Source organism: Helianthus annuus, chromosome 15, assembly GCF_002127325.2.
Source record: "Helianthus annuus cultivar XRQ/B chromosome 15, HanXRQr2.0-SUNRISE, whole genome shotgun sequence".
In the NCBI taxonomy this organism is placed as follows: domain Eukaryota; kingdom Viridiplantae; phylum Streptophyta; class Magnoliopsida; order Asterales; family Asteraceae; genus Helianthus; species Helianthus annuus.
Window position 1 is genome coordinate 64,017,930 of NC_035447.2, and position 72,089 is coordinate 64,090,018.

The window sequence follows — 72,089 nt, forward strand, 5'->3', positions numbered from 1 at the left end:
CTTCCAGACGTAGCCCTGCCAATAGAGCCTCGTATTCTGCCTCGTTATTTGTGCTTTTGAAATCGAGGCGGATTGCATAGGTAAGCTCTTGGCCATCGGGGCTGACGAGTCGCAGACCCGCGGCTGCACTTTACTCCTTGGATGCACCATCGGTATATAGTGCCCAGGTTTCTGAAGAGGATGGTGGTGGTGCAGGGTGTTGTTCTTCTTCGCATTCTTGGATGCGATTTGCCGGTACTTCGGCAACGAAGTCAGCTAGAACTTGGCCTTTGATTGCTATAAGGTCCGCTTTTCCATAAAAATAATGGTTTACTTAAAAATAAATAAACTAAAGACATTAAAACACCAAATTTGATACATAATGAAATTCTTACAAAAATTGGGCATGACCCGTTCGTACAACGAACGTGCCCCCTGATTTTAACACAATAAACTAACGACAATCTACGACCCATTTCAACTTTAAACTTCCTAAAACGAAGACAACAAGTTTTCAGTGTATGACTTCTAACAAGATCAAACAAAGTAACAAGACATGGACCCAAAAAGTGTGCATATAAACTAGCGGAAGCGCTTGGTATAATAAGGCATGAACACGTGCTCGCTCCATATCTGCAAATCGCCTAAAGTGGAGTTTTACCTACATTAACAATCAAATTTTAAAAGGTTTGTTATCACACTAGTTAAATCATAATCCTTTCGTTTTAGCCCCATCCATACAAAAACATTCAGCCTTTTACGCATTCGACTACCCAAATAGTTGGGTTAGGCATAAACACTCTCATTGAGAGTTAAGCATATACATTCGACCCGTTTAATTGGGTTTGGCATAAACACTCTCATTGAGAGTTAAGCATACACATTCGACCCGTTTAATTGGGTTTGGCATAAACACTCTCATTGAGAGTTAAGCATACACATTCGACCCGTTTAATTGGGTTTGGCATAAACACTCTCATTGAGAGTTAAGCATACACATTCGACCCGTTTAATTGGGTTTGGCATAAACACTCTCATTGAGAGTTAAGCATACACATTCGACCCGTTTAATTGGGTTTGGCATAAACACTCTCATTGAGAGTTAAGCATACACGTTCGACCCGTTTAATTGGGTTATTTACTTTCAACATTACTCTTCGTTCTGTCCGCATAACGGATTAAGCTTTCAACATTCATTATGGCATTCGAAACTACCCGTTCAAACGGATGGCATTCATCTCTACTTGACACGATTTAATTTAAATCGGTCAAAATGTATAGCTTAACACAACTTTCGTTAGCATACCCAAATCCACAAGGATTTGTTATTTACTTGCCATTTTACCACGATTGTCATACAAGGATAGTTCTACATCAAGTTAAGTAAAAAGAGAATTTAACAAAGATCTGTATGCAACGGAACATACCTCGGTCTTGCGTGCCTTCCGTTTTCCTAGTGCTTGTACCTTCTTCCTTCACGCCTACATTACAACGTTCATTCATTTATTTAGTTCATCTACTTCATTCTACCATTTTTCCAAGTTACTCATAAATTTAGTTCTTAAGCATTTCATCAAACATTTGGTAGGCATCATAATTAAGGTATGAGGTACAAGTCTCTAAAGCACATTTTTACTAGTTCATCATCACCCAACATTCATATTTATTCTAATTTTGCATAACTAATTCCTCCTTCATCAATTTATCTAACATTCAAGCATTACAAACTAGATCATATATACATCAAGATAACATACAATCACCATCATTATGATCTTCATAATCATAACACAATTTCACAAAGTGGGTTTTCACTACAATCTTTCATGCAACCTAAAATCACACATGATTCTTGTTCTAGGAGGCAATTCTAACTCAAATTTCCCATATATGGTACAAGAAATCGAGATTGGTTGAACCCCTCATTCTATAATTCGTGATTTCAGAAAATTAAGCTTACCACTTCAATAATCGAGTTTAGATGAGTGTAAATCGAAGTTCATGCATTGGATTATCCTTGAATTTCCTCTTCAATTTGCTGAATTTGGAGAACAAGGGTTTCACCTTGTTCTCCTTCTGCTTGATCGATCTAACCCCACGCACAGGATGTGTGTTTGTGGGTTTACCCACTATAAATCCTTATTTATTAGAACTTTACACATTACCCCCTTATAAGTTGTTAAGTATTTAATTCAAGCATTATTTCAAATTTTTAACTTATTTCTTATCATAACCCATCAACTAGGTTACTTTTTTTTGTTCATTTTTATTTATTTTAATTGGTAACCGGTTTTTGGGGCGTTACAAGTCTACCCCCCTTAAAGGAGGTTTCGTCCCCGAAACCTTTCTCATTCCAACTAGACCACTTCTACTCTTACTTTTTCATCTATTCATTCACGATGCTTAATACAATATAGACGCATTCGGGATCTTGGCAAAAGTTTTTTATTCATGCATAAACGTATTTGTACGCATTGTCCCTCCGTTCTTAAATCAAGTAAATTACTTTCATAATCACCTATAAGTCAGAATCTGATCCAGGGCTCTTATTAGTGTCGTTTTCAGTTTATAATGCCAGTTTCTAGCATACATCATCACTAGCGATTCGTTCATTGGAATTTATTCCAATGTATACTATTGGTCGTACAAGCTTATGCTTACGGTTTGTTTCTATCTTTCTTTCTAAATAAGTGACATATTCATACATTTACTAATATAAATAAATCGATTTATTTTATTCCGCACACGAATCATGCACGACATAATTCATTATTGTAATTATAAGCAACCCCATCATTCCATTACTAACGTTCTTCCAATTACTTTCTTGCTCATATGAGGGCTTAGCACAACTTTATACGTATACTATAGACATTTAATGACTTAGTGGTACTAATACAAAACTTCCCACTTCCTAATTACTTTTTCATACTTAATACGAGTATAAGGCATCATTCTACGGTTACGACCGTCACTTGAACTAATTACAGGTTTGAGTTTTAGCCTTGCATTTAATCATTCGCACACTTTATTATCAGCTCCTTGCATGAACTACTTACGATAACAACTAGGTATGTTGTGTACGAGCACCATACTAACGTTTAACCAATTCAACTCAAACTTTAGTTTAAGGCCTTTAATTCTCCCTCTTAATGTCATTCATACTTTCTCACGCTGACCAATACAGGTCGATCGCTGTATAGCATACCACAATCATTCTACCATTCATTTGTTCACATTTACGAATAAACCTACGGATCCTTAAGCATTAACTAAGAAATAAACATTTTACTAACCTCGCTTTCAACGTATAAGTCGGTTATCCGTGTGCCGGATCGATCCGCTTCTTTATATGTACCTTCCATGCTAGAATTTGTCTCGTTTATTCATGAAATATGCTCTCACTCGTGGGCATCCTCCCACTAGCTTCAATACTATTATTTCACTAAGAGTTCCATCATATTTATCTATAAATAATTAATTAGCGCATAGCCTTTCATAATTGTGTCCTACAGGGTGTTTGTTCGCCTATTGTATCTTTCAAAATTTTCTTACGTACATGCTAAACATATCATACATTCCATTTCTTACATACAATTCTTTCTTTTTATTGGTTATTTCTCCAACTTTCGCAGTTTGACCTTTCAAGGTCAGACTAACACCCCCTTACCTATTGTGGTCGCATCGAGGTACATGTTCGTACCTTATACTTACATAATTGCAAGGGCTTCATTTATTTCGTTCGACTTTTCAAAAGTCTAATTGTAAATGCATTCTTACATATGGGTATCAGTTATCTTATTTTGACACATCATTCTCTAGTCGAGCCCTAAGATCCTATTAAAAATATAATCTTTTATACGTACATGGCGCGGGTCAAAACCCTTGACTCGTTATTTATACTTTGCGACGGCAATGCTTTCCAAACTGTGACAAAGCATGCCCATACATTATGCTCACCTATAAGTAATAAACTTGACAAACCGAACATTGAATACCGGGTTCAAATAGCGATCGTCCTTTGACCCGTATAACTTTATTTGAGTTTGGTACTTAGTTTTTATTCTCACTTCTTTAATACGTCTTCACTTACGGATTCGAACTTTTAAATTATTACTTTTCACTTTTACTAGTTTGAATCCATTTCTCATATTCTAATATTTTCATTTGTACCTTACGTTCTTCTGTCGTATCAATTACCATGATATTTCTTATGATATATTTTCGTATTAATCTTCTACATTCAACTTCAAGTGTTGGGTTCTAGCACTAATTCCATGTCCTAATTCATGTAGCGCGTCTCTACGCCACACTCTACATCCTATTTCTAGTGGTGTTCCCACCATTCTTTCTTAAATTTGATTCACATTCAATCGTAAGCTTAAACTTTTCATTCTTATCCTTCTTTCCTATATTGATCCAATCCTTTAAGAATCGTTAGACCCCTTTTTGCTAGCTTGACTGGACATAAGTGAGATGATTCTCGTGTTTTTCTCGAGCTTCGGTCAATTCATGACCATTTCTTAATATATCATTTCCATTTGTTCGTTCACCGTATTTGGTGTTAATTCACCTACGTTCTCTAGCATGTCCCTTACTAATGAGTATCCTACATTACACGTTGCATTTCTTACGTAATATTTCCAAAGTTTGTAAGTAATTATTATTTACTGTCTTCTACAATATAACCTTATAAGGTCAACCACCACCCAATACTTTTTGTATATAAGTATTTCAGTACATGTTGCACTTACTCTCAATTCGAACATCTTTACAAAAATGTCTTTAACTAACATCCCAACTAATATTCTTCCCATACCTTTCATCAACATTACCAAGTTCTCATTTCCGCCTTAGAATTTCTCAACTAAAATTTGTGACCGATTTACCCTTATAATGAGGTCTTATCGGTTTAACATTATGCCAACAATCTCGACAAAACGTACCATAACCTTTCTCATTTATTTATACATTTCGCTTTGATTTCGAATACTCAAACAGGTATACACCTTCATGTAGATGAATTCGAAGCGATTGCGAAATCACTTACCTTTAGCGTTCATGTTCATGCTTGCCTCATTGCTTCCTCTTACTCCGTTTGCCATCCATACTTGAATCAACTGACAAGACTTCCATCCTTACATATTAATATATTATTACATTCATAACACTGTTAGCTTATGTGAGCATACATACAACTATTCATTTTCTTTCTATTCATAAGTTAATTGACTTTCGTTAGTCAAATTTCGTAAAAACAAGGCATTTATTATTAGTCATCTCACTTCCAATCCATACAACTAAACTATCGTCAAGCATAACACGTAAATCACTTAATACATAACACATCAACTCTTTACTTTAGCTTTTGTGTCTAACGACCATTTCATAATATTCCTATACTGTTGACTTTTAGATAGTCAACTGTCTTGCTTACATACTTCAAACTTTTGAACATGTAAAACATGATAGACCGTAATACTAATATTCTACGTATTTCATACATATAATTTACGTAATCCCCCAAACAATACACATATGTACATTCACCTTCACGTATTTTCGCATACTAATGCTTCATGATTCTACAAATGGTAATTACCATTCAAGTTAACTATATAACATAATTCCAACGTATCTTTTACTATTAAGCTTATATGATTCGCGTTTAGCACATATTCGCCCCTTAATCATAATATGGCAAATTATTAATTACACATAAGCATCACACCATTCAGGTACAAGGTACACGCCTCTAATGCATAATTCTGATCAAAGCATACATTCATCCGAATTTTCATAAATTTTTACTTTATCGCCAATGGTCTACATAACCTTACATAACTTATTATATCTTCTATTAACTTGCCAGGAGCATAAAACGGGCATTTCTGAGAAGTATGGTAACTTAAATTATAGTTCACAAGCTTTCAATACATCATAGTTCATTAGTCCGTATTTACTTCATTCGCATCCTCACATTTTAAACTTTACTCATTTTTCATTCATTTTTTTAGCATTCATTTGTGTCATTCGACACATTACTTTCGACCCTTAAAATTTTCTTTCCATCGTAACCACTAATCGTGGTTACATATATCTTATTAGGCCTTATATAGACCCTACACGAACATTTAATAGGCCTTAAAACACTTTGGAAACTCAAAATACGAAAACCAAAACAAAACAAAAATCCTCAGCGGATTTGATTTCCGCTAGCCGTCGGCGACGGCTTCACACCCCGTCGGCGACGGGCTTCATAAATGGGGCGTCGCCCACAATGTCCGTAGACAGAAAGATAGGCCGTCGACAAACATGGGGCGTCGGCGACGGCATTACAACCCGTCGGCGACGGCCCCTCTTTTGCTGAAACGCTGCTGAACCTTATTTTGACAGTTCCGACCATTTCCCGGGTCCGTTTTTAGCTACCCGGGTCCAGGGACTTCTCATTTTACCCATCTTAACATTTCTTAACATAAGTAATCTTAAATCTTAAACCGTAACGCACTATACATACTCATATCAAGCGAATGTTTAAAATTTTACCTCATTGGCGATCTCGGAGCGAGCACATTTGCATGAGCCATGGTTTGAGTTCGAGCGCTAAGACACTTGCCCGAATCCCTCAAACCTTGGCTCTGATACCAACTTGTAAGGTCCGCTTTTCCATAAAAATAATGGTTTACTTAAAAATAAATAAACTAAAGACATTAAAACACCAAATTTGATACATAATGAAATTCTTACAAAAATTGGGCATGACCTGTTCGTACAACGAACGTGCCCCCTGTTTTTAACACAATAAACTAACGACAATCTACGACCCATTTCAACTTTAAACTTCCTAAAACGAAGACAACAAGTTTTCAGTGTATGACTTCTAACAAGATCAAACAAAGTAACAAGACATGGACCCAAAAAGTGTGCATATAAACTAGCGGAAGCGCTTGGTATAATAAGGCATGAACACGTGCTCGCTCCATATCTGCAAATCGCCTAAAGTGGAGTTTTACCTACATTAACAATCAAATTTTAAAAGGTTAGTTATCACACTAGTTAAATCATAATCCTTTCGTTTTAGCCCCATCCATACAAAAACATTCAGCCTTTTACGCATTCGACTACCCAAATAGTTGGGTTAGGCATAAACACTCTCATTGAGAGTTAAGCATATACATTCGACCCGTTTAATTGGGTTTGGCATAAACACTCTCATTGAGAGTTAAGCATACACATTCGACCCGTTTAATTGGGTTTGGCATAAACACTCTCATTGAGAGTTAAGCATACACATTCGACCCGTTTAATTGGGTTTGGCATAAACACTCTCATTGAGAGTTAAGCATACACATTCGACCCGTGAGAAGGGGTTATTTGAGCGTATCTAAATAGATACTATGTGGATCCCTACGTCGTTACATTCCATTTAGGATTAGGAATAGGCGTAATCAGACCTGCTTTTTTAATTGGGTTTGGCATAAACACTCTCATTGAGAGTTAAGCATACACGTTCGACCCGTTTAATTGGGTTATTTACTTTCAACATTACTCTTCATTCTATCCGCATAACGGATTAAGCTTTCAACATTCATTATGGCATTCGAAACTACCCGTTCAAACAGATGGCATTCATCTCTACTTGACACGATTTAATTTAAATCGGTCAAAATGTATAGCTTAACACAACTTTCGTTAGCATACCCAAATCCATAAGGATTTGTTATTTACTTGCCATTTTACCACGATTGTCATGCAAGGATAGTTCTACATCAAGTTAAGTAAAAAGAGAATTTAACAAAGATCTGTATGCAACGGAACATACCTCGGTCTTGCGTGCCTTCCGTTTTCCTAGTGCTTGTACCTTCTTCCTTCACGCCTACATTACAACGTTCATTCATTCATTTAGTTCATCTACTTCATTCTACCATTTTTCCAAGTTACTCATAAATTTAGTTCTTAAGCATTTCATCAAACACTTGGTAGGCATCATAATTAAGGTATGAGGTACAAGTCTCTAAAGCACATTTTTACTAGTTCATCATCACCCAACATTCATATTTATTCTAATTTTGCATAACTAATTCCTCCTTCATCAATTTATCTAACATTCAAGCATTACAAACTAGATCATATATACATCAAGATAACATACAATCACCATCATTATGATCTTCATAATCATAACACAATTTCGCAAAGTGGGTTTTCACTACAATCTTTCATGCAACCTAAAATCACACATGATTCTTGTTCTAGGAGGCAATTCTAACTCAAATTTCCCATATATGGTACAAGAAATCGAGATTGGTTGAACCCCTCATTCTATAATTCGTGATTTCAGAAAATTAAGCTTACCACTTCAATAATCGAGTTTAGATGAGTGTAAATCGAAGTTCATGCATTGGATTATCCTTGAATTTCCTCTTCAATTTGCTGAATTTGCAGAACAAGGGTTTCACCTTGTTCTCCTTCTGCTTGATCGATCCAACCCCACGCACAGGATGTGTGTTTGTGGGTTTACCCACTATAAATCCTTATTTATTAGAACTTTACACATTACCCCCCTTATAAGTTGTTAAGTATTTAATTCAAGCATTATTTCAAATTTTTAACTTATTTCTTATCATAACCCATCAACTAGGTTACTTTTTTTTTTGTTCATTTTCATTTATTTTAATTGGTAACCGGTTTTTGGGGCGTTACAATTGCGGGGCGCGGCTTATAGTTCAGCGTGTGTGCGCCCAGCTCGATTGCCCATTTTTTTAATCTCACAGAGATGTCAGGTTTGGATAGGATTGGGCCAATCCTATAGTTGGTTAGCACCGTGATGACGTGGTTTGCGAAGTAACGTCGCAACCGTCTTGACGCGTGTACCAGTGCTAACACCAATTTCTCCATGATGGAGTCCCTTGTCTCTGGGTCATTTAGCATTTTGCTGATATAGTAGATGGGTATTTGAACTCCCTTTCGCTCCACTATGAGTACCACACCTACCGCGTTGTCTGCGGCTGATAGGTATAAGATAAGTGGCTCATCTTTGCGTGGTGCGGTCAGAGTTGGGAGTTGAATCAAACACTCTTTCATCTCCCGGAAGGCGTTTTCGGCCTCTGCAGTCCATTGGAATTGTTCTTTCTTTAAACAGTTCCGCAGTGTTTTGATGAAAGGATAGGATTTAGCCTCATGATTGGCTAAAAATTTGTTTAGCGCGGCTAACCTGCCGGCCAGTCGTTGCATTTCTTTCATCGTGGAAGGCGATGGCATGCGCTCAATCGCCTGAACTTTCTCCGGGTTTACCCTGAATCCATCTTTTGTTACAATAAATCCAAGGAATTTGCCTTCTTCCATTCCAAACGAGTATTTCCCTGGGTTGAGCTTCATATTGACGCTTTGCAGAGTTTGGAATGTTCTTTCGATATCTTTGAGCATGGTATCTTCCTCCATGCTCATGACGACCAGGTCGTCCATATAGATTTCGACACTTTTGCTGATTTGGCCATGAAAAGTGTCGTTCATCATCTTTTGATATGTTGCACCTGCATTGCGCAACCCGAACGGCATTTTTGTGTAGCAGTAATTTCCGGTAGGTGTACGGAATGTCGTTTTATCTTCGTCCTCGATTGCCATTTGTACCTGATGGTAGCTTTTGTAGCAATCGAGGAAGCGCTTCCATCGAAATGGTGCGAGGTTATCGACTTTTTCATCAATCTCCGGAAGCGCGTAACAATCCTTGGGGCAGGATTTGTTGAGATCTTTATAATCGACGCACATGCGCCAGCCCACGGATGGTTTTTCTACCATGACTGGGTTGGACAACCAAGTCTGGTACTTGACTTCTCGCAGGATGCCTGCGGAGAGCAGCTCTTCGACCTCCTCATGCATCGCCTGGTTCTTTGCGGATCCAAGGTGGCGTTGGCCTTAGATCACCGGTTCGATACCTGGCAAGGTATTCAAGAAGTGTTGCGCAATTTCGCGCGAGAGCCCAGTCATGTCTGCGGGTGTCCACACAAAAATATCTTGGTTCCTGAAGAGAAGTTGCTTCAGGTGCGCTCTGATGTTGGGGGACAAGGCGTGGCCCAACATGACCTTTTGCTCTGGGTATCTAGCGTTGAGAACCCATTTTTCGGGTTGGTTGTTGGGGGTAGGCCTTGCTATCTTAGTCGGACGTAGCTCGTCCGACAACATGACGTCTCTGCGTGCGTAGATTATCGCGACCCCTGTTTCGGTTGGGAAGCTGACAGCAGAGTGGGGTACGGACGTAATCATGTTGAAGTCGCCTTGGGATTCTCTCCCGAGAAGCACGTCATATTTGGAGGTGTGAGGTAAAACCATGAAGTTTACCTCCTCCGTTCGTGTGTGTAATTTGGCCCAGGGGAAAAACAGTTTCCCCTGCGAACCCGGCCAACGGGTAGTCCACCGCCTGCAACCAATCTTTGTCCTCTTGATCGAACTGGTTGAAGCACTGCTCGTATATGATATCGGAAGTACTGCCCGGGTCGATGAATAATCGCTCGGTGCGGTAATGAGCCAGGTGGCCTGTAATAACGACGACGCGCCTATCGCGCGGGCCGCCTCGGACTTTTGGGAAGACGACTTGCTCGTCTTTCCAGTCATTGTCCGGTCTTCTCGCCACCTTGCGCGGCCTTTCTTTGCCTCCGTTGATCATATGGGTTGAGGCCACATACATGGTCCTCTTCCCTGTGGACGTGCCCTCATTGTGGGGGGTGATGCGCTTGGTTGCTTTTTGTGCGCCTGGTAACAGATGCTGCAGCTTCCCTTCCTTTAGGGCTCGCTCAATCTCCAGTTGGAGACTGATGCAGTTGTTTGTTGTATGGCCCTGATCCTTGTGGTCTCATAATAGAGAGTGAGATCCTGATTTTTTTGGACTTCATTGGTTGGGCCGGTCGCAGGAAATGCGCGTCTGTAAGGAGGACGTCGCTTGGCGATTGAGTAATCTCGGTCCAGTTACGGTCCCGAGACTGTTTTTTCGACGCCCGGTTCTCACGCTGGGCGTTGATAGTTGCCCTTGCATCGGGCTGGCTGTTGTGCGGGACGTATAGCTTGGGCTCGCTCCCGCGATTCCATGTGTCCCGGTTGCGCTTATTGTTGCGCTTAGGCTCTTGGTGGGAGGACTGGCCTTCCACCCGGGGCGGTGCCTTGCCAACATGCGGTTTGAGGGACATCTGAGTTTGGGCGTATGTCTCCTGTTGCAGTCATGACATCTTCCCATTTCTTTGGCAAGCCGTCCTTCACGGAGATGGCCATAACCATCTGTTCATCTCTAACAGCTACGATGAAGTGGTTACGTGCCATTTGGTCGTAAACGTCACCTATCTCTAGGCATTCTTTGTTGTATTGGAAAACGAATGCTTCAAGTGATTCGTCGTCCCTGCGCCAGATGTTCAAGACGTCCATGGAATCACGTTCATGGCGTCGCTGCTGGCTAAAATGCGCGAGGAACTTGGCTTCCAAGTCCTCAAATGAGGCCAGTGATCCCACTGGCAAAGAATCAAACCAAGCCCTTGCCAGACCCGTAAGGGTCTGAGGGAAAAAATGACACCAGGTGGGCTCGTCCCAGTTGCCGTTGCACCCTGCGCCGGTGAAGATATTTATGTGGTCGTCCGGATCAGACGAACCATTGTATTTCTCAATATTCAATGGGAATTTTGTGGTGTTGACACCAGCGTGAGCGATTCTTGGGGCGAACTTGGAGTTTTCGGCTGCAGATTTTGGTCTGTAGGGTTAGCTCTCGGGGCGCTTCGCGGCGCGGAGGTATGTATTACGGGGGTGAGTGGGAGGAGCATAGTGGCGTCCTCCCGGTCTGCTGCTAGTAGCATGAGATTCCCCGCAATATGTATGGTCGTCCGGGTCGGTACGGCCATATACTTCGTGATGGGAATGCGGTCCCAGTCGGCTTTGAATGCCGGAGCCGCGGTGAGCTGTGGATAGCCGCCTGTTATCGCCTCGAGGGCCCAGGCGGCTTTGTATTGGGCCTCTGGCACGAGACCCATATGAGGAATCATCCTCATCGATTGTGTGGACCTCACAGTAAGAGGATCCGCGGTCCTCGCGCCTGCTTCGGGAGGCTGGGCGTGAGGGAGCCCTGCCGTCGTATTGTAAAGTACGACCCGCAGGTGTATATGGTTTCAGGGTGGGCCCGACCGGTATTTGCGCAAGCTCTGTTGTATACTGCGGCCATCAGTGTTGCTTGCTGGTCAAACCAGGCATGAGGGTTCATGTCTGGAGGGATCATAGATGCGTACTGTGAAAGATCGTGTCCAAACGTAAGGGATGTGCCCCCTTGCGTTGATGTGCCAATGTGGCCAGGATTTGGGACTGGAGGGGTGGTCCCCGCAGGCCCTGGGTTGGTGGGGTTTAGGTTATCCCCGGTAGTGTTGTTTAGACGATCAGACATGATCTTTTGAGAGGAAGAGGGATGGTTAAGAAAGTGCTAAGAGTAGCGATGGGCGCCAATGATGAAACAATGGTTAACCGGGCAGGTTTAACCCACTGGTCTTGTCAAGAAGGGTTAATCCCTTCCTCTCGAGGATCGCTAGCTGGATCGTCCGCCGGTTGATCTCCTGCACAAGGAAACAAACCGTGACTCGTAACAAGGAGGATAGGGTGGGGGGTGCTCCTTGTTACCACTCTCCGGCGTGAGAATCAGTAATTTGCTTGGGAAGCAAAGTGTGATAGTAGTAGTAGTGAGGGAGTTGTGAAGAGATACCTCAAACTTAGTTTGGGGTTGGTATTTATAGCCGAGGAGTGAAGGAGGAGTTGAAGGGACGGACTGACGACGTGCTGCCCCTTTGCAGGAGTGTCAGGCTTGTCGGTTGTGGAAGTGAAGCCACGTCTTACTGCAGTGTCAGTCCGTTGCGTACGTATGGCCTGACAGGCGGCTGCCAGTGGTGCCACTTGCTCTGTGTTGTCAGTCCCACTTGCCTAGTGGGCAGGATGCGGTGCGGGCCGCATCGCTGCCTGCGGTAACCTTTGATGTTCCCGCGCTCTATGCTTTGACAAAGACGTATGCGGGATGCGGTGCCAAGCCACATCGCCGTCTGTGGGACTGTTGCTGTTGCCCTGATCTCTTGTCGTGACGAAAATGTCCATATGATGCGGTGCCAGCCGCATCGCTATGCACGTCCGCTTTCATACACAAGGTAAGGCTTCTTCTTATCCTTTGACCGATTGGATTCGAAGGATGCGTCCGCGTGGACGCAGTTCTTTGCTGGTGGGGGTTTTTTGATAAGGGTAATGGTCGCTCGCGGTCAGGTGGCGCGAGGTTTAGGACCATACCCCTTCAATATGATACTTATTCAAAACCCTAATTTGCACAAAAAACTAATTAGCGCAAACCCTAAATATGTGAATGAACTTGAGACTTTTGTTAGGCTTCACTTAGCCGGTCTCTGTATACATAGGGCTTTTCAGATCTTTAGCGGCATGGAAGTGTTGGCTACTCCAGATAATGATGTGCGTTATGTTCCAACACCAAGGTTTGCCTTGAACAGATGGTAATTCGAAGGTGAAAATGCCGATTTAGGTTGTGGAGGTGGGACTTATAGGCAACCAATTTTGACTACTGTTATGAATAATTACCAAGACGAGGGACCAGAGAAGCACAGAGAGAAGATGCGATGAAGAAGAGAGACAAGGATTAACATGTATGTATCTTTTGCATTTAGAATCACCGGAGAAAGTGGCCACAGCCGGTTACAGATGAAAAATTGAAAATCGTAGCTAACTGAAGATAACCGTGAAAAAACTTCCCCTTTTTATGAATTAGAAGGGTTAGGATTTAACCTCATTTTCATCCAATGGTTGAGATTGCATATTATTCCCGTTTTTAAGTTAAGATTAGGGTTATTGGATTTTAATAATCCGAAGTTTCACCCGTTGGCAACTAATAATCCCAACTTTAAAAATTCCTCGTGACAATCCCAACTTGTAAGATTTTGGCCCCCATTGATCCTTTGCTAACTGGATTATAATCCAGTTAGTTTTTTGCTGACGTGGCTGATGACGTGGACACAACTTTGTTATTTGTTGACTTGGCTGCTTATGTGGCACCATCACCACCTCCACGTCCTCCTCCTCCACTACCACCACCATCTCCAGCCACCACCATCATCTACCACCATTACCTCCAAAAAATCTTATTAGTGGTGGCAGTGGAGGAGGAGGAGGTGGTGATGGTGCCACATAAGCAGCTAAGTCAACAAATAACAAAGTTGTGTCCACGTCATCAGCCAGGTCAGCAAAAAACTAACTGGGTTATAACCCAGTTAGCAAAGGATCATTGGGAGCAAAAATCTTACAAGTTGGGATTGTTACAGGGAATTTTTGAAATTGGGATTATTAGTGGCCAACGGGTGAAACTTCGGATTATTAAAATCCAATAACCCTTAAGATTAATAATATCAATTTGGGTGTTGGCCAAAAGTTCCTGATTTGTTCCTGATCAAGGCTTATAGTCAACGGTAATATATTTCTCATTCCATATTTAAATTTGTGCATCCTTTGTGAATAAGGCTACACGGTATGGGGGTCGGCCTTGGGCCGGCCTGGACCGGCGCCGCCCCCAACACCGTTTCCCTCTCTTGCGTCGTCGTTCTCTCCATCTCCTTGGAGATGTTTGTGCCGTGCCACAAAAAGACAAAACTTCCCACAAATAAATTAAGCGGACACATTGAATCAATGATGTCAACACACGGTGACGATCTTGATCTTCTTCTCTCCCTACAAGATAGGGTTCTAGAAACCCCGCCTTTATCTCCTTCACCCGGTACATTTCTCTAATTTTTTTTGGTTTAATTTACATTAGAATAGTTGAAATTGATTATTTGTTTATTATTCAGTAAACCCATTAGTTGTGTTTGTTGACTGTTTTTATTTGCATTGATAAATTGGCCTAATGTGTATGTGTGTTTGTTTGAATGTTCGATTTAGGGCAACTTATTGTTTCGCCAAACACATGTTTACTTATCGTTTTCTATGTGTTTTTAGGCGTAACGGAATATATTGCCAGTATCATAAAAAGGTATGGATGTAGTTTTTTCTATTTATTTTTTCATTTGTCGCTTCATATTACTTTTGCTGATTAGTGATATATAGATGATTTGAACCGCAGAATGCTACACAAAAATATTCAACTAAAAGAGTAGAGTTCATGGGAGGGTATGAAAAACACACTTCTATCTTTAGTTTTTAATTTATTTAACGGGGTATTTGGATGTGCCTTAAATTTTTTGCAGCTACTATTAAACTGACTATTTGTAATCTTAAGCATAAGCAGTTTAACATTTCAACTTATTCAAACACGAGAAATTTGTTTAAAACGTGCATCCAAACACTTCCTAAGTACTTTTAACATTTCAAGTGTTTATTTTGCTGATTATTTGTAATCTAAGCTTTCTAAGTACTTAGCGTAGATGTAAAAAAAAAGCGTCATTTTTTTTCTTCAGGAATTTAAAGACAGCCTTCAACTTCAAAGAGAAAATGCAATCGGAAGGCATTTACATGGTTGAAAACCAGACAAATGTATCTAAGCCTGGACAGCCAAAGAAAGTTTTTTCCGCTGAGGGATTACGAAAGGCGTTAAGGTATACTTATTTATAATATTATTTTCAGTTAATTCAAAGTCTTGATGTCACCTAGCTTTTTTATTTTGTAGATCCTTTTATCCATAATATCATTTTGATGTTGGTTTTGGAAGTTAATTTGTGTTGTTGTTTGGTAATTGAAAGTGAATGTGTGATCGGATGAACTGCATTTTGTGGGTGTTGATTAAGAATCAAAATTGAGGCTTTTGTGATGGTTGATCAGTTGCAAAGCATCAATCTTGGCGTTGATTTGTGAAATTTTGTAGGGTTTTTTAAAAAAATTAATATGGTGGGGTAGGATCATCCTCCATTTCTAGTGATTCTACCTTCCCTCCAAGGGACTATGATGTGGCGCCTACGTGGCGGATCATCCTCCAATGGAGGACCATCACCATACCGCATAGCCTAACCTTATATCATATTCTTTTATATCCCGGCATTTATTTCTTTTAAAGTTTTTTTTGTTTTGTTTAGTATCTATGGCTCGACTCAAATTCCCGATTTCCAAATGAAGATTTAAAACACCCCAAGACTTATTTCTAGACCTGTGAATTTAGCTTATAAATATTATAATCATGTAGTCAAGCATTTAAAATACGATGAATTTATCAAATACAAAAATTAGATATTTGTTATTAATGCATCCATTATTAGTGACTATCCACATTTCTAACTCCCATGTTACATTTATATTTGTATTAATGTTATAGCCTATATATAGTGGCTCATGTATTTTGTATGAGACACATCAATAAGAAATCCATCTCCCATTCTCTCATTCTTCTCTATACATTGATAGTAGGTCGTTGTTTCACAATACGTTATCAGCACGAAAGTGCTCTATGCGTTTTGCCACCCTTGGTCCCTTTTCCTCGCCTTTGATGTGCATTATTTTCCGGCCTAAATCAATCTTGCACGTTGAGAAAGTAGCCAAATAATTATCCGAAAAGAAGAAAGATGGGTTTCCTATGCGATGGAAGGAAACAATAGATGTGTAGCCACTACTAACAAAGTCGGATCTGCAATCTCTACTAATAAAGGTATGATGCTTCATAAGATTATTTCATACTATATTTGATGATGATGATACATCAATCTTACTGGTGGCACTTATTAATATTAATATAAATATATAAAGTTAAAACTGATCATTACTATAAATTCTAGGCTGTAGTCTTATAATTGAACTCTCTATATTTTTTAATTGATTTTAGAAGTTATTATATAAATTAGCATGTTGGTATTCATCGGGTTTTATATGTTACGTCATAATTATAACGTTACAATTGGCTAATTCATCTTTTTCTAATACTTATTATTAATTGTCGTTGACGACGATATTACGCACATTTATTTTATTTTTATCTTTTACAAATGAACCCTTCTATTATTCTAAATTGGTTGGCTTATCATTTAATTAGTTAATTTAATTATAATATATATGTTGCTTAGGACTCGTACAATCTAGTGATGCTCATCTGCATATTTCTTGCGCCACCATGATCATATATTTATGCTTCTTTATTAACCCAGATAAGTTGTAAATAAAATTGTTGAATTAGTTTGATTTGAGGATGTTAAATATTAACCCTGTTAAGTTGTAAGTAAAATTGTTGAATTATTTTGATTTGAGGAAGTTAATTTGCAATCTAGAGAATATTATATGTGCTTTTAGAACTCATGAAAGACAACTAAATTCAATATCACTAAGTATGGAACTCAATATTTATGGACTAAACAGGGCAATTGTATTAGGTATATCTGCTTGTATTGGTGGTAATATATAAATGATGTATGTACTAGATTTTCATTTTGTATAGTTTATAATTTAAATGGATTTAGTTATGTCATAGGATTAAATATTTGGTTATACATTTATGCATAAATAAGATCAATGGTATAACCAAATTAAAATTTTATGTTGATCAATATAAACGAGTAGAATTGAGAAAAATGATTTGTGTGAAATTGAACAACAATTACAATTTGTTCATGATTTCTACTATAATGTTGGTGCAATCATATACTGCCTTTCTCATACTTAATGATTTTCAAGAAAAGTTGTATTATGATATCCATGATTTTGCATTTACTTGTTGATTATATTATCTATATATAATTAAAAATTTAGTTATATGAACTATTTTACAACCTTCATTAATGAGACTCTTAAATACATTCTTTCTTCAAATTAATAAAATTAATATTATAATTGTAACAAATTAGACTTAAATATATAATTAAAAATTTAGAATTTAGTAATATGAACTATTTTACAACCTTCATTAATGAGACTCTTAAATACATGAGTCTCTTAAATACATTCTTTCTTCAAATTAATAAAATTAATATTATAATTGTAACAAATTAGACTTAAAATAAAATTAAAAATTTAGAATTTAGTTATATGAACTATTTTACAACCTTCATTAATGAGACTCTTAAATACATGAGCTCTTAAATACATTCTTTCTTCAAATTAATAAAATTAATATTATAATTGTAACAAATTAGACTTAAAATAAAATTAAAAATTTAGAATTTAGTTATATGAACTATTTTACAACCTTCATTAATGAGACTCTTAAATACATGAGTCTCTTAAATACATTTTTTCTTCAAATTAATAAAATTAATATTATAATTGTAACAAATTAGACTTAAAATAAAATTAAAGATAACGTAACTGAATTAATGGAATTAAAGGAATTAAAGGAATAAAAAACTTTAAACATTTACTTTAAAATATATGTGTGTTAACTCTTCATCTCCTTTGGTTAGACTTAAAATAAAAATAAAGATAACGTAACTGAATTAATGGAATTAAAAAAGAAATTAGAATTACAATAATTAAAGATAACATAACTGAAATAATAGAATTAAAGTAACTGAATTAATTGAATTAAAGGAGAAATTAGAATTACAATAATTAAAGATAACATAACCGAAATAATAGAATTAAAGGAATTTTAAGAACAACTCTTCATCTCCTTCCATCATTTGGTTGACCCCAAGTCTCAATATATTCTTCCCATTCGATGCGTTTCTACAATCAACAACAAACAAAACAATGTCGAAGAGGGCATTATCAGAGGTTTCTTCTACTAACTACAGAGAATACAAAAGACTTCTAACAACGCCGGTTTCAGGCCCAGTCAACGGGTCAAACAAGATCCATATTCCCAAACAAGAGTGCACGAGTTCAGTTAGGTCATATGATCCAATTCTTGAAGTAATAAATCTATCCGATGATGATGAAGTTGAATCTCCATGTTCCAAGACCGATACATCGGCCAATAAATCGCAAACGACACGTGAGTCCACTGTGGTCGTTGAGAATGTTTGTGGTGAATTTGGATCGATGGATGAAGATTGGTTTGAGAAATACGGAGGGATGATTGTTGATGAGAATGGGTTTCTTCTTGGTGAACTTAGACGATTGGATGAAGAGCTTTACGTTAATATAACCGTAGACTGAATATTGATTCATGATTTTGGTCTGTAATATGTTTACTCTATTTTAAAATTAGGAGGCTATCACAGTCGGAAACTTGAGTTCGTAAATATAAAAGTGCATTGTTCTACATTAAAAATATAAAACTTTCAACTATAATTGATTGATTTCCATAAACAATGTAGTTGTGCATATTTATTTCTGGATAACCGTCTACATAAATTTTTCGTGCTTTTCCTTCGTAGGCCTGCTTATGCAGATTCGGATTCAGAAGAAACAGTTGACAGTGACCCATATGAAAGGTATACCGTCTGCACTTGGTGTTAGTGATGAAAACCCATGCTACTTTTCGATGCATATATACGTAAACATAGTATACCATTTTTAATACTTTTCTTTTTGTTATTTCACTGCAGTCAGTTGGCTGGTGATGGAATTGGGGATGACGGTGGCATGCGTTAGTTAAAGTTTGGTCTATGTGTTATCCAATAAGATAGGAAGGCGTGCGAGAGTTTATGCGTTTTTCTTTTTTCCGTTTCATGTTTTTTTCCTTGGAAGACATCTTTTTACACTTCTTTTTTGCCGGCAAGTTTTGCCAACGAAACAACTTATGGTCCATGCTTTAATAAAGTTTAAGCACGCCCCTTTGTAGGCGTATTGTCTTACATGTTATGCACCGACCGTGTAAAACGTCTTACCACAAACAAACAATAACTATTATTCATGTCGTGCATCGCACGGGCTTTCTCCCTAGTTTACATGTATTTTAAAGTTATATATATTACTTGTTGATTTTGCAATTAAAGTTCTAATATATAACTTATGAGTGTGAATTGAATATTATTAATTATAAAATTAATTTCGATTTTGATGTATATATTAAAGTTCTAATATATAACTTATGAGTGTGAATTGAATATTATTAATTATAAAATTAATTCCGATTTCCTCCTCATTAATTCATTTTGATGTATATATTAAAGTTCTAATATATAACTTATGAGTGTGAATTGAATATTATTAATTATAAAATTAATTCCGATTTCCTCATCATTAATTCATTTTGATGTATATTTTTTTTACTCATTTTGTAAATTGAGAAAAAAAAGGTTTATTAAATTTAAAAGTTCAACAAGCATTGTAATGATATAAGATTATCTCATTTGTATTATATTTAATTTGACATTATTGTTGTTATTTGTGGTTTAAGAAAAAAAATTATAGGTAGTAGTAGTGATTTTAATATTACATTCCAAGGTCATCGTTGTAGTTTATTAAAGTTGTTATAATAAATTTTATATAATTACATGCTATAATGTTGAATATTTCATAATAGTTTCTATGAATACTAGGTTATCACCCGGGATTGCTTCCCGGGTAGGAAATTTTAATTTTAAATACTCACAAGTGTATAATTAAAATAAACTCAAATAATTTGACGTATTAGATAAGTTAATGACAAAGTGCATACTTTGTTTTGGAGCATTCTATAAGCATAGAAGTGTCGCGGACTCGTGCCGTGGATTCAACGTGTACAATGTATCTTTGATATCTAACAACGAAAAATATGCTTCTATCTCATGCAACTTTTGATTATCAATAAAAAAGATAATGTATTAACTTTACAAGTAGTGAATTCCTCCCATACTTTGTTGACACAATGACCCACATTGACTTCATATCACGTTCAAAATCCCAATTTTCAATATTCAGTATTGTATTTATGTAGGCAACAAACCACTAAGTTTTACAGTAATTCATCTTTAACACAAAAGGAAAACAGATCCTAACCCGAACCAGTATAAAACAAACCTAACCACTAAATTTGTGCAGAGTCCACCCCTGCATCTTCAACGCATACACCACATCCATAGCGGTAACAATTTTGATCAAATGTGTCCCTACATTCAAAAGCCTTTTGTAAAAAAGTTGAATTATTATAATAATATAATATTTTTTATTACACTTAAAACAGAGTTAAACAAACATTTGGTGTATAATTTGTTTTTTATTAATTAGCTTGCTTTAAAAATTTAAGTTGTCAAATTGCTAATCCTTGGCATAGATAATTGACCATCTAAGAGCCAACCAACGCCCAATTAGGTGTGCAATTTATTTAGCACAATCAGTACCAAAGTGAAAGTTTAACTCTAATTAATCTTTGTTCAACTACCAACATCTGTTTGACTCAATTTCAAAGGAAATACAAAATATAACAAACCATGTCTTGTAATGAATAGACTTCAGATTGATGCGTGTAGAGGTTAACACAATAATAGCACTAACACAACATACAATCAAAACAACACGTATGGATAGGTCCGATCGATAACAATAAAAGCTTTAAGCGACACAAACATGATCATTCGAAAAGATTTGGTTAGACAACCAGTTTTACACGCAAAGAAGACCTTGCTACCACGAATTTACGATTCACTATACTCATTAACCAACAAAACATTCCAAAACTCTCCTACATATTAACTAAAGTATCTTTGAAAATAGTAATTCCCTAATTCTTAAAATGATCACAAGTTGTTAGGCATTGATTGCTTATCCAAAAAACCTTCCTTTCTCATCACAGTCTAACTTGGAAAGAATGTAGGAATCAATCCTCACATTTAATAACTACACACAGTAATAGTTCTATACGTAATTAGACTGAAATCAATAATATTATCAATAAAAAAGATATTTGTATTTCTGGACAAGAATAGAATAAAGATAAACTATTGGCATTTCATCGAACAACTTATAGACATGCTCAAAACAACCAGAACACATGCAAAGTTCAACTCATGAACACATGCAACAATGAATACATAAAGAAAAAAACTTCCATACATGAAGAAAAACGTTGAATCTGAACACGAAAAGTGTTATACCTTAAGCTTTGATCCATCCAATTACCCAGAGGCCATAATTTCCCTAAGCAATTATAAAAAAAATAAAAGAACATACACTCATTTGAAAAACAACTGCGAATCAAGAAGTGAAGAAACATTTACGGACTGAATACTAACCTCAAAGAACTTAAATCAAGAAGAGAAAAGACACGAAGAAAGGAACCTGAACAAATAAAGAAGATGAAAGATATAAAAGTTATCTTTAATGGTAAAAGATACTAACCCAACCAAAAATATACAATTTGACGTTTGACTATTGTGGTTAAATGACTAAAATACCTTAACTGATGAATATAATAGGAAGTAAAATGCTAGAAGCAATCAAGAGAATCCAGAGAACCTTACAAATCTTTTTATTTGTCCCTTCATCAATGGGCTGGTATTAAGCAACCACTTCAAAGTAACATCCTATTATGTTTCTAAAAGACCATATGGAAGAAGCACACAACTTTGGAAGAACATTGAAATATTCTTTTCCGTTAATGAAGGGATGTGTTTGCAGTATTTTATGAGGTTATTCAAATTGCTCACAAAATCAATAGTAAGAACGTACCTATACATTTGGTGTTCCATAAAATCCTCCTCCATCTTGAGAAGAGAATGTCGTGTCTCTTCTCCTAGTGCAGACCAAAAATCAACCAAAGTGTCAACAGAACGACTGGCAATATGCAAGGCACATGTTCCGCGGGTCAAATGACCTCTACCTTACCACATCATTCCTTGGCTAATCCACCCGCGGCCTCCACCCCCACATGCATCAGTATAAAGCAATTCACGCTCCGCTCTCTTGCTCTGGCACTACCAAAGACCTGATTGAGTAAAATGTGAGATACAAAAGCTTACCACTCCACGTAAAGAAAAAACAAAGCAACAAATATATAATTATATGACTAACACACATTTTGAAGGCCTTTTAGTGATTTTGAATACAAATAGCAATCCAAAAGAGTAAGTGTTCCAGCACGAGTAGTGGTTAGACCTCCCCAAGAATGTACAGAGGGATCTTGAATGTCATCAACAGACATGGATGTCAAGCAAAAAACTTCCATAATTTCATATTTGAGGTTCTGCTCCGTTGCAAGGAACCTGACCAACTACTGTAAAGATTTTCTATATATGACAATTTGCAAGAAACCCTCTAGAAGCAACCCATTGCAACTGGAGCATTACATATTTTTTTTGAGCTTGTTCAAAAAGAGTTTACTTATCAACTCTTAGAAGCTCTTGCCATGCTTGTGGCGATAGCTCACTCCAGAACTACAATAAATATAGAAATTCAATCACTACCAAGTTTCAGTTAATTCTATATCTTAAGACTTAAACAAATAATAAACTATTTGTATTTAACCGATACAAGAATGATATGTAAACTGCATCACCCGAATAGATAGATTGTTGAAAAAACATCACATAAAGTTATATTAAAAAAACTTAAAAATGGATCATAGTAGGGCTGTGCAACAGTTTAGAACCGGACCGAACCGAATCGGAACTCTTAAATGCGAAATATAAGAACCAGAACCGAACACGGCTCGGGTTCGGTTTGGAACCGGGTTAAACGATTCTCGTGTGAACGGTTCTAGTCGGAGCCGATTGTCAATTAAATTCTTAAAATAACAATTCAATGATACTTAATTATTGCATACTAAAATTCCACACTAAAATTTTCGTGGTTGAATGATATAACTCAAGGTTAAAGAAAAGTTTGCATTGGGGTATTCAAATAAAATTCGACAACCCTAAAGTACAATATTCAAATGGTGAACATTAGTATTAATGCTTTTAAATTTGTAAAAATTTAATTCTTGTGCCATAGGTTACAGTTCTAGCGGTCGGTTTTAGTAAGTTGAGAAGCTCTTTAATTAAATAGGGTTTTTAAAATATTTTATAATCCCAAGCGGTTCTTGAGGTTATTCAGCCGGAACAGTCGGTCTTAACCGGAACTTCCGGAAACCATTTTCACCCAAATTTAAGAATCGGAACCGGACCCTATATACAAAAATACGGTTCGGATCTAGCGGTTCCGGTTTGGTTCCCCGGTTCTGGCGGTTTGAAACCGTAAACTTCTATCCCTAATCATAAATTTCAACCTTTTTTAGTTTTGTTATGAGAATTCAAGCATTTGTTCATCAAAACAATAAACTGTTATTTTTCGCTTTCTTTTCTCTCAAGAGCCTACAACCAATTCCAAACATGGATATTAATAAATATAAACTTAGAAAAAATAAACCATTCATATTTATCTCTTTTTCCAATTTTGCAGCATATGTTAACAACGAATAATGGATGTTTCTTATTTTACACTATAGTAGATGACCCTTCATAAAGCTATATTGATAAAAGAAAAAGCAGAATATACAAAGTAATTGAGTTTAGACACTCAAATTCCAATCATGTGTTTAGTTTTAAAATGTATAATCTCGTTGTCCTTCGGTACTTTATACTATTTATTTTTTCTAATTTGAAAAAGTAGATGAATCGAGACGAATCTATTGATTACAACTACAAATCGAAGAATGTAGACATAAGAATGAATGGCGGGTACTTGTGAAACTGAGGGCAATTAAGTCGATGATAAAACCAAGTAACTGAAACATCTTCTTCTGGAAATCCATCATGATAACCCTAAAACCACTACCAACCCTTAAACGATGTACATAAGTAGATTCATTAAAAACAGAAACAAAAATAAAAAGCAAAATGAACCATATCTTCGATTTTCAAGTGAGTTTCCATCGTAGCATTTTAAAGCACTGAATCTCCATGAAGATGATGAAGAATATGTGCCGGTGAAACCCCAGTCACCATGTCGTCATTAACGTCCTGCAAGAACACAATTAAACAACGAAATTGAGTTTTGTCACCACATGTATTTGATGAAGCGAAAAAATTATATTGAAAATTGCTTCATCATGTCAAATAAGGGCAAGTGACCGTCTTAACTTTCTTAATTTTTTATATTGAAAATTACCAAGAAGATAACAGCAGAAACGCAAATAGTAACAATCGAGAATCATCAAAAAACCCCAAATCCATGAACAATCTCAGATATTAGATGAATGTTAGCAAATCAAACGTCATGGTGTCGAATAAAATCCGTGTTGAACATTGAAAATCACATGTAGTGGCGTAGATTACTTAATTTCAAACTTACCTTGAGGGTTTGGCATCGATTGTTTATAGATGCAAGTCAGGGTTTTCAAACTACAAAAGGACAGAGTCAAAGAACATATAGATTCGTTACTCTTAAGGCCACCACCACCGTCACCATACTCGTACAAATGGAGTTAGTTTGAAGATCAAGAACATACCTGGATTCAAGTGAGGAGTATATATATGCCGATTAAGAGATCTCCGGGATGCAATGCTTGAAGACGAAACAATCTAGGGTTTCGATGAAGATTGGATCAGAAGGGAGAAGAGAAGAGGAGTGCAGGAGAAAGAGGAGATTTAGGGTTTTTTTTAGGACAGAGGAGAATAAAGCGATGGGAAAAAATAAGGGTTATGAAGTTTATATATGATCCGAAATCATGGGTCGGTTATATCATCAATCAAGATCCGCGTCTCATATTTTGACCCGAGACGTTTCCTGCCAAAACCAATTCTGAGAAGCTCTAATAACATGCCACCTCAGCCCAAATTTTTTTAATTTATTATATATAACTAGGTGTAGTACCCGTGTAACCACACGGGTAGGTTTAGTAATGATCGAAATCAAATACTAAAAAATAGATTATAATATATCATTTAAATTTTGGTCTTTATTTCTATATCTTTATTGCTTATATTTTAATATTTGAAATACTTGTATGGAAAAGATGATATACGAGTAAATTAATCTAACATTGAGAACTTCGTGAAACCTTTTATGTTATATGTACTAACAAAATTTATATAAAAAAAGGAGTGGACATACTCGATCATATGTTATTATATGCTATTAAAACATTGTAAGGACTTAATGATTATGCATTTATATGTTTCAAGTTACACTAAATATATATATATATATATATATATATATATATATATATATATATATATATATATAAGAGATATGATTTTGATTTATTGTATCGTGATAAGCCAATACAAATATATATATATATATATATACATATATATTTCTTACAAGTGATGAAAAAAATCTAATTTTATAAGGTTGTATCATAACCTATTTATTTGATGACATGTTATATAGTCATGCATTGTATAATCTAATGTATATATTATGTTCAATATGTTATAAATTTGGAAGGGAACATCAAAGTGACCAGAGTTTTGGTGTATGATCACAAGCTATAAAAATGATTGAATTGTGGTCAATGTTTATATAAAAAGACACCTGGAGTGTCTAACTTCTCAAAGCTTATTACGAGTTTATCGCAGCTTGTAAGATTTTAAACCAATAAGTATAAATGTCTCGGTTATATAACTACATATCGATTTATATCATCTGATGAGAAAAATATATATATCATAATCCATTGAGCAAAACAATTTCCATCGTCAAATATTATATATATGCTATTGAAGTACCAAGATTGTTAAAAAATATATATAAAGTTTGAAACAACAAGCATGAAAGTTCTGTGGTTCTAATCCATTCCCTGATGTGAATGTGATAATATAATGATTAATTCAAAGGTTATGATCATATACATAACTAAGAAAATTGTAATGATGTCACCATGAATGTTGTATGGGTATAATCTATTCCCCGAATAGAATGTGATGATATAATAATTGGTGTAAAGTTCGTGATGATGGTAATTGAGGAAATTGTTATGATGATCATGTGATAAGATCAACCATGTTAATAGTGCAATGACTATACAATGATCGTTATAAAGGTCATGATCATGGTAACTGAGCAAATTGTAATAATCCTCATGTTGACAACCATTTTAATATTGAGATGGACCACCAAAAGTGGCAAACTAAGGAATGACCATATAAAATGATGGTTTAAACCTTGAAGTTATAATACATTCTCTCGTATCTTATATTTTGTATTACATACATGCAAGTAATACATATGCGATCATAATCCAAAAGTTTATTGATCATAATTATTTAGTTAGTTGGCATGACCGGTTAGACCACACGGAGTCATTAATGATGATGTGAAAAATATTGAAGAAACAGAAGATTCATCTTGATAACTATACATGTCATGTTTGCTCTTAACTGAAGTTAAGTATTGATCAACAAAAGTAGGGTGTGAATCCCTAAATATTCTGGAAATGATAATGGAAATAAATATACAAACATGATACCATTTAGTATTTTAAAATGGATGCATCCTCTAAATGGTTATCAAATCCACAACCTGAAGCTTGTGTGATTATGGCTTAGCTAATGTGATAGCAAGCATATTAATCCAGATTAGTATATTTATTTGATAATAGTGATTTTGATTCCCAAGTTATTAACGGTCATTCAAATAAGTGTTATTGTTGAGATGATCACTAAATATCTACTATTGGTTACAAAGCCAATGATCATGAGAGGAGCAAAAGTTCATTTAGGTACATGTAATTTTATATATAGTACCATAAATTCACATCAAGCCAAAGTTATAGTTATCCCCATACAGTTGGTTTTTGGTCAGGAACCAAAGATGTCTCATCAAATATTTTGGTTGTGCGACATATATTGAAACTCATCCACCACACCGCACAAAGATGAGACTTCTAAAAAGTTTGAGAATATGTTGGGTATAAATAATCGTCTATGATTAAATACTTAAAGCCATTAGTGAGAAATTTTGTTTATGGCTCATTGGTTTTCACTTTAATGAATGAATGTTCCCAACATTAGGGGGAGATAACAAGCAGTTAGAAAGTGAAAAGTAAAATGAATTATCATGTCATCTTGATCCTTACACTATAAACTATGAACTAGAAGTTTAAAGTATAATTCATTTACCAATATTAAAGAACAAATTACTAGACAAGTTCACTGACCTAAATAGAGTGACTAAGTAAGTCACATAATCAACTGCTTATGCTCTAGTTATATTTGTGTCCCAAGAGGACAACCAAATATTTTTGTAATGAGTCTATTGCACGCCTAAAGCGTGGTAGAATAGTTGATTCCAATAATAAAATTCCTCGAAAATTGGAGCAAGTAATTAAGATGGTCAAGTCGAGGTTATAGTAATAAGATCTCCTGAAGAGACAATAGACATGATGGTTCAAGAAGAACCTCAGGTACCTGAAAATAAAGAGATCTCGATAAGTTGTATCATGTCTACATATGTATGGAATCTAAATAAAGACGTCGTTATACTTTTGTATATAATGTAGCGCTTATAATGATTAAATGATGAGGATCAAGATTTAAGATCTGCCTATGAATGAATATTAAGAAATGATTGGCCAAAATGGAAAGACACAAATAAGGCAAAGCTGAATTCTCTAACGACATGGAAAGTATCTGGACCAATAGTACATACAACCGAAGTTGTAAAATATGTTGGACATAAACGGATCTTTTATGCGAATTATGTCAAAATTAAATTGAGTGATATAAAGAAAAATTGGTGGCACAATAATTTTCGCAAAGACTTATGATTGATTATGAGGAGACGTTTTCTCCGGTGGTGGATGCATTGACTTTCCAATATTTTATTAGTCTGGTAATATAAAGAGAGAATTGATATTCGTCTTATGAATGTTATGTATCACTTGATACTGAAAGTTTACATGAAAGTCCCGAAGGATTAAATGATATAGGTCATGTAAAGTAAGTTCTCGAGAACAATGTGATCATTTATGCATATTCAGATTTGAATAGGCTATGATTATTTTACATGTTGGATATAATTGGAACTCCTGATGAGTTTCTAAAGCAATTGAGTGCTTAAAAGGTTAATTGAAACATCTTAACGATGTAATACTTGTGCACAAAGAAACATACTTAGAAAACTTGTACCGGGTGATTGTGATATCTCAATAAATAGTGTACACACATGGTACAATATGGATTTTGGAGATAAAAGCAAGTGTTCATGACATTTTCACTTGAGCTTATTGTCATGATATAACCTTTGTCAAGCGAAGAGACATTGGAATGAGTTCAAAGAAACATTTAAGGTATAAACGATATTTAATTATATTTTACTAACCCATCAAAACAAGTTTGGTTAGTCTTTTAGATGCAGGAATGTAACGAATGTCACGAAACACAGTCGTGGACATATGATAATTTTTGGAAAGAGGCACCTAAAGTCTCGTTAGAAGATTATACAACATTGCTCAATATAAAGGATTGCACATTAAGGGATCAAGCGACAAATCATTCGCTACTAAGGCTTTATTCGACTTTCAAGGAAGATGGACACACGTCACATAAAGGATACATGTTAAAATGAGGGGGAGAGTTATTCAAGTTGCACTCTTTTTCCCTTAACTAAGTTTTGTCCCATTGGGTTTTCTTAGTAAGGTTTTTAATGAGGCAAGATACCTGATCCAGAAGTATTAGGGAGAGATAATACGTGCTGCACTCTTTTTCCCTTAGCTGAGGTTTTGTCCCACTGGGTTTTCCTAGCAAGGTTTTTAACGAGGCAGCATCACCAAGCGTATTAAAGATAGTATATCATTGTGTGGATAGTCAAGGGGGAGTGTTATGAATGCATCCATTATTAGTGACTATCCACATTTCTAACTCCCATGTCACATTTATATTTGTATTAATGTTATAGCCTATATATAGTGGCTCATGTATTTTGTATGAGACACATCAATAAGAAATCCATCTCCCATTCTCCCATTCTTCTCTATACATTGATAGTAGGTCGTTGTTTCACAACAATATTGTCATTGCATTAAATTTTTTTTATTTGTGTTATGATATAATATAATAGTGTAGCATAATATTACATGTAATGCAATCTAATATAATCTTCTAATCTAATCTAACTTATAATAAAAGCCTTCATATTAATGACACATGACATTCTCTTCTTCAACCTTATAAATTTTATTTATAATTATTTAATTAATAAATTTCTTTTAATATTAATATTAATAACTAATATATAGATATCATTTATTTTTATCCTTATATCTTTATCTAAGATTAATAAATAACTTCAATTTTGCAATTTTTTTAGTTTTAACCCAAAGTTTTTCATCTTTTGCAATTTAATCCCAACTCTTTTTTATTTTCAAATTTGGTCCACCATACTTATCATCTTTTCCAAGTTTTTCGTTTCGTTCTAAATTTTGTGAGCTAATGCACCGCATCGTGTGCGTGGGGTTCAACATTTTCTGGGTATATTTTTTCCCATTTGACTGTTCTGTCGCAGCACATCTATTGTTTTTCGTTTAACAAGTTCGACCAACGCGTGGGTCCTGGATTGACTTAGTTATTTTTTTCTATGTTTTACATTTCAGTTTAATTTCTCTGTAACAAGCGTTCATGATTCAAAGATTTTACGTCTGCTTTTCGCTCGGCGTTATTTTTTTAGTTTTTATTTAATTTGTTTTTACGAGCTTTTCCGATGTTGGTGGTCGTTGACAGTGGTATAGCATTGGTACTATTTGACACAGTTTTACAACAACCGCTGCAATGCAGGGGCTTAATACTAGAATGGTGTAACATAATATTAGATATATCTAAAAAAGACATATTGTTGGTTTTTTTATTATTTAACTTAACTTAATTTAAATTCAACATTTTTTTCCTTAGGAGATAGATAATGAGAAAACTAAGAAAAAACAAAACACATTTTTTTTTACAATTTTTTGCTGTAAATCTATGATTTAAAATACAAAAAAAAGTATTACATATGTGTAACACTACAAATAAAACCTAATCCTACCCCAAAAACCTAAACTAAACCGTAAACTTAAACCTCCAAAAACCTAACCCCGTCCCCCACAACTTAAAAACTAGAGTAAACTGCAATTTTACCCCCTGAGGTTAGGGGTCATTGGCACCCTTACCCCCCCTAACGAAATAATTGCAATTTTACCCCCCACTGTTCACTGTTATGTCGCAACCTTACCCCCCGACCTCAAATTTGTTGACTAATCTGTTGACTATAACTTGAAATGACTATATTGCCCTTTCATATTAACCCCTGTGTTTTGTGCACTCTGTGATATTACCCCCCTGCCACCACTGCCACCGCCATTCACCACCACAACCACCACTGCCACCTCCAACCACCACCACAACTTAATATCCCTTTCATATATAACACCACCACTACTTCCGTCACCGGAAACCTGCAACTCCGGTCATCTTCTCCAACGACTGCCACCACTGCCACCTCCAGCCACCACCACAACCACCACTGCCACCTCCGATCACTCCGCCTTCATCCAGCGCACATCCCCCTTAATTGAAAGAACTGAACTTAGGTATGCTCAAATTCTTCAATATTTCTTGCGTTTCTGTAAATTTTTGTTTTGTGATTTCGTAAGTTATTGAAAGTTAAATTTTCAGTGTGCGAAATCTCATTGTTTGATCTGAAAAATGTTAATGTTACAGATTCGGTTATAATTTATGAACAGGGGGTTTTAAAAAATTGAACCTGAATCCAAAGTTTAAAAAACGTTTTACCTTTTTTGCCCTTCTTGTCTTCTTCCCCAAAACTTGTGTAAAGAACTACAGGCAACACAGTTAATTGATGGTGAAAGTGATTCCACACCAACACTAGTTCCTAACAAAACTAATAACACACAGCTAGCACCAACATTCCCCCAAATTCATACAATCAAATCACCAATAAAATCAGATACATTACAGATTCAACATCTAGCACCTTACACATCACTCAAACTATAATAAACCCTAACCCTACAACCAATTTCATCCGTACAACCTAATACATTATCATCACTCCACAAGCAAAATCGGAAACTAGAAATTGAGATCAAAATATCAAATACCTGATGAAGATTAGTGTAATTGAACTCTTCTTTGAGCAAAGGGACAATCTTTTCTTGGTACGCTGTTTTGAGACGGTTAACCTTATCCGCTTCCGATTTCTCCACCAGCACTATCCCTGCCGCCGCTTCCGCCTTCACCGATAAGCCTCCGTGGCGGTTTCCGAACGACGGAGATAAGCGTACGGATGTTACCGCCGGCAATTGAGAGATGAATGAAAAAGCAGAGGATTGCAAAAGCGTCATTGGAGGTGTGTGTGTTTAAAGATAAAACAATTAAGTGGTGGTTGTGGTGGTGGCTGGAGGTGGTAGTGGTGGTTGTGGTGGTGAATGGCGGTGGCAGGGGGTAATATCATAGAGTGCACAAAACACAGGAGGGGGGGTAATATGAAAGGACATTATAGTCATTTCAAGTTATAGTCAACAGATTAGTCAACAAATTTGAGGTCGGGGGGTAAGGTTGCGACATAACAGTGAACAGTGGGGGGTGAAACTGCAATTATTTCGTTAGGGGGGGGGGTAAGGGTGCCAATGACCTCTAACCTCATGGGGTAAAATTGCAGTTTACTCTAAAAACTAACTCTAAAAGCTAAAACCAAACCTATGACTAAATTATATGTGCAATGTAACATATGTTGCACATATGTAATAATAATTTAAAAAAAAATTATCTTAAAATGCTAGTTTTATAGCCAAAAAATATAAAAAAATATTATTGTGTTTTTTAAGTTTTTTTTTATAGATTTTAGTTTTCTCATGATTTTTTATTTTTTCCTCGTAGGTTTCTAATGATTTTTTATTAGGGAATTGGTCGGTAATAATCCCACCAAGACCTTATTGGCCATTAATAATCTCACCTCAGAATATTCCCCCCACCAGTCCCACCTTTCACCTATTTTTCCTACAGTGGTCCGCCGTTAAAAAAACTTAATGGAGTTAAGCTTTTTTCCAAATTGCAAACAAATTTTTAGGACTTTTGATCAGAACGATGATACGAGTCCATTGATGTAAAACTTACTTCGAAATGGTGCTCCAAGTGACTTGATTTTGGTTAATTGGAAATTTAAACACCCGAATTGAAGTGTCGTTTTCATCGTTTGAAGCACCGTTTCCAGACAAGTTTTATATCAATGGATTCGTATCGTCGTTCTAATCAAAAACTCTAAAAAGTCTGTTTGTAATTTGGAAAAAAACTTAACTCCGTTAAGTCTTTTTAACGGGGGACCATTGTAGGAAAAATAGGTGAAATGTGGAACTAGTGGAGTAAATATTCTGAGATGAGATTATTAATGGTTAATAAGGTGTAGATCGAATTATTACAGGCTAGTTTCTTTATTTTTTATTTTTTCCTCGTAGGTTAAGGTATCGATTTGATTGATCTCCTATAGGTCCACTCCCCTCTATTTTCGATTCGAATTCCCAAATCATATATGATTCCCCTTCCAATTAGGGGTGTTCTTTTTATCCGAAACCCGAAACCCAAACCCGACCCGATGCCACCCGACCCGAAAAAATATGATATCCAAATTACCCGAACCCGATAAATAGTTAAACCCGAACCCGATTGACATTATTCGGTTCGGTGAATGGATATTATTTTGGAATATCGGGTCACCCGAAAAACCCGAAAATCTTGAAAAGCATTTTCAAATCCCAATATGTTCTAAGTTAATTGAGAGTTGGGAGGTGGGGAAATGGGATTATCTTTGGTTTGTGTGTTTTGTCTTATCCCATATGTAAATATCTTTGGTTTGTGAGCATAGTAGTCTGCCATACACGTCCCTATCTATTTAGAAATTTCAAAAGTTAAATATCATATGTATATGTATATGTTATCTATTTACAGATTTCTAAAGCTATATGATATGTATTTTATCTATTTACGTTTATATATATTCAAAAGCTTATAAATTTCAAAAGCTAAATATCATATGTATCTTTATCTATTTATGTTTATAAATTATCTAAATATTATATATTATTTAATGCATATATTTTGTGTATTTATTATTATTATTATTATTATTATTATTATTATTATTTTAGGTATTATTTTTAATATAAATATTGTACGTTTTTTTTACTTTTCTAGTTTATGGAAGAAGTTTTAGTTAGTGGTGTGCATCCAAATTTATTTCATATATTAATTCTAATAATATATAAATAATAAATTTCTTTAGTAGGTATAAATATATATATATATATAAAAAATCAACAGTTTATAAAATCAACAGTTTTTATAGATTTAAATTAACTCTCAACTATACTCTTATCAATTTTGTTTATATTCAAATCCTTTATCTTATGGATAAGCATCATAGTAAAAATTAGTTTATATATGCATATATATTCTATAAATCAAATGATAATAATCATCTGCTTGATTATACTATCGATGTCAATAAAACTTTGACAATCTTGCAATCAATTGCATTCAAGTTTCGAATTCGTTACTACTTTCAAAAATCCAGTTTAAAGGTTTGATCTTTTACTCTTTATTTGAGATCAGAATGTTATTTATTTTCGTTTCATTGAGAAGTTGCATCTATAACGTTATACTTTTGATTTACAGATGTCAGGATACGATTCAGCTGAAGAACGGAGAGTTGACCTTGACAGCGATGACCAAATTCCACCAACAACCGAACCAGTTACCAAGAAACGTAAAGTATACAAAGAAAGATCAGTGGTGTGGAATGATTTTAAAAAGTACAAAGATGAAAACGGTATTGAAAGAGCAAGATGTATTCATTGTAGCAATACGTACAAGTGTGCATCAAAAAGTCAAGGTACGTCTAATCTTCGCACACATTTAAAAGGTTGTGCCCCGTACTTAGCTAAAAAAAGTGGTGGACAAACACAAATCATATTTGGGGTTGACAATAAAATGACTGCTTGGAAATTTGATCAAAAAATCGTTAGGAAGGGTCTAGCCTATATGATAATAGTTGAGGAATTACCGTTTCGTTTTGTAGAAAGGAAGGCTTTTAGGTATTTCATGAGCCTAAGTCAACCATTATTCAAAGTTCCATCTAGAAGCACCATTACAAGAGACATATACAATATGTTTCTAGAAGAAAAAAGAAAAGTACGTGATTTTATAAAAAATAATGTGGGTAGGATTTGCCTGACAACAGACACATGGACTTCTAATCAACAATCCAGTTACATGTGTCTAACCGCTCACTTCATAGATAATGAGTGGAAATTAAGGAATAAAGTCTTGGCCTTTTGTCTCCAAGAGAATCACCGTGGTGTGGATATTGGGAAAGCAATTGAAAAATGTTTACAAGAATGGGAAATTGAAAACATTTTAACAGTTTCAGTCGACAATGCTAGTGCGAATGATGTTGCAATAGATTTCTTGAAAAAGGTTTTCCAAAATTCAAGCAAGTGTCTTCTAAATGCTAAATGGATACACATTAGGTGTGTTGCACATATTATAAACCTAGTGGTCCAGGATGGAATTAAAAAGGTTGATAAGTCGGTTAATAAAATTAGGTGGGCGGTTTGGTGGATTAGGAAATCACCTTCAAGGATTGACAAATTCAACGAATTTGCTAAAGTTGTTAATGCCAATACACAGAAACACCTACTTTTAGACGTACCAACTAGATGGAACTCTACATACCTTATGTTGGAGGTTGCCCAATCTTATGAGAAAACATTTGAGAGATATGATATTGAGGAGTCTGTTTTTAGAACTGAACTTGAAAAGGCGGGCCATAATGAAATTAAACCTGAAGATTGGCAAAGTGTTAGAACTTTGTGCCATTTTCTGAAACCGTTTTATGATATTACTCAAAGGGTCTCAGGGACACATTATGTAACGTCAAATTCATGCATAGATGAGATCTACCAAATTCGTGACATATTAGATAAGGCTATTGGCAGTAATACTCTTTGTCAGATTGCAATGACAATGAACGAAAAGTTCCGGAAGTATTATGGCGACATAAAAAAAGTTAACTTGTTGTTATACTTCGCTCTAGTTCTAGACCCAAGGAACAAAAAGCACTACTTGAATTTACTTTTTATTGATCGTTACGGAAAAGAGTTGGCGGAGAAGAATTTGAAAATTGTTATGGATTCTATGAGTGAATTATATAATGAGTATATTAGAATTCATTCCCAATGTTCAAGTACAACTACAACTACCGAGTCTTCAGCTTCATCTACATTGGGTAAACGTCAAAACCCTGAAGATACGACATCAAAATCACATTTAAGAAACAAACTCAGGGAACAAATGCAAACACAAACAGTTGAACCTGTCGGTGAGTTAGACAAATTTTTGACTGAAGGTTTTGAAAAGGATTCGGGGAACTTCAATCTTTTAGAATGGTGGAAAGTTAATAGCCCGAGATTCCCGATTTTGTCCTTAATGGCTAGAGACTTATTCGCCATTCCAGTGTCAACGGTGGCTTCAGAATCTGTTTTTAGCACAAGCGGGAGAGTTTTGGACCCGTATAGGAGTTCTTTGACTCCTAGGATTGTTCAAAGTTTAGTTTGCACCCAAGATTGGCTACGAGATGGTTCTACTTCAATTCAAGGTCTCTTAGATGAAGAAGATTGGGACACAATTCAAGAAATCGATAAAGGTACATTTAATTATTAATATGTTTTGTAATTTTTTTCATTTTAGAATACGTAACCTTGCTATTGCTTATTTTAATTGAATTTTATTTAACATAGCATTGGATACGGAGGAGAATACATGAAGTTGGCAACACAAATTGAAGAGTGAAGATGAATATGAAACTTATTTTTATGCTTTTTTTATTGATATGTTTTGGTTTGATTATTGGTTGATACTTGATACAGTTTGAGTTTTGTGGTTTGTTTTATTAAATAATTAACTCTTAGTTTGGCATTCTACTTTTTATGATATCGTTGTTGATCATGTTTATAAATACAGTTAGTTAAAAGAAAAGTTATAGGGCATGCATCAATAAAGTTGAAAGTATCATCTTAATAATAATTTAATAATAGATAAATAAAAAGGTTGAAGATATACAAAGGGTACATTGTGATAAATATATGCATGATGTATGTATGTGTTATTATTTAAATCATCAAAAGAGTTCTTTTGAGGCTGAGTTGGTGAAAAAAATAAAACTATCAAATTCCAAACAAATCTTCAGAAATGTTCACACTTTCTAGTTATTAGCAAGTTATGTTTTTTATGATGGTTCTACAATTTTCAAAATATTATATCCCTAGAAAAGATATTTTAGAAGGCTTTAAAATTACAATAGTAAGAATCACAAAACAAATCTAATAATGATTATTTTCACTTCTCGATGTCACCTATAGCTTTTGTCTGTTAAAAAAAAAACCTATAGATTTTGTACATCCATGGTATTTGTGTGCATGTTCTGTAACATGACAAGTCAAAATTACAAATGGTAGCCTCCACAAGAGTTGCCCGCATCAATTTGAACCCGAAACCCGACCCGATAAAACCCGACCCGAACTAACCCGAGAAACCTTTACCCGAATCTAATATGGTTTGGTTATCGGATAAAATATCTAGCCTAGAAAACCCGAGAAACCCGACCCGAAAAACCCGAAACCCGAGAACCAAACCCGAAGAACACCCCTACTTCCAATTGCATGCAACTTGGACATGCATATGCATAGGTACCAAATTTGTAAACGTTACTGTTTCAATAGTCAGCATCGAATTATTATTATTATTTTCTTTAAATATAAAAAATAGTATTAAAAGACCAAACTTTTTTTTTTTATTATTATTTCACATACCCCATTTTAACTCTAATAATTTAATCCAGTGATCTAATAATTTGGGTTTTTTTAATTTCACAAGATTATTAACATTAACAGACTAACACAGTTGCAATGAAGCAGATTTGAATATACTATACATTGTTGGACGATATAATGCAGGGAGATTTACTGGTACATTCGATCTTTAATTCTGTTTTTATCGATAGATGTATGTGTGTACGCATTGGGTTTCTCCGTCATTGATTCCCTTTTTAAAATTAATTTATGTGATGATCTTGAGGACGTTTTTGATCGTTGATTTGCATCGGCATTGATGTGTGTATTGGATTTCTGTTATTTGATCTTGGTTATGTGTGGTAATTGATGTGTGATTTTTGGTTTTATGAATTGGGGAAATGGTGCATACCAGGTGTTTGATGATATGCAACACAGAGGATTTGTAAAACTGAGGGGTTGTAATGTTGTATGATTTGTTTTTTGTTCTTTTAGTTCACTGAAAATGGTTTTGAATGGAGATCAGTTTCTAGCTTTTTAGGGTCCACATATCATTCGAGTTCGTAGAACTGTTGCCGACCGCTGTCCTATCACATCTCTAAAGTTATATGGGTCGTATAACTGTTGCAGACCACCTTAAACCACTCGTAAAACGGCTCGTATAAAACCTTTTATTTTGTCATACAGGCTGTATAACCTTTTCTATAATGTTATACGGCCCGTATAACTGTTGCAGACCACCTTATGGGACTCGTAAAAGGGCTACTATAAAACCTTTTATTTGTCACACGGGCCCGTATAACCTTTCTTTATAAATTTACGATTACTTGACAACCTTTTAGCTTGTGTTGAGATGAAAATGTGTTGGCACAGGAGATATATGATTCTGACACGGGAAGTGAGTTTTATCGTAAGATTATTCAATTTTTATGTAGGCATGGTACTGAATTTGATTAGCACAACCGTGTCTCGAACTTCCATATTGGTACTTAATCTGAGGTAAGGTAACCTGTTCTTTCTTGATGACTAGATCCGATTAATACGAGTGTTTATATCACTCCATTTCTTTGTGTCTTCAGATGCGGTTTCTAGGTCCGAAAGAATGCATAATGATCATCATCTCGGGGAATCGGGAGCACAGAGAGTGTCACAAATCCTTTGGTCTACTGGAAATCTCGATGAACCAATTCCTAGTGGTTTCTATTCTATATTATCCGTAAGTATGCAAACAGCAAAATTGTAAACCATCGTAAAAATATGGTTTATTGCAAACCAATTAAAATGTATTTATATTATACAGGAAAAAAGACTTAAGGAGAAATACGAAATGATTCCGTCTCTTGAAGAGCTACATGCCTTAGAATTAGAAGGGTTTAGGCTCAATGTAATCGTCGTTGACATGCAAAAAGATAAGAAAGTGACAATGTTGCAGCAGCTGGCTTTGACTTTGGCTAGAGGGTTGACTTCTAACCCGGCTGCAGTTATTAAAAAGCTAGGCGGATTGGTGCGTTATGCTACTTGTCTATTATCTAGGGCTGTAAACGAACCGAACGAACACGAACGAACACGAACAAGATCATGAACATGTTCGTTCATTAAAGAATGAACATGTTCATGAACGGTTCACGAACGCTTACCGAACGAGATTTCTTGTTCGTTCATTAAGGAAAATGAACATGTTCATGAACTGTTCATAAACACTTACCAAACCTAGACGAACGCAAACAAACCGAAACAATTGTTCATGCACATAAATGAACACAAACGAACGTTATATGTTCATTTAAAAATACAATCTACATTTTTCATCAGAAAGAAGATTATGAAGAATCCACCAAAAATAAATAGATACTTAACATATTCAACACAAAACTTAAGAAGTTTATCAAGCTTTAACACAAACTGAAATTGAAATGATCAAACGAGGGATGTTGGTGGAGACATATAGTATAACTATGGTTTCAAATTTTAAAAATTAAAGCTGGTAAAATAATAATATAACATAAAAAAAAAACATTTTAACGAACGAACACAAATGAACGTAAATAAGTGAATATAAATGAACACATTCCCAAACGTTCACGAACATAAACGAACGAACGCAGCCTCTGTTCATGTTCGTTTGTTTAACTTATCAAAAAGAATTTCTTGTTCTATTCGTTTACAGCCCTACTATTATCCCCTTCTATTGATTTTGCTACTTTTATTTTTTATATTTATGATAAGATGACACGTTGTTTAGGTTTGTGATTTCTATAAACTCCCGAATGTGGAACTAAGTTACGCGAAAGGGGCATGGGAGGAAGTGTACAACGTACACAACCAGGGTATTCAGATGTTGGGTCAAATAAAGCACGGTTTTTGTCATCCCCGTGCTGTTCTTTTCAAAGTTCTTGCAGATACAGTCGGTATTGACTGTAGGCTTATGGTGGTAAGTTTAGATCTCCATTTCTCCATTGAGTAAAATGCCATTTTCGTCCCTGAGGTTTGGTCACTTTTATGACTTTCATCCAAAGTTTTGTTTTTTCACATCTAGATCCAAATGGTTTGAAATCTTTGCCATTTTCATCCGACTCGTTAACTCCATCCATTTTTTAACGTCAAGTCAACGATATTTCCGTCTTTTAATCTTATCATTTTGATAGAAATAAACAAAACAAATAGCTAAAATGACGAAAATACCCTTGACTTAACTTTAAAAAGTGGATGGAGTTAACGAGTTGGATGAAAATGGCAAGATTTCAAACCTTTTGGATCCAGATGCGAAAAAACAAACCTTTGGACGAAAGTCGCAAAAGTGGCCAAACCTCAGGGACGAAAATGGCATTTCACTCTTTTTCCATTTTTTGATTTATTTTTCTAATTTGTTTTCTGTGTTTAGGGTTTACCGAAAGAAGGAGAATCGGAGAGAATGGATTCACACAGGCATGTGTCTGTTATAGTGGAACTGAATTCTAATGAATTACTAGTTGATATAGTGAGGTATCCGGGGCATTTGGTGCCGTTTTCAACAAAGGCGGTATATATGTCTCATGTTTACGTCATTGGTCAAGGTGATTCCGGAGAGAATGATTCAGGTGATTCACCTACGGAACCAAACAGTCCTGTTCATGGTGCTGCAGAACAGTCAGATGAATGGTATTGAAATAAGCTTGCACGTTTCCACTATTTGTAATGTAATTTTAAGTAAATTGGTTTTTAATAATTCAAACTATTACCCATTGGCCGATAATGAAGTTAGGGGCGGAAGGAGTTACTTTTCCAATTAGAGTGGGATTGCCTTTGACGACTAAAGTGAAAGCTAGGAGTGTTATTAGTACGGGTACAAACGAGCCGATGCGAACTCGAGCTTGACTAGGCTCGAGCTTGAGCTCGTTTAACTTATGAAAGCTCATGCTCGAGCTCAGATCGATTCGAGCTTTATTTCTAACGCTCGAGCTCGGCTCGTAGATTGTTTTTCAAGCTCGGGCTCGGCTTGTAGATTGTTTTTCAAGCTCGGCTCGGGCTTGGCGTGTATATTATTTATTAATTTATTTATATCAATTATAACGATTATTTTATATATAACTTAGTTATTTTTTCATAATTTTATAAACAGTCATTATTATTATTTAAATTTATATTTAACATATTAATTAGAAATTATATAAATAGTGGGCTTGTTTAGGATCAAGAGCCGGTTTAAGCTCGATAAGCGAAGCTCAGGCTCGAGCTCGTTTAAGCTCGGCTCGTTTCAAGCTATTTTCGAGTCTCCAGTAGCTCGTGAGTTTGTACCTCTAATCATTAGTCACATTGCCGGTGTGGATTTTTATCAATAGATCATAGTTTGAATTATTAAAATCCAATTTGCCAAATAATTAAAGATAGAAATATGTAAACATTTCATATATATAACTGAGTTTAGTTTTTTCATAGTTTCTTGAATCTGTAACATTAGTTACTTGTACAGCTCATTGCCTGGTGAACACAACAAGAATGCACTTACAGAACAAAGCACTCCCAGTTCAAGGTTCTTTTTTCTTTCTCCTCTCTAATCTGTTACGTATACTTATATATTTTAAATCAACAATATGTTTATTTTTTGAATTCGTTTTTTATTGTTTGACTCTTCAGTCCAGAGCACTATCTATTTCGAGGGCATGGAAGATCTATTCTAGGCGGTCAAAGAGATACTACCAGAGAGCCTGGAAATGAAATGGCAGTATCAAGGTTCTATTACTTATTTTTTTTAATAAAAAATAACTTTTGTAATTTTTTTTAAGGAAAATTGTATTTAGTAATCCCAACTCTGACATATTGGCCGGCAACATTCCCAACTAAGAAAATGTTTTGTGATAGTTCCAACTTTTAACCTATTTTCCTTTAGCAATCCCATACTAACCAAAAGTTAACCCAGTTAGTTTTTGCTGACGTGAACTGCTTATGTGGCAAATAAGTTAAAGTTTTGATGACATAGACTGCTTAGGGTGTAAGGGGCGCTCCACCCAGGTGGAGTAGTCCCCTCTCCACCCTAGCCAATGCTACTCTGCCATGTCAATCCCCCTCTCCACGCCCCATTTTGCACTCAAACATAAGAGGTGCTCCACCCGTTGGAGTAGTCCAAATTCATTTTTCTTTAATTTTTTTTTATTTTTAAAATTATGCATAATAATTAAAACATGTTGACGCCTCTTCTTGTTTTTTCATCCAATTTGGACGCTTTATCTTTCCTCCCTTGCTTCTCGGTTCACTTGCTCCACCAACATCTTCGTCTTCATCTTCATATTCTCTTCGCCAAGATCTTCATCTTTATCCAAATTACATTCTTGCGTTTTGGGCACAACATCTTCGTAGTCGATGTCCATCGTAAATCGGGAGCAAGTGTTCAACATTCTCTCATGGTGATTGAATTGTTGGGCTCCTATATACAAACGGGTCGAATGAGGTTTGCGCTTCCATGGAATATTCTAACCGACCTGGTGCGACCATTGTTGGACCGTGTGGGTGTGAAACTAATAGTGGTGGAAAATTTGGTTGAGGTTGGGTGTAAAAAGTCGGTTGTGAAGCTTGGGAGTAAAAAAGTTGAGGTTGAGGATCTGGTGTATACCCGAGTGGGGATTGAATCGGTGCACTCGGACCGCTCGAACCACCTCGCCTCGTATGCGAGACGCGTCCCCTTGGGTTTGAACCCGATCCTCGACTAGTAGAACCTTTTTTCTTGGCGTCTTTTTTTTGTTTATCCATTGTGTGTTTGGTTGTGAATGGTTTGATTTGTGAGAAAAAAGGTTTGTGAATGGTGGTATTTAAATAATAAAATGTAATTTTTTTTAATTCAAACGGCATTATAGCCGTTGCACATTTACCGAAGTTCAAAAAAGTGAGGTTTGCACGCGGTGAATCATCCTCTCTCGTTTGGATTTACGGCCTCATAAACGAGGTTGGCGGCGGTGTTACCGCGCGGTGACAAGACACCGCTCGCCTTCCCCGGACTGCGCCCCGTACACCCTTATGTGGCGATCCACATCAGCAAAAAACTAACTGGGTTAATTTTTAGTTAGTATGGGATCGCTGATGGAAAATAGGTTAAAAGTTGGGACTGTCACAAAACATTTCCTTGGTACTGTTGTCGGCCAATATGTCAAAGTTGGGATTATTAAAATCCGATATTTTTTTAATTGGATTCTAATGAGTATCTACAGGTCTGCTGGAGCATCACCTGTCGGAAGTCGTAGAAGACGTAGGCGGAGTAGTGTGACTATGATTCCAGAAATCGGTGATGACATTGTAAGGTTGATACTTTCGTATCCTAACTATACTAGTTCACCATGGATTAAAAATATACAGTTTTCAATATTTAAAAAGATGAACGTAATTGTAGGGTTGTGAGAGCGATGAATGACACTTTGAAGAGAAATCAGCCTCCGAGGGAACAGGTTGATGAACACGGTACTAGTCCGGATAATCAAGAAAACGTACGTGTATATTTTAAAAGTTGTGTAACTGCCAAAGGATATAAAATCTTGTTGATTAGTCTTGAGTTATTTAATATTTACAGGCATCTGGTTCGCGTAATCATAGGAGGCAAATCAGTTGTCCAAAGGCTTTCTCGCTACCCACATCTCCTCATAAGTATCACGTTCCTGGTTCTGAGATGAGCGAAACCGACAAATCAGAAGGCAATTTTGATATGAATTCAACATGGAATAAATTGCTTGAATCAACCTTAATTGGGAATGAACCGTTGTTCCCTTACCATGAATGGAATATTGATTATTCTGAACTAACATATGGATCACGCGTTGGGATCGGTATCCTCATTTATTCCTTTTTTTTTTACTTTGGCTTATAATTTTTTTTTGTTATGTCTTCCAATGTTGGCGGATGCTATCTTGTAGGTTTTTTTGGGGAAGTTTTTCGAGGCACTTGGAACGGAATTGAAGTTGCAATCAAAGTCTTACTTGAACAGGACGTAACTGCTGAGAATATTGAAGATTTTTGCAATGAGATATCCATCCTAAGGTACCCTTCTACCATGCATTAAGCGTTTATTGCACAAAAGGTAACCCATTTTGGTCCAATTTCTGTTTTAGGTAACCATCTTTTTTTTCCTAGGAAAAACCATAGACAATTAGACATCCAAAATAACTTTTAGTAAACGAGTAAAATGCCATTTTCGCGTGAGGTTTGCCAGTTTTGCGACTTTCGTCCAAAGGTTTGTTTTTCCGCATCTGGACGCAAAAGATTTGAAATCTTGTCATTTTCATCCGGCTCGTTAACTCCAACCATTTTTTCCGTTAAGTTAGGAGTATTTCTGTCTTTTTTGTTAACTTAAAAGGCAATTCGGTCTTTTCCAGGGTATTCGGTCTTTTTACATAAAGTGGAAAAACCGAATTGCCCTTTAAGTTAACCAAAAAAAAAAAAAAACGGAAATAACGTTGACTTAACGGAGAAAAATGGATAGAGTTAATGAGCCGGACGAAAATGGCAAGATTCCAAACCTTTTGGATCCAGATGTGGAAAAACAAATCTTTGGATGAAAGTCGCAAAATTGGCCAAACCTCAGAGGGACGAAAATGGCATTTTACTCTTTAGTAAACCCCTCAAACTTCTAAGAATTTCAGTTTGAAGTTAATCCAGACAGGTCCCCTGATGACATGCCTTTGACCATGTTGACTTTTTTGTGTCATGGTGCTGAGGCACTGCTTACATGCTGTCAAACTTGAAATTACCTTAATTCGAGAAACGAATTTTGGAAGTCTGAGCTTCTTTTATGGGGTAAAAAGAGTTGGTTACCCGAAATAAAAACTGGCCATAGCTACATAAGTTAGTTACCATTTTGCGCAATTAACAAATGTATTAAGTACCTTCACCTTCAAGTCTAGCTGATTATTCTTCCTTGTTTTGCAGTCGACTTCGCCACCCAAATGGTATTATACGCTGTAATCAATATTCATTTACGCAAGATTTCATGAGTTTGACACGCATGTTTTTGTTTTTCTCATTAATTAGCACGCTTTCCTTTAACCGTCTCGCCTTGAAATGCAGTTATACTATTCCTTGGTGCTTGCACAACGCCTCCTCACTTTTCATTAATAACCGAATATATGGACATGGGGTCGCTATATTACCTTGTTCATGTGAGCGGGCTCAGAAAGAGAATTAGTTGGAGACGGAGATTAAAAATGCTGTGTGATATATGCAGGTATAACCAAAATCCCGATATTGGGTCCCTGTACTAGCATCATATAATTATATAACCTAGTCACGGTTTCTTCTGTTATTGCATATAGGGGTCTAATGTGTATGCATAGAATGAAAATAGTTCACCGCGATCTGAAAAGCGCAAATTGTTTAGTGAATAAGCATTGGGTAGTGAAGATTTGTGATTTTGGGCTGTCACGGGTGTTATCCACCGAGCAGATGCGAGACTGTTCTTCTGCCGGGACTCCAGAGTGGATGGCACCTGAACTCATTCGGAACGAAGCGTTTACGGAAAAATGTGATATTTTTAGCCTAGGTGTCATTATTTGGGAATTATGTACGCTTCATAGGCCATGGGAAGGCATACCGTCAGCTCAAGTAAGTGCGTTTAACGGATGTTTCGATACGCTTTTTAAAAGATTAAGTTTTTAAAAGAAACGGAAACATTCGCTTAACTTTATGTTGCGGTTTTGTTACAGGTGGTTCGTGCAGTTGGTTATGATGGAACCCGGCTTGAAATTCCTGAAGGTCCCTTGGATAATCTAATAGCAGGTATTCCATTCATATTAAGAAAAACTTCTTTTAATATCGACTAATCATCAAATCAATTTGATCTAATAAGAATTAACTAGTAGAGTAAAATGCCATTTTCGTCCCTGAGGTTTGGCTAGTTTGTGACTTTCGTCCAAAGGTTTATTTTTCCGCATCTGGATCCAAAAAGTTTGAAATCTTGCCATTTTCATCCGGCTCGTTAGGTCCATCCATTTTCTCCATTAAGTTAGGGGTATTTCCGTCTTTTTAGTTAACTTAAAGGGAATTCGGTCTTTTCACTCTATATAAAAAAACCGAATACCCCTGAAAAAGACTAAATTGCCCTCTAAGTTAACAAAAAAGACGAAAATACCCCTGACTTAACGGAGAAAACTGGATGGAGTTAACGAGCCGGATGAAAATGTCAGGATTTCAAACCTTTTGGATCCAGATGCGAAAAAACAAACCTTTGGACGAAAGTCGCAAAACTGGTCAAACCTCAGGGACGAGAATGGCATTTTACTCTAACTAGTATAATCTAAGGTTTTCACACTTGATTTTTTTTTTGTTTTCTTGCCGTTGTTTAGTGTTTCATCTTATTTTTTTTGCTTTAAGATTGTTGGGCAGAACCAGAGCAACGACCGAACTGTGAAGAAATCCTGTCACGCTTATTGAGCTGCGAGATGTTGATATAGTTTTATGGCGCTATTGCTAACCAATGGGATCAGGTAAAATGCAGCCTGTCGGAAGGAGGCTTAGCATTTAAGCGAGTTAAAGACAGAAAAACATTAGACGCTGGATTCGAACTCGATATCTCTGGTAGAGGGACTCAAGCACTACAACCAAAATAGTAACATTTTAGTTTCAAAAGTGAATTCATAGCTAATCATTTAATTATAATTATTGGACAAAGATAACAATTATTGTTAATAAGATGTATAAACCATGTTTGGGACCCAAGAAAATAAGTACATGAAATGAAGCTATGATCATCTGATTTTGATTCATGTTTTCACGTCTTAATACATGGCTTCTCATCGATATAATAAATAAATTAATAAAAAAAAGTTCATACTACAATAGGGGCTGAAATACGTAGAAATAATGGCCTAGTCTAGGTCTCAAAGAGTTGGTCTCATAAACAACAAATTTACTTATTGATTTATGAGATGTATATCATATACTTTACACTTTTTTGAGTTTTGACCCTTCTTTACTGTTATATAACTGTAAACATAACAAATAATTTGACACAATAAAATTAACTTATTATTTATTAAACATTTTGGTAATTACATATGTAACTGTAAACATAACAAATAATTTGACACAATAAAATTAACTTATTATTTATTAAACATTTTGGTAATTACATATGTAACTGTAAACGTAACAAATAATTTGACACAATAAAATTAACTTATTAAACATTTTGGTAATTACATAGTTACATACATGCATACATACCCAACTAGACCTCATGTCTAAAAAAAAGAAACACTGAATAATGAATTCCAGAATAGTGCCTTGTTAACTAAAGAACATTGAGATTAATAACCAGTGTTTAAGCATCACTTGTAGCCTCAGAAATGATCTCTAAACAAGGTCTCCATGCAATGGTGTGACCAATTGATCTGTTACACCCTTTATGCAAAGAAGTTGAAGACTTGGCAATATAAGCCTTTGAGGGATTGTGGTTGGGCACAAGGAAGTAAATCTTGCCACGTTGAAGCTGAACGTTGGGCGAAAGGGTCATGATCTTCGGGCATTTGCCCACGCCATCTTCGGTGTAGGATGTGAATTTAAGGACATGGCTAGGATTTGCTTTCATGATCTCAGATGCTTGGATGGCGCCACTTATTTCCTCGACATGGCCATTGACATGGACAATCCGAATTACATCGAGTGATCCGCAAGGAAGAATGCAAGAGATGCAACATCTTATGGTATTCATGTCTATCTTCTAGCAGTAAATGCTATTGATGATGGAGATTATAAAGATAGGGAACATGAGGGAAATTTAAAGGTTGTTTAGTTTGGCAAAGGCACATAGATGGACCTTTACCAAATTATGTCAGATTTTATCCATACTCATTTTCACTTAAAGTAAACCTTCTATTTATGGCACATATAATTGATAGATAACGGCCTATAGTGATAATATGTTATACCAATTAACATGAAACAGGTTATTGTCACACCCCAACCGATGGCAGAAACATCAGGATGAGACGAACAAATTGCTCAAAACATCATAACACTATGTGACAATATAAATTAAATTGAATTTCATAAATTGCTAAAGTATAATACAAGAAATCAACATAAACAACATTGTTTTGAATATACAACAACAAAATAGTTTAATCTAAGTGTGTTTCTAAGTCCACTTAAATCTTGTTTTTTCACTTAGCATCATCTTGTTTATCATCCTGCAACATGTATTAAAATATATCAACAAAAAGTTGGCGAGTACACAAGTTTGATACATAGTATAACATAGAATAAAATTGTTTAACGTGGTCGTATCCAACATGAACAACAATATGCAAGTTACTAGTACGCTGAGATTGTGTAACAATATGTTTAAACCCAAGAATCCAATGCGTTAAAATAGCCTATCCCAAAGTATCGCGGGAGGTAACATGTTTAACTTAATAATACCCCAAGTCTCGTGGGCGATGCATTACTCCTATAGCGCTATAATTGTTAAGGTGGGCTAGCAAAGTTAATGAGCATATATCAACACAAATAGTTTATGTAGCACACGAGACTAACAAGCATCAAATTCTTCAAAGTTTCACTCCCAATAGTCTAGCGGGAGATTAACATGTTTCAATATGGATAAAGTGTGATTCAAATAGTTTCAAGTGTTTTACATAGAATACATGTTGCACCCAAAAGTGTTTAAATGTAAAATGGGTTCGAGTATACTCACAAAATTGCATGTGCTTTCCGATTATCCAAGTGTTGACGAGTAATGGAATTAGGGGATTGAATGTATACGGATTGGAGTTCAAGGTATGCTTAAGGTCGGAATTCGGAATTTAAAAGTACATGGAAAATAAATATATGAGAAAATAACCATCTAGCTCATCATACTCATTCTTGGAACTATGAAACCCATAGGGTTTGAATGTTTTCATGGGTTAAAGTACCCATTAGAATCGTGACGAGTATTATGTTCTTAGGTGGTGTAGCCTACTATTTTGACAAATAACCATTAGGTTATCATCAAAAGTTTGGTTATTATAAGTACTATATATCTTTATAGTATATATTTATAGGTTATAGTCTACAAGAATGTCATATAAGTCAAGCATGAGGTAGGAAGATAAATCTTCCATTTAGGAACCTCTTTGTGTTTCATACAAGTCATGCATGAGGTAGGAAGATGAATCTTCCATTTAGGAACCTCTTTAGTTGTCACCAATACACAAGTTGTCATAAGACAACAAGGATGGTCATGAACATACATTAAAGAATTGAAATTAACTAACTAATTAACTAAGAAGAAAACATCAAGTGATGTGTAGATTTGTAAGTAGGATAGCCCAAGCTATCCAAATAATCACACATATTCAAGTTCAAGACTTGTTCATCACTTGTGGGTTAAAACCCTTTTAAAACAAAAAGTTTTGAGGCTTAAAACCTCTGGATTTGTATGTTACAACCTTGTTTTTAAGCACACATAATCATAGTCTTGATTAGGGGCATAAGGACATAGGAATGTATAAGTAAAACATAAGATTAAAGAATGTTTAACAAAGTTTTCTTCCAAAACAGAAAGTTGGACCTCAAAAATGGGATGTTTCACCTTGGATTTCCATGTAAAACCTTGTGAGAACAATCCTAGAGGTGTTCCACACTTTGTAGAGGAAGAAGAAGTGAAAAAGGATGAAAGAAAGGTGAGTTTTGACTCACTTTTGCACTTGAAAATTCCCGCCTTGAATTTGATCTTAAAATAAGATTTAGCTACTGATTTAGAGTGTTTAGAGTGAGGATTAGTGAGTTTGCAAAGGAGAAATGAGGGTTAGGAGTCTTGTATTTATGGTGGGTGAGGTTAGGTGAGTGTTTAATGAGGTTTAAAAGCCCATTGGTGGAGAATGGACGTGGAGGTTGGAGCCATAAATACAAGATTCAAAATTTATATTTTAGGGTGGAGGTTGGAGCCAAAAATTCAGATTCAAAACGTGGGTTTTAGGAGGGGTTTGGCTTTTTGTCACAAATGGTCCCTCAAGTTTGATAAGTATGCAATTAGGGCCCCAAAGTTAGGTTTTAGGGTGTTTTCAAGTGCTTTTCGCTTATTTTCAAGCATGTAACAAGCATACAAGTATCTTAAACTCAATAGTGATGTAAAGTATGTCCATGTATGTGAAATTATGTAAAACAAGTATCGATAATTCCGGTTGTAACACATAGTTGTCGGTTATCGCACAAAATGCAAGTATAGGCGATTTACGATCTATAACACATAATTGCAAGTATAATTAATATGTCGAAGGTGGTTAAAAGTATAATATGATGTATTATGATGTATAATAAATATTGGAATCATTAATTGTTGGTTAATCACAAGTATTGCACGTAAACGCGTTGAAAGTCGGTTATTTGCACGTATCGTCACATAGATTCGAATTAAGGTTCGTTGCATGCGATTACAAGTATAAATTGAACATAGCAAGTATAAATGGAACATAATTGATATAAATATGACTTTCATTATGATCGGTGTCTCGGATTACAAGGTTTCAAAATGAAATACGATTATAAGGAATACAAGTTTCCAAAAATAGAATTAGATGACAACTTTCTAATTAAGGAAAGTTACGAAAAAGCGAAGCGTTATAGTCTCCCCTCCTTTAGTAAATTTCGTCGCGAAATTTGTTCAAGAGGAAGACATTGGAGAAAAAGCATTTTGGCTAAAAGAATGATTGTCTAAAATTGAGACTTGAATGTTTTGAAATGTTTCGAAAAGTACGAAATTTTGAAGGACGGAAGGATAGGTTTTGTAAAAAGAGTTCGTTTAATTATGATTTGAGACATTAAACATGAGTAAAACATGCATATGTGTGTATGGGCAAAGTGAGTTTAAACAAGTTTGATTAAATCGGAATGGAGAGGTATCTTTAAAACATGGTACCTAAGAAGTAAAACTTTCGTATAAAACGGTAAGCATTTCGATGAAGAGTGTCGCCGCACTGTATTTTGTAAAAAGTTTCATTGGTTTTAAAGATGAATCATAAACCACTTTTTTGGGAGGTAACGACCAACTAAGTATGGTTGCTCATAAATAAAGGATGGAAAGATAGTTCTAACCAAGAAAGTATTTTAGGATTCGAACGTGTAAACAGACTTGATAGTAAACGAGGTTTGTATATAAGACAAAAGAATAACGGAGAATAATAGGAGTATAGAAGTGAACAATTGACTCCTAAAAATGAATGCAAGTATAAGAATGGCTTAGGTATAAGATAGACGAATGTTGCGTGCTAAAAATGGAGTCTTGTTGTGGATAATCAGATATGATGCGTTTGTGAGTCGTTTAAGGTTTGTATTAGGTCCAAAATGTCACACCCCAACCGATGACGGAATCATCGGGGCATGGCACTGAGCGAAACAGATTGTCCAGAAGTTTCCATAACAACTATCTATATAATTCAGTTAAAGATACACGTCCCATACCGTATCCCGAATAAACAAATACATTATTACAGATAACATCTAAACAAGTAATTCTGTTCTGACAACTCAGATTTAACATAAACAAATATAAATATTGTTCAATGCTTCTAAGACCCAGCCTGACAAGATCTACAGACAACTATGCCCTAGTTGCTTGTTCCTGACAGACAACTATTTGTTGGGGGCCTCTAAAGCTTTATTCTAGCTTTACTTCCCTAGCAAGCAAATACCTTAAACAACTGTCACATACGTTAAAATAAAGTCAATACATAAAATGTAAAGGTGAGCATACAAGTTTGATAATAGCATATAGAGTTCGAATAGTTTACGCATAACTAGCACGTACACAGAGGGAAATGATGCATGTTAATTATCGACATGGTCCTATCGATACCAACGACTGCGGGTTGACAGTCCGAGACAGTTCGCAATACATGATTACCACCGTAATCCATGCAAGTAATTGTCCTTAACAACCCCCGTGTGAACGGGTGCTGAGTCCAAACTATAGTACTACGTTGCTAAGGTAGGTAGACAGCATTCCACGTGTAAACATAACAACAAGCATACATTTAGTCACGTAATACATGCAATCGGTTAGCGTTCAAATAGTGTGAATAGTGTGTTCGATTGTGATTTTGATAAGTAACGTATGTAACAGCCAAAAGTGCTAAAGCAAAAAGGGTTCGAGTATACTCACAGTGATTGATTATGGATTGAAGGGAGTGCTGAGAGTAGGGTTAGCCTGAATAGTTCGATAGCACAACAATGAGTAACGCGGAAATGCAAACAAGTGTAAATGGATCGAATAGCCTGGTCGATCGAACAGCAGGTTCGATCGAACGGGCTCTTCGTTCGGCTTGAAAGTCCGTTTGAATAATCCTGTTCGATCGGCCGGTAGGCTCGATCGGCTGGACCATTCGAGTGGATTGTTTCTTCCTCTGATGTGTTTGTGTATGATGGTTTGAACTTTTGAAGTTTTCGTTGTAGTATTTGAGAACACTGAAGTGTTCTTACCTTTCAGGTCGATCGATCGAACGGTCTGTTCGATCGGCCGGCTTAACCGATCGGTTAGGAACTTCAGAAGTAGTTCTCAGCAGGATGTCACTCGATCGAACAGCTTGTTCGATCGCCTGGCATTCCATACTACGAACGAGTTGCAAAATCAATTAAGTGTTGAAGCATAGTATCTCATGATCCGAAGAGTAATGTTTACCAATCGAGTAGCGTATTCGATCGAACCTCACTTCGTCAATAGCATACTTCATGAAATTTGAAAAGTGTGGAACCATGTGCTAGCCGATCGGCTGGCCCGGCCGATCGGCTGGTATGTTCGATCGGCTGGGCTGTTCGTTCGAACAGCCTAGCCGTTCGGCCAGCAGTTCTGACCTGGTTGGCCTTTCGTCTAACACTTGGCTGTTTTGGTTGTTTTGATATGATTTTGAGGTATTTTGACAGCAAGTTAAACCGTAGGACGTGGGTTCTTACTTGCTTCACCGGTTCGGACAGGAATCACCCAAGTCCGGCCGGTGAATCGTTCGGAACGGTAGTTTAACGTTCAACCCGAAATCGGTGAACCTCGTAGATAGAATCCGAATCTTAAACCTCTTGACTGGTAGGATGATTAGTCAGTTGGTTCGAGCTCCGTTTCTATCGGTTTTAAGGTTTTGAGTGTAAAAGAGTTGAAAGGAAGTTGGAAATCCTTCCAAGAAAATGTTAAGATTCTTACAAATCCTAGTTTGTTTATGTGGAAATCGGTCAGATCTAAGCTATTCACGGTTGAAGGAGGCCAAAGTATGATGTTCTTCAAGAACACCATGATGACATCATCCAAGAACACTTAGATCTCGGTGATTTCACGGTTAGAAATCAAGTTTTGAAAGATAGAAAGGTGTAGAATCATGTAATGATAAAAAACGTACAAGAATTAGAGTGAAAACTTACCGGAGTTGAGAGAAATCTGAGAAAAGGTGAAGAATAGGGTTGGTTCGGTCAGAGCTTTCCAAAAGTAGAAAGAATGACAATGACAGGGCTATTTATAGGCTCCAAAAGAAGAAAGTGGTAGCGATCGGCCAGGATCTCCGATCGGCTGGGCTGCTCGATCGAACAGCATGTTCGATCGGCTAGCCTGTTCGATCAGTGATTCCTGTTCGATCAGGAACCCCCTTTTTGAGTGTTTCGCGACGGTTTTCGATATTTCGATTTCGATGGACGATGATACGAATATGATAGAGTTCCTAGTCAAATTACTTTCAGTCCCAACTACTATATCTAACATACAATCATCTATAAGTCTCGTTGCGATGTCGGTTTCGATTGAGTTTGATCGCTTTTCGAGTTTCGATTCGAGTTTCGATTGATTCGATTGGATACCACACAAAACATAAAGTAAACACGCACAAGTAACACATAAGGCACACGCACACGTAAGTATTACCACACCAGTTTCGCATAGTTCGAGTCTCGAGTTCGATTGATTGATTTGATTAGCTTGATTATTGATTGATTAACTTTATCGCATTGTTACTTCCTACTATTCACAGTCGTAAATCGGTCGCATTGATTAAACATTCGATCATTTTATTTAGACAACACTTACTCCACATAATACGAATAAACAGAAAATAGACTAATTACAGTCAAAGAAGTCTAAGTTGACTTGGACTTTGACTTTGACTTTGACATTCGAAAACACGGGGTGTTACACAAAAGGTCTGCAAAACACTGGATTTCTCATGGCACGTTTTACGAAAGTTTGGTAGTATGGTGAAAACACTTATATATAGGAAGTAACAGCGGCGTATCCACCATGTTTTGACCATATTACGTCCATTTCGTATTTGGTGTCATGTTACGTTTCGTGTCTCGCCATACCTAGTAGTACACTCTATGGTTCTCATACACCCATTACTATAATCCCGTGTGCACCCGCGATTATACCAATCATCGCATGATCTGCATAGCTTGTACTAGTTGCGTATGAATTTAAGGTATACATAAATTCTGAAAATAAGATTGCGTGTGAATAGAAATGTAGCATATAAGCATGTTTGCATCCCAAATAGTATAAGACCAACGTAAGCGAATCCCTCGGGTTTCGCTCGCGTATAGGTGCGAAAGTATAAATTTTGAGTATGAATAAATCATGAGCATAGTATAAGTTTAAATATGAATACGCATGTGAGCATAAACAACAAAACGTATGACAAGAGTATGAGCTCAAGCATAGCGTGTATGAAAAGCGAGTATAAATGTGAGTACAAATTTGAGCATAAACGAATGAACGTGAGCATAAACATAAATCGTATAAACGAGAGTATATATATAAGTACGAGTATAACATAAATTGTAAAAATGTGGGTGTAAATATGAGTACAAATATGAGTATAAAATGTGTTGTGATGAGTACTAAATACAAATCGTGTGAGTATGAATACGAGTATAAGTATACGTATGAACATAAGATGCATGAGCATGAATATACATGTGAGCATAAGTGAAAAACATGAAGGTTCGAGTATGAATAAAATGTATGAGTGTAAATATAAGTTTAGGAATAATTGTATAAGTATGAACAAAGTGTATGAACATGAAGATAAGTGTAAGCATAATTGAATAAGTATGAGTATAAGTATGAGGTATGAGTATAAACATGGTTGTGAATACTAGTGCAAACATAATTTGTATAAGTGTAGGTGTAAGTGAAACGTATGAGATGAATGTGAATATGAATATATGTGTAAAACACATTTAAGTATGAAAAGTGTGTAAGTGTGAATATAAACGTAAGATGTATGAACATGGATACGAATATAAACGTGAATATAGGTATGAAGTAAATGTATAATTGTGAGTATGGGTATAAACGTAAAATGTATGAATTTTGGGTTATAACATAAACGTGTAAGTATATATATAAGTGTAGACATAAAATGTATAAATATGAGTGTAAGAAATAATGATTTTGTTTGTAACAACAATCGGAATTTACGAATTAAAGCACGTGAAAGATTAAGAAGGTTTGAGTAAGAAAGAGAAGAAAACGAGTGGTATGCATGAGATCGTTGTGTGATATTAACTAGAACGTGTAAAATGATATGTGTGTGTAGTCGCTTGAGCAAAATTGAATCAAAATAGATTAAGTCGAAGTGGGAATGTAGAGTCTAGTTTGTGCAAGTGAAGAGGATATAAAACATCCATTGGTTGTATGAAATTGTACTTTGTAAAAGAATGAAATACTACTCTTGTTTTTTTTTTAAATTTACATAAGTTGAAAAATTATTGGTTCTTATGAAGTTTCCTTTCCCACATGTTTTAAATTCATTTGACGTATCGAGTAATTTTTGAAAAGGTTCTAGATGTTTTAAATAACTTTTCATTAACGAAGAAGTTCGAAGTTTAAAGGTTATTGTGAAAACGTTGATCCTTAGAAAAGAAATTTGGTATATGAGCTTAGTGATCGTGAAAAGTGTTCTCAATAAAATACTTTGTTGATTTTTGAAAAGAGTTTTGGCCAACGATCGAATAATATTTGTAATAGTTTGTATGAAAAGTTGGTTTGATTCTCATTTGAAAAATAACGATCTTTAGTATAATGATGCGAGATAATGTGTTTTAGTGATTACGTGGAATACGAAATTTTGTGGGCAATGGATTTATTGGGCCGGCTAAATTGATAAGTAGCATTTCGTGAAATTTTGAAAATCAAGAATGAGCGTTTACGATAATATTAAGAATTTCGTGGATGTGAGAGAATGTGAAAATAGAATGTAGTATAAGAAGTAAGTTTAAATAAACAATGCATGTTGAGATGAATAAGAATTTGACAAATAATCATTTTGGGTATAATCGTGATAGTGTGTACATAATAAAGTCTATTAAAAGTAAGTCTTGGTAATGATCACCTAAGTAAGGGAATCACCCCTAACTCGTTGGTGAGGTCGTTGTAACACGAGAAAAGAAACGGGGTTAGTCGTCAAGGTAAGGAAATCACTCCTATCTTGATGATATGCCTCCATTTATGGTTACAAGGGATATAAATAAAGCTATGTGAAATCATGTATGTGAAAAATGTATAAATGCATGAGAAAGTATTAGTATGACATATGCGCAAAAGTGACATCTCGAAAATAAAATAAAAATATTTGAATTTCGAAAAGAGGAAGTTGTATCATAAATGATCAAGAATACTAAAGCGTAAACTCGATTAAAACTTGGATGGTTCTAAAACGGAACGTTGACTAACCAAAGTGGTCGAAAAGTCTTTTGAATTCAACGAGCATGCTTTGGCCTAATAGGTGGTATACTCTCGCCGACACGTCGGTTAACGGTATTCACCCTTCCGGTTACTACATGTCCCAATTCAATCGAAAATTCGAGACTTGGCAGGATTTATGAAAAATCAAGGAGTGGGACTAGTCGACAAGATGCGGGTTTCACCCCTAACTTGACGATTTCGTACCCTAAGTGTGGTTGGTACTCGTCGGGTCAAAAGTTAATTTCGACACGTTGACGAGGGTCCACTAGAATTTGAAATTGAAATTCTTCATCAAGGTGAGGACTTCACTCCTAACTTGATGACGAATCTCGTGTAAAAGAATAGGTAGACTGAGAGTCGTTCACCAAATTGTGGGTCTCACGCCTATTTTGGTGAAGTCGTCTCGTTTGTATAATACGAGTGTTTGCGGATTTAGAATAGTCGAGTAAAATGTATGAGGAAAAGCATATGTTGGAGACTAAACGATCAAGTATAAACATGTTAAGAATGACACATAAAGAATGAAATATTAAGATAATTATTAACACATAATAAATCAAGTATTAACACATAAGAATAGCATATCAAGCATTGACACATAAGTGGCATATACGTTTAAAAGATAAAAAGAAGAGGATAAAAAAGAAGTAATTTAAAGTAGCATGCAAGTAGTTTCGAGCAAAACGTGAAAATAAGGCTCTAAAACTATAGACTAGGTAAAAACATTCCTACTTTTCCTAATTCCCAATAGTATGACTCTGATACCAATCTGTCACACCCCAATCGATGGCTGAAACATCGGGATGAGAAGAACAAATTGCTCAAAACATCATAACACTATGTGACAATATAAATTAAATTGAATTTCATAAATTGCTAAAGTATAATACAAGGAATCAACATAAAAAAACATTGTTTCGAATATACAACAACAAAATAGTTTAATCTAAGTGTGTTTCTAAGTCCACTTAAATCTTGTTTCTTCACTTAGCATCATCCTGTCTATCATCCTGCAACATGTATTAAAATATATCAACAAAAAGTTGGCGAGTATACAAGTTTGATATATAGTATAACATAGAATAAAATTGTTTAACGTGCTCGTATCCAACATGAACAACAATATGCAAGTTACTAGTACGCTGAGATTGTGTAACAATATCTTCAAACCCAAGAATCCAATGCGTTAAAATAGCCTATCCCAAAGTATCGCGAGAGGTAACATGTTTAACTTAACAATACCCCAAGTCTCGTGGGCGGTGCATTACTCCTATAGCGCTATAATTGTTAAGGTGGGCTAGAAAAGTTAATGAGCATATATCAACACAAATAGTTTACGTAGCATACGAGATTAACAAGCATCAAATTGTTCAAAGTTTCACTCCCAATAGTCTAGCGGGAGATTAACATGTTTCAATATGGATAGGGTGTGATTCAAATAGTTTCAAGTGTTTTACATAGAATACATGTTGCACCCAAAAGTGTTTAAAAGTAAAATGGGTTCGAGTATACTCACAAAATTGCATGTGCTTTCCGATTATCCAAGTGTTGACAAGTAATGGAATTAGGGGATTGAATGTATACGGATTGGAGTTCAAGGTATGCTTAAGGTCGGAATTCGGAATTTAAAAGTACATGGAAAATAAATATATGAGAAAATAACCATCTAGCTCATCATACTCATTCTTGACACTATGAAACCCATAGGGTTTGAATGTTTTCATGGGTTAAAGTACCCATTAGAATCGTGACGAGTATTATGTTCTTAGGTGGTGTAGCCTACTATTTTGACAAATAACCATTAGGTTATCATCAAAAGTTTGGTTATTATAAGTACTATATATCTTTATAGTATATATTTATAGGTTATAGTCTACAAGAATGTCATATAAGTCAAGCATGAGGTAGGAAGATAAATCTTCCATTTAGGAACCTCTTTGTGTTTCATACAAGTCATGCATGAGGTAGGAAGATGAATCTTCCATTTAGGAACCTCTTTAGTTATCACCAATACACAAGTTGTCATAAGACAACAAGGATGGTCATGAACATACATTAAAGAATTGAAATTAACTAACTAATTAACTAAGAAGAAAACATCAAGTGATGTATGGATTTGTAAGTAGGATAGCCCAAGCTATCCAAATAATCACACATATTCAAGTTCAAGACTTGTTCATCACTTTGAGGCTTAAAACCTCTGGATTTGTATGTTACATCCTTGTTTTCAAGCACACATAATCATAGTCTTGATTAGTGGCATAAGGACATAGGAATGTATAAGTAAAACATAAGATTAAGGAATGTTTAACAATGTTTTCTTCCAAAACAGAAAGTTAGACCTCAAAAATGGGATGTTTCACCTTGGATTTCCATGGAAAACCTTGTGAGAACAATCCTAGAGGTGTTCCACACTTTGTAGAGGAAGAAGAACTGAAAAAGGATGAAAGAAGAAGGGAAGTACTTGCACCTCGTCCATACCACTAGATAGGAATTTGTCACGGGGTTAGTTTTTGACACATGTGTGGCGTCCCCAAGTCCCCCGGGACATGCCAATCCTTCCCGCTTCTTTGTATGGATCACTGGTTTCGTCCTGCCTTGGACTCATCAGTGGTGCGTTCGTCGTTTGCATGACTAGGCACGTACACCTCTTCAATGACAATGACTCCGTCCCCCGATAAAGTCCAGGACTAGCCAGTAACCCAAGCATTCAAGCACAACCCACAATATTACGACCTTCAAATATTTGGCCCGTGACACTCTCCCTCCACAATTTCATGCACGTCCTCATGCATGCTCGCGGTCCCATACCAGTTCGCATACTTGACAATGCATGATTCCATTATGTTGAGCATGATTCACTTTGGGAGGGTAAGACACCCGAAAGCACAACAACAATGATCTTCTGTCGTGCATGTTCAATATAGTACGTCAGTTCTGGTTATTAGTGGCGCTGACGCCCGCCGCATCGGATTTTTGTTGGCGCCGATGTTCACCATTTTTCCAGGCATACGGGAACTTGGTGGATTGTAGCAGCTTTCACAAAACTCCTCTTTTACGTCGTTGCTTGGACCATAGATTTTTTAACATAACACGGAGGGCTTCACTGCCACTATACTTGAGCGGTTCAAACGATCGCATACTAGTGGAATACAAAGACCATTGCCGAAGCAAACCCATATTTGGTCTTCTCCCACCACTATTGCGTAACCATACTCTAAATGTTAAGCTCATTTGGTTAAGAGTCACGTTCCAACGTATCCGAGAATCGTTCTACTCTGATACCAACTGTCACGGGGTTAGTTTTCGACCCCGTGTAGCGTCCCCAAGTCCCTGGGACAAACCAATCCTTCCCGCTTCTTTGTATGGGTCACTGGTTTCATCCTACATTGGACTCATTAGGAGAGCGGCGCCAGCTCTCGACCAGTGCTGCGTTCGTCGTTTGCACGACTAGGCATGTACACCTCTTCATTGACACTGACTCTGTTCCCCGATAAATTCCAGGACTAACCAATAACTTAAGCGTTCAAGCTCAACCCACATCACTACGACATTCAAATATTTGGCCCGTGACACGACTTGGCCACTCTCATGCATGGCCGGCCCTGGGGGTGGGCGGGGAGGACCACCGGCCAGGGCCCGATATTTCGAGGGGCACAATTTTTTAGAAAAAAACCCGATATGTATATGTAAAATATTTTTTAATCGGGTACATCCATACAAACACCAACATAAGCCCCCTTACAAAACTATTCTTATGGTTTAGATTACTTATTAACCCATTTGACATTAGGTTTAGACCTTTAGTGAGCTAAATATCCAATTTCGTTAAGGCCTAAGGACATATTTTTTGAGCTTGAACAGGGTACACGAATTCTCAGGGCCGGTCCTGCTCCCATGTTGAGTACATAGCCGTAAATTCAACATATAACTTAACATCTATTGCAAACATGTAGATGATAACAAACAAGCCCTGTATAACTTTGACAAGCGAAAAAAAGATCTCTAAGTTAAATATTGAACTTGTTCTATTTTTTTTAATGTTGTTTTGTAGTTAAATTTAGGATTGTTGTAGGTAAATGTAGGATATATTTTTATTAACACTTGTATAAAAATAATTACGAATGAAAATAAAAATAAATAGTTAAAGGTAGTAATTCGATTTGTATTAGTCATTTATTATATTTATATTATGTAAATATTTAAAAGTGATATTAACTTAGTTTTAATGCAATGTGTAGTCTTACATTTAGTTAAATAACCAGACTATTTAAAAAATATTCTTAATTTTTTTAATAGCTCAAATTACGTTAAATCTGTCTTTGGTGTGGCTTGAGGCCTTGACCTTAAAGGTAGCAACACGTTAACTCCAATGACTTTGCCAATTAGACCCAAGCGCCCACCCTAAAAAAATTTAATAATATTCCGTAGTTAAATTTTAAATACAATATTAAGACTTATATAGTCAATATAGCTTATACCATCATATTGAACTTGTATGTTACCAAGGTCTGTGACCATGAACTTGTTCTTTTCATTCTCATTTGACAGTGAATTTGTTCGACGCTTGTTGATGCAACAAACACGGGACCAAGGATGGTAGCTGGACTGGTCAGGCAAAAGGGCTGAAAGGTTTGATTTTGCCTAACGCAGGTCGCGGGGTCCCTCCACGTTTGCAAAACGTGGAAGGAGGTTCACTAGTATATTTGAGTTATTTGCTTTGAAGTTCTTTCTCCAAGATTGACTCGGATCAAGAAAAGAAAGCAAATAGAATGAATGAGATGAATCTGATGAAGAGTTATTTGGAAGTGACAAGAACTCTTTAAATGACAAGAGATTAAGGAATCTCTCTACTTTTTGGAATGTCCTTGAAGTGTTATTGAGCTGTCTTCTTATAGTGGAAGATACTTCTCGAAATGGTATGGACTATACTAGTGAGACCTGTTTGCTTATGGAGGGTTTCCCCTTTTGGGGTTCAAGGCTTTGGACCCCTGGTTAATAGGGTGTGCCTGTACAGACCTGCTCTGACTTTGTGAGTTGGTGAGCGTGAGTTGGTGAGATGAGTTGGTGGACATGACTAGTTACTGTTCCTCGATTTACTCATTATGCAGCTTTTCATCCGATGAACCTTTCAACCTTTTAAGCTCTTTGCATATTAATGGTTTTATTTGTCTTTGGGCTACCCCCGTCGTCAGCCCCCCAAGTCAGAGGTTTTTGGGGTATTAGGCTCAAAGACTTCTGACTTTTATGCATGTCTTTTAAAGGCTTCAAGGGTTCGTTGTTTGGAGGCTTGAAGGGTTTGAGGCGGTTACTTTTTTGAATTTTGAAATTTAATCGATTTGACAGTTGATTGGACATGTGTCAGGCGGCGGATTGGCAGAGATTTTTATTTTTATCTTTAATACCCTTACTTTACTCTTATATTCATTTTTACAATTACAAAACTTCATCATTTTCCCTTCAATCATTCACAGTTTTTCCTCCCTCAGGTTAGTTTTCTTCTCCGTTTTCACTTTTACTTTTTTCGATCATGGGTGCCCTTAAGGATTTAGCGAGGTCATTTTCTCGGTTGACACAAGAGGAGGTAGACCTGTTTTGCCTTGAATATGGTATCGATAAACAGTTTAATCCGACCGCCCCTGCTTGCGATGCTTCCGTTGACAAACCGATTCCTGGTTTTATTGCTTTGTATTGTCGGCATTTTGAGTGGTCTAATCTTCGTTACCCTTTTTCGTTTTTTGTTCTAAATTTGCTTGAATATTATCGAGTGTCTTTTGGGCAAGTACATCCGAAAGGAATGGCTAGGGTTTTGCACTTTGAAGTGCTGTGTCGTGCTTTAGGTTATGATCCTTCATTGTTGCTCTTTCGGAGGTTCTTCCGGTTAGCCAAAAATGGTGATTGGTTTACTTTTGAGAACACAAAGGTTGATACTTGTCTTGTTTCATCCATGGTTACAACCCTTGGATCATGGAAGAATACGTTTTTCTGGGTTTCTGAATCCATTATTCCTTTCAAAATGGTGTGGAGGCATCCGAATGCTGTTCTCAACGATCCGGAGCCTTCCGAGTCTGAATTGAATGATGCATTTCTTTCAGCCATTCGGGGGTGCCCTTCGAGGGTTCGCCCTTTTCCCGAACATTTGTTAGTGCTTTTAGGGGTTAGTAATATTTGGGCAAAAGTTGATCGGGATCCGGTGTTGATGAGAAATGGCCTTGGTATGCATTTTTTTTATACCTTTTCATCTTACTTTGTTTGTGACTTATTTTCTTTATTTGTTTTTTTGGCAGTTATGTCTGCTTTGGACTTCATCAAGAGTGACGATACGTCCGATGTGGTTTTTGAAGATGCTCCGACTGTTCCAGGTGAAAATGTTGTTGTGAGGACCTCTGAGCAGAGGTTTGAGGGTTCAGGTTATGTCAGTGTTGCAAATGCGAAGGGTTTTACCAAGTCCAATGTTCCCAAGCCTTCAACTCGCCGGTTATCTCGTCGTTTACTGAAAGCTGCTCCTCAATCCACTTCCACTGAGCCAGTGGATTTGAGTGATGATATCGAGGCTTCTGAGGATCAGGCTGAAGTGGAGGTTGAGAAGGAGAAGGAATTAGTTGTGCGTGGTAAGAAGGTTCGAGGGAAGAAGGGTGTTGCTACCCCTGTTCAAGAATCGTCGAGCAGAGACGTTGAAGGGTTGAACCCTGAGGGCACTTATGTGCCTACTTGGTTGGTTAAGAATGATGACACTTTTAAGGATGCTGCTGTTTGTGAAGATGCTCTTAGTCATCTTGCTCCTCCTTCCGTTCGTGAAGCTATTGCTGAGATGGATGATGACACTATGTTATCTCGCATGGTTTTAACTACTTGCAACCTTGCAGCCATGCTTCCCCAAGGGATTACACGCTTTCGCCAAAGGATGCGGGAGTATGAGGATTTTTCTAAAAAGAAAGACAAAATGAAATCCTCCCTTGCATCGATGAAGAAGGAAGTGGCTGGGTTTGCAGAGAAGGAGGCAGCTTGGAAGAAGGAGATTGAGGATCTGAAGAAGATGCATGCCATTGAGATGGGTGACCTGAGGAAAAGTTTTGAAGCAAATTTGTTGAAATTGAAGGCTGACCGAGAGGCCTTATCTGTCCAGCAGAAGGCTTTTCGTGAAGAAAAGGAGGGGTTGAAGGCTTCCGTTGGTCAGGTGACTGCGGATAATCAGTGGTTGATCGAGCATGGGTTTCAGCAGGTTGTGACTTATCTTTTGCACTCTAAGGAATTTAACTCTGCCCTTGGTGATGTTTACACAAAGCTGCTGAACCTGGGGAAGCATCAAGGCCTTACTGCTGGCTATAAACTTCATGAATCTGGGCAACCTTTGGAGAAATCACCCATGTTTCGCCCTGAGGCTTCTGATGTCTTCAAGGCTTCTGTTGAGCATATGGAGAGGCTAACCTACCCCTTTATTCATGAGGTATCCTCTTGTTTTGGTAAGCCTTTGTCTGTTTTACAGGGGTTGAAGCCTGAGGGGTTAAATGAGAAGGTTTGTGCTGAGGTTTTGAGTTCCTTGTCAAAGAAGAGGTCTTACTCCGGGGACAGTGATGATACCCTTTCGAGTCTGCCTGAAACCTCGAAAGATGCTGGTTTGGAAACCTCTGCAGTTGGTGGTGAAGAAGTTGTGAAGGTGAAGAAGACAAAGAAAGCTAAAAAGTCTAAGGGTGAAGGTTCCAAGCCCTCTGATAACTGACATTTATTCGTAGCTTTCTTAGCAAACATTTTATGTTTTGTAATGTTTTAAACAATGTTTAGGTTTTGGGGACCCTTAAGGTTCCCATGGTTGGTTGGTTGGGCCTATATGGCTGTTGAACATTAGTTTTATTTGCAAGTCACTAGGGCTTGCTTTAACTGTCTTATGAAGGTCTTTTATGGCCTTTCTAACTTATGACATGATGTTTGTCGTTGATGTTTTTGTTGGTTCCCTTTGCTTGGTTTTGTTTTGTGGGGTTTCAACCCTTCAGGCTTTTTGTACAGTTGCTGGTGGGTTGAAGCCTTTAACCTTTCAAGCTCGGTGCCTGTTGGTTGATCTTTGGGTAGCTTCTGATTTGGTTTGTATGTTTGGTTGATAGGCTTGTTTGTTTTTATTTTCTTGCCTTGTCTTTGTTTACTTTGTCTTTATGTTTTTTACACTTTAAAGGGTTCAGTGCTGCAGTCACTTTGCCTTAGTGTTTATCATCAAGACGTAGTATCTATCCTTTTCTTTTATTTCGTTGTGATTTGTTTGGTTTCGTAAGTCTGATTATTGGGTACATTTTTTAGACTTAAGGAACGATTGGTGTAGGCTGTTCAAACCTGTCTATGAGACACTATGGTTTTTCTTTGATAAGTCTCATGGAGTTGTATTGATTTAGGAACTCACCCCTTATATAGGTCCATTCAACCCTTGAACCTATTGAGCGATATGGCCTGGGAGCTCATCCCCTTACATGGCCCTTGCCATGGAGTTTTTTGCTAGGTTCTCAACCTGATATTAGGATAGAAAGACAAGTTTGATAAAGTAACTTCATTCATTCAAGCAACATTTGCTTTTACAAAAGGTTTTTGTTTTGCCACAAACCAAACTTTCTAAACATAGAATTTTCTTAAAGTTTTTCCGTTCCAGTGCCTTGGGAGCCTCTTGCCTTCTAGATCTCCCAGCTTGTAGGATCCACCCTTGTGTGCTTCGAGGATGGTGTATGGCCCCTCCCATTTTGGGCCTAATTTTCCTTGGTTTTCCTTTTTGCTGGCCTCATTGTTTCTGAGAACTAGGTCTCCTGGCTTGAATCGTTCGTTCTTGACCTTTTTGTTGTAATATGCTTCCATCTTTTGCTTGTATTTGGCCTCTTGTATTGCTGCTTGATCCCGAGCCTCTTCTAAGAGTTGTAAGTTCAACATGGTCTCTTGTGTGTTTACCTCGGGATCCATGTTGACAATTCGTTGGGTTACAACTCCTATTTCAGCGGGGATTACGGCTTCGGATCCGAATACCAAGCTATAAGGTGTTTTTCTGTGACTTGCTTTTTCTGTTGTTCTGATTGCCCATAAAACGCTAGGCAATTCTTCCAGCCAATTACTTTCATATCTCCCCAGTCTTGTCTTGATGCCTTCCACTATGCTTCTGTTGGTCCTTTCAACCTGACCGTTTGATTGCGGGTAAGCCACTGAGCTGAAGATTTGGTTGATCCTGTACTCTTTGCACCAAAGGCTGAAGGGTTTCTCAGCGAATTGTTTCCCATTATCGGTCACAATTACCCCTGGCAGCCCATAGCGGCATATGATGTTCTCCCATACAAAGTCTATGATTTGCTTTCCTGTGATTTTGGCAAGGGGTTTGACCTCTGGCCATTTGCTGAAGTAATCAATTGCTACCAACAGGAATTTTACTCCCCCTTTGCTTGGAGGGAATGGTCCAACTATGTCCATTCCCCATTTATGGAATGGCCATGCTGAAGTTATGGGGACCAAATCATGTTTTGGACTTTTTGGTATTGGGGAGTGGATTTGGCAGGCATCGCATTTCTTCAATTGCTCGACGGTATCCCGATGCATTGAAGGCCAGAAGTATCCCAAGTTCATGAGTTTTGCAACCACCGACCTAGCTCCGAAATGAGCTCCACATATTCCTTCATGCACTTCTTTAACCAAATACTTGCTTTGTTCAGGGCCCACACACCTTAGCAATGGTGCAAGGTATCCTTTTTTATAGAGGATTTCTCCTTGCAACACATACTGTCTTGCTTTGATCTTTACCCTTTCAGCTTCTATTTGATCACTTGGTAGTTCGTTGTTTTGAAGGAACTTCTTTATGGGAGTCATCCAATTTGGATCTTCCTCGGTGACCACATCTTGTACTTCCAATTCGTCAATTGAACGAGCCTTCAACACTTCAACCAACACCTTTTTTGTGAGGTGGGCGAATGTGAGGGACGCTAACTTGCTTAAGGCGTCAGCCTTTTTGTTTTGGGATCTTGGAATCTGTTTGATGTTGCATGCCTGGAAGGTGTTCATTAATTCCTTTGATTTTTCTTTGTACCTTCTCATGTTGGGCTCTTTGGCGACATAGCTGTCATTGACTTGGCTTGATACTAGTAGCGAATCAGTGAACACTTCAAGCTTTTTGACTTTCATTTCTTTGGCTAGCCGGAGGCTAGCGATCAGTGCTTCGTATTCAGCCTCGTTATTAGTGGTCTGAAAGTTGAAACGAAGAGCATATGTGAATTCTAGCCCCTCAGGGTTGATTAGGATTACACCAGCTCCTGACCCTTCAACGCTTGAAGCCCCGTCGGTGAACAGTTTCCAGGCTTCAGGGTTGGAGGGTTCAGTGGTTGTGGTGTTTACTTCTTCAGTCTTTTGGCTTGGGACTTCTATTAGGAAGTCAGCCAAAACTTGAGCTTTGATTGTTTTTCGTGGGACATAGGTGATGTTATGTTCACCTAGTTCCACTGCCCATTTTGCCAATCTTCCTGAGTTTTCAGGCTTTTCAAGCACGTTCTTGACAGGTTGGTCAGTGACCACTTGTATAGGATGTGCTTGAAAGTCTCTTCTAAGCCTTCTGGCTGTTTGGACCAAGGCTAGGGCTAGTTTTTCAAGGGGAGGATATTTGGTTTCAGCTAGTTTTAAAGTTTTGCTGAAAAAATAGACGGGTACCTGAGCCTTGTCCCTTTCAATGGTGAGGACTGCACTGATGGCTTCGTCGGCAACTGAGAGGTACACCGATATGAGCTCCCCGGTTTCAGGTGCTGCAATATCTGGCAGTGAAGCAAGGTGCTGCTTCATTTGATTGAAAGCTTCCTCAGCCTCCTCGGTCCATCTGAAATCTTTCTTATCTGAACAATTCTTGAGCGTTTTGTAGAACGGTAGGGACCTTTCGGCCAGTTTTGAGGTAAAACGCTTCAAGGCTGCAAGCTTCCCATTCAAGCTTTCAACCTCCTTCTTGGTTCTTGGTGGTTTAGCTTCGAGAACAGCTTTCACTTTGTTGGGGTTGGCCTTGATGCTTTGTTTTCCAACAATATGACCCAGGAATTTTCCTTCATCAAATCCGAACGAACATTTTTCCGGGTTAAGCTTCATGTTGATCTTTCTAAGATTCTTGAAGGTTTCTTGGATGTCATCAAGCATCTGGTACTCCGTTTTGCTTTTGATTACCAGGTTATCGACATACGCTTCCATGTTTCTTCCAATTTGGCTTTCGAAGGCTTTATCAACGAGTCGTTGGTAAGTGGCTCCTGCGTTCTTGAGACCAAAAGGCATTTTTTGGTAACAGAAAATGCCCTTGTCTGTGTGGAAAGCCGTTTTTTCTTCATCCTCTTCTTTCATGAGGATCTGGTGATAGCCTTTGTATGCATCAAGGAAGCATTTGAACGGGTATCCCGTGAGGGAATCAACCTTAAGGTCAATTTCTGGGAGCGGGTAGCAATCTTTAGGACAAGCTTTGTTAAGATCCTTGAAATCTATACACATTCTCCAAGAGTTGTCGGGTTTCCGGACCATGACAGGATTAGCAATCCATGATTGATATTTAACCTCTCGAAGGATGCCAGCTGATACAAGCTTTTCAACCTCTTGGCAAGCTGCCAGGCTTCTTTCAGGTGCCAAACTTCTTTTCTTTTGAACCACTGGCTTGACATTCGGTGGTATTCTCAGCTCATGTTCAGCAATGCTTCGAGGGATCCCGGTCATGTCTTCGGGAGACCAGGCGAACACATCGCTGTGGTGTTTTAGCAGCTTTTCAAGGTATGAAAGAGTATCTTGAGAGAGGTTGGGATTGACCCTTATCCGCTGTTCGGGGTACTTAGGGTTGATGACTAACCCCTGCTTGTCTTTCTCGTCATTAGAACTTTCTCCTTCGATCAGGTAAGCTTCCTGAGAGGGTTGAAGGGTTGCAATCCCTCTCTCGGTTGGAAACTTGACAGTGCCATGGCCAACAGACACAGCCATGTAAAATGCACATTGTCCGGGCCTCCCTATGATTACATCGTAGTTGGAAGGGATGTTAATAACCACGAATGTTAGTGATCGGGTTCTTTCCTTTGATCCCTCTTTAAGACAAACATCAAGGGTTATTTGCCCCAAAGGCTTCAGGGTTATGTCAGCGATACCCTTTATGGAGGTCCCGGAGGGTTGAAGCCTTGAACGCTCCTCATTGCTTAGTTGATTGAAAAACTTCTCGAACATGATTTCAGTGGCTGCTCCCGTGTCTATGTATGCTTTGCATGTTTGTAAGGTACCCACGATGGCTTCAACCACAAGGGGACCAGGGAGCGGGTCCTTCCTTGTTGGGGGGAAGCAAACACACTGAAGTTCCCAATCCTCCAACCGTCGCTTCTTATAAGGGACCTTTTCGTCAGAACATACCATGTTTACTTCCTTCCCTTTGTTTTCGGCCATCTTGTCTCGAACTCCCTTGACCAAATGGGCAAGTTCCCCTGACTTGACAGCTTCTTCAATTCTCTTTTTCAGCTGGAAGCAATCGTTGGTGTGATGTCCCTTTTCTTCATGGAATTCACAGAACTGAGTGGAGTTCTCGTTTTTCCGACTTTTGGGAAGAGGCCTGGGAGGTCTGAAGTTTTGCTTGACCTCTTCCGTTGCCGGGATTTCTTGAGGGGTTTTGGTGAGAGGAGTGAAACTCATACTCTTATCCCTGCTTGGAGGGTTTCGCCCTTCAACCCTTCGAGGGTCTGAACCCTTTGAGCGTCTGTCGTAAGAATTGAAGTTTCCTCTCTTTCTGGCTGGGCTGCTGCTCCGCCAACCGGAACCCCTTTTCCTTTGTTCCTTGATATCAACAGCTTCTTCTCCTCGGATGTGAGCCTCAGCTCTTTCAAGGGCTTCTTCCAAGGTTTTGGGTAGAGATTTGTTGAAATCTCGTGTGAGATACTTGGAGGTTATGGCGTTCATAAAACCGGCAACCCTCATTTTCTCATCAGCCCCCACGTAGGTTAGCCCTTCTTTCTTGTACCGTTCAATGAATGCTCGTAGGCTTTCATCATCTCGTTGTTTTATTTGGAAGATTACAGTCGCGTCTTTAACGTATCTCCTTTGTTGGGAGAAGTTTGCCAGGAAGCCTCTGCTGAGATCATCAAAGCTTCGAATGCTTTGAGCAGGTAGGTCGTTGAACCAAATTCTAGCGGACCCAATGAGGGTTTGCATGAACATTAGGCAACATTCAGCATTCGACCATTTTTCTATTCGAGCAGCACCAGTAAAGATTTGAAGATGATCTTCGGGGTCTTCGGTCCCATCATACGTTTTGATGTGGGCAGGCATTTTGATTTTTGACTGGAAGTCATAATCAGCTATCTGTCTTGAAAAGCATGAAAGGTTGCTTGGCTTGTAAGGTTTAGCCAAGTCCTCTTCAGGTCTCGTGCCTCCGTTGTTATTATTGCCTTGGTTTCCCTGGGTGGCCAGCACTTGATTGATGAAGTGCTGCCAAGGGAAGTGGGCCATCATCTGAGACATCATATTGGGCACGAAATTGAAACCTTGAAGGCTTCCAGGACCAACCGAGCAATTTACCCCAAGAGGGGTGCTGACAACAGCACTTCGTGCTAAAGGGAGCACGGACAGGGCTTGCTCCCATGTGGTATTCAGAGAAGTGGGACAACTGGTCACCGGGGATTGTAGGAGTTGGTCGAGTGTTAACTCGTGTCCCAGAGGGGTACCACTAACAGTTGGTTGGGAAGAGAGAATGGGATGAACAGTGGGGTTCGTCACAGTGGACAGATAAGGGTGCAGGTTTGAAGGGTTGCTAGGACCGGCTTCACTTCTTGTAACGAAGGGTGGTAGAGGTGGTCCAGGAGATAACGTTGGCTCAGGCTCGTCGTAATCTAGACGAATCCTTACACCCTTTTCCCTTTCTCTGTTCACATGTTGGTTAAGAAGTGATCTCAGCTCAAGGAAGTTATGAGCGACCCCCTCGGGGGTAAGTTCAACGCGTGTCGGAGTGTCAGACACACCAACGTTGGGAGACGGAGCTCCAGATCTGGATGGGGTTGGTGTGTTAAAGGTGAGGAACTCGGGTGTACTCCCCGGAGTTGAAAAAGGCGTTGTTATTGTTGTGTGAGCTTGACCACTTCCCGGGGTAGAGGTGTTAGGGATCTGGTTGACCTCTCCCGGAGATCCACTTTCTGACATAGTGGTTTGGAATGGAAGGAGCTACACGTACCAGGTCTCTTTTGAGGAGAAACAGCGGCGTAGCCCCACGGTGGGCGCCAACTTGTTGATGCAACAAACACGGGACCAAGGATGGTAGCTGGACTGGTCAGGCAAAAGGGCTGAAAGGTTTGATTTTGCCTAACGCAGGTCGCGGGGTCCCTCCACGTTTGCAAAACGTGGAAGGAGGTTCACTAGTATATTTGAGTTATTTGCTTTGAAGTTCTTTCTCCAAGATTGACTCGGATCAAGAAAAGAAAGCAAATAGAATGAATGAGATGAATCTGATGAAGAGTTATTTGGAAGTGACAAGAACTCTTTAAATGACAAGAGATTAAGGAATCTCTCTACTTTTTGGAATGTCCTTGAAGTGTTATTGAGCTGTCTTCTTATAGTGGAAGATACTTCTCGAAATGGTATGGACTATACTAGTGAGACCTGTTTGCTTATGGAGGGTTTCCCCTTTTGGGGTTCAAGGCTTTGGACCCCTGGTTAATAGGGTGTGCCTGTACAGACCTGCTCTGACTTTGTGAGTTGGTGAGCGTGAGTTGGTGAGATGAGTTGGTGGACATGACTAGTTACTGTTCCTCGATTTACTCATTATGCAGCTTTTCATCCGATGAACCTTTCAACCTTTTAAGCTCTTTGCATATTAATGGTTTTATTTGTCTTTGGGCTACCCCCGTCGTCAACGCTAATTCATGACTATATCAGATCTTATAATCATTAGTCATGACCAAGTAATTAAGCTCATTTGGAGACATTTTAAAACAATGCATATTCGGTACAAATATGTAAATATAATATACTTCATGCGTGTGACTCATGAATATTTTAATGCTTGTACAACCTTATATAAAATTAATAAATCTTATAATAGTCGTACAATCTTGTATAAAAAATTACAATTTCAATACATCTTTGACGTCAGTTTGCTAACGGGTAATATAAGATTTTCGAATTGTGATAACTATAACATATTTTCACCGTTAATTAATAAGTTTTTTTTAATTGTACGTATAATTAATTAATGCAAACATAATAAACTAAAGCGGCAGAGAATATTTTTCTCAGAAGGCGATATATATGTGCTTTGGCTTATGCATCCATAATTGATGGTTTCTCTAGTTGGTTCAATAATTGTTTGGTGTTTGAGGTTGGAAGCTTATAGCAGCAATTCATGCCACTCCATGA

At 37.1% G+C, this 72,089-nt stretch overlaps 2 protein-coding genes and 3 long non-coding RNA genes across 6 annotated transcripts; 2 read left to right on the plus strand and 3 right to left on the minus strand.

Moving 5' to 3' along the window:
* Positions 1-335: 335 nt before the first annotated feature.
* LOC110909695 lies at positions 336-2,063 on the minus strand. The gene is made up of 3 exons (XR_002575546.2): positions 1,940-2,063; positions 1,407-1,460; positions 336-640 (listed from the first exon to the last, which is right to left on the minus strand). It is a non-coding gene; the product is annotated as an uncharacterized LOC110909695 (long non-coding RNA).
* A 4,624-nt stretch (positions 2,064-6,687) lies between these two features.
* On the minus strand, positions 6,688-8,468 carry LOC110909697. Its single transcript, XR_002575547.2, has 3 exons — positions 8,335-8,468; positions 7,802-7,855; positions 6,688-6,992 (listed from the first exon to the last, which is right to left on the minus strand). It is a non-coding gene; the product is annotated as an uncharacterized LOC110909697 (long non-coding RNA).
* Positions 8,469-14,912: 6,444 nt separating this feature from the next.
* On the plus strand, positions 14,913-19,697 carry LOC118487220. The gene is made up of 5 exons (XM_035983842.1): positions 14,913-15,016; positions 15,107-15,153; positions 15,441-15,578; positions 19,278-19,334; positions 19,449-19,697. The coding sequence occupies exons 1-5, from the start codon at positions 14,951-14,953 to the stop codon at positions 19,492-19,494; spliced, it is 354 nt and encodes a 117-aa protein (XP_035839735.1). The 5' UTR covers positions 14,913-14,950; the 3' UTR covers positions 19,495-19,697.
* A 1,029-nt stretch (positions 19,698-20,726) lies between these two features.
* LOC110909698 lies at positions 20,727-22,131 on the minus strand. The gene is made up of 3 exons (XR_002575548.2): positions 22,056-22,131; positions 21,918-21,960; positions 20,727-20,933 (listed from the first exon to the last, which is right to left on the minus strand). It is a non-coding gene; the product is annotated as an uncharacterized LOC110909698 (long non-coding RNA).
* Positions 22,132-37,611: 15,480 nt separating this feature from the next.
* LOC110911658 (probable serine/threonine-protein kinase SIS8) lies at positions 37,612-46,803 on the plus strand. Of its 2 annotated transcripts, none has more exons than XM_022156277.2 (17): positions 37,612-37,762; positions 38,521-38,584; positions 38,665-38,801; positions 38,886-39,089; positions 39,828-40,016; positions 40,467-40,723; positions 41,535-41,594; positions 41,699-41,794; positions 43,264-43,353; positions 43,443-43,536; positions 43,620-43,872; positions 43,960-44,083; positions 44,972-45,003; positions 45,110-45,266; positions 45,355-45,643; positions 45,745-45,817; positions 46,412-46,803. In XM_022156277.2, exons 3-17 carry the CDS (start codon positions 38,688-38,690, stop codon positions 46,489-46,491), a joined length of 2,112 nt encoding a protein of 703 aa, XP_022011969.1. In that variant the 5' UTR covers positions 37,612-37,762; positions 38,521-38,584; positions 38,665-38,687; the 3' UTR covers positions 46,492-46,803. The 2 variants fall into 2 exon arrangements, with proteins under 2 accessions (XP_022011969.1, XP_022011970.1); XM_022156278.2 differs by having other exon boundaries at positions 44,972-44,991.
* Positions 46,804-72,089: the final 25,286 nt, after the last annotated feature.

What these genes read in the sequence shown, in the direction of transcription:
- LOC118487220 (XM_035983842.1), top strand. Translation starts at nt 14,951, where the DNA reads ATGTTTACTTATCGTTTTCTATGTGTTTTTAGGCGTAACGGAATATAT. An exon ending in ATTGCCAGTATCATAAAAAG is followed by an intron (nt 15,017 to 15,106) that starts GTATGGATGTAG and finishes TTTGAACCGCAG; the next exon opens with AATGCTACACAAAAATATTC. An exon ending in GGATTACGAAAGGCGTTAAG is followed by an intron (nt 15,579 to 19,277) that starts GTATACTTATTT and finishes TTTCCTTCGTAG; the next exon opens with GCCTGCTTATGCAGATTCGG.
- LOC110911658 (XM_022156277.2), top strand. Translation starts at nt 38,688, where the DNA reads ATGCATAATGATCATCATCTCGGGGAATCGGGAGCACAGAGAGTGTCA. An exon ending in AATGAGATATCCATCCTAAG is followed by an intron (nt 44,084 to 44,971) that starts GTACCCTTCTAC and finishes CTTGTTTTGCAG; the next exon opens with TCGACTTCGCCACCCAAATG. An exon ending in AAGGCATACCGTCAGCTCAA is followed by an intron (nt 45,644 to 45,744) that starts GTAAGTGCGTTT and finishes GTTTTGTTACAG; the next exon opens with GTGGTTCGTGCAGTTGGTTA.